At 38.1% G+C, this 71,706-nt stretch overlaps 6 protein-coding genes and 1 pseudogene across 10 annotated transcripts; 2 read left to right on the top strand and 5 right to left on the bottom strand.

Moving 5' to 3' along the window:
- Nucleotides 1–7,892: 7,892 nt before the first annotated feature.
- Nucleotides 7,893–11,788, bottom strand: LOC126795801 (xylulose kinase 2-like; annotated as a pseudogene).
- A 10,349-nt stretch (nt 11,789–22,137) lies between these two features.
- On the top strand, nt 22,138–24,306 carry LOC126796424 (tubulin alpha chain). The gene is made up of 2 exons (XM_050523250.1): nt 22,138–22,916; nt 23,473–24,306. Exons 1-2 carry the CDS (start codon nt 22,218–22,220, stop codon nt 24,127–24,129), a joined length of 1,356 nt encoding a protein of 451 aa, XP_050379207.1. The 5' UTR covers nt 22,138–22,217; the 3' UTR covers nt 24,130–24,306.
- A 2,065-nt stretch (nt 24,307–26,371) lies between these two features.
- Nucleotides 26,372–27,573, bottom strand: LOC126795800 (cyclic phosphodiesterase-like). The gene is made up of 3 exons (XM_050522553.1): nt 27,224–27,573; nt 27,092–27,108; nt 26,372–26,595 (listed from the first exon to the last, which is right to left on the bottom strand). Exons 1-3 carry the CDS (start codon nt 27,571–27,573, stop codon nt 26,372–26,374), a joined length of 591 nt encoding a protein of 196 aa, XP_050378510.1.
- Nucleotides 27,574–27,768: 195 nt separating this feature from the next.
- Nucleotides 27,769–29,085, bottom strand: LOC126795799 (F-box/kelch-repeat protein At3g06240-like). Its single transcript, XM_050522552.1, has one exon. It carries the CDS (start codon nt 29,083–29,085, stop codon nt 27,769–27,771), a length of 1,317 nt encoding a protein of 438 aa, XP_050378509.1.
- A 1,322-nt stretch (nt 29,086–30,407) lies between these two features.
- LOC126795797 (xylulose kinase 2) lies at nt 30,408–34,320 on the bottom strand. The gene is given in 12 exon segments (XM_050522551.1): nt 30,408–30,745; nt 30,962–31,136; nt 31,217–31,314; nt 31,756–31,809; nt 31,893–31,967; nt 32,062–32,182; nt 32,651–32,724; nt 32,899–32,963; nt 33,157–33,301; nt 33,371–33,861; nt 33,863–34,000; nt 34,228–34,320. Coding segments are annotated over 12 exon segments (1,833 nt in total). The 5' UTR covers nt 34,287–34,320.
- Nucleotides 34,321–45,622: 11,302 nt separating this feature from the next.
- On the top strand, nt 45,623–49,353 carry LOC126793998 (cyclin-C1-2-like). 3 transcript variants are annotated; one of them, XM_050520641.1, is made up of 10 exons: nt 45,623–45,832; nt 46,249–46,336; nt 46,427–46,533; nt 46,696–46,735; nt 46,844–46,888; nt 47,589–47,707; nt 47,821–47,935; nt 48,498–48,548; nt 48,785–48,932; nt 49,153–49,353. In XM_050520641.1, the coding sequence occupies exons 2-10, from the start codon at nt 46,305–46,307 to the stop codon at nt 49,255–49,257; spliced, it is 762 nt and encodes a 253-aa protein (XP_050376598.1). In that variant the 5' UTR covers nt 45,623–45,832; nt 46,249–46,304; the 3' UTR covers nt 49,258–49,353. The 3 variants fall into 3 exon arrangements, with proteins under 3 accessions (XP_050376598.1, XP_050376600.1, XP_050376599.1); XM_050520643.1 differs by having other exon boundaries at nt 46,191–46,336; XM_050520642.1 differs by lacking the exon at nt 45,623–45,832 and having other exon boundaries at nt 45,846–46,336.
- A 3,002-nt stretch (nt 49,354–52,355) lies between these two features.
- Nucleotides 52,356–60,290, bottom strand: LOC126794399 (uncharacterized). 3 transcript variants are annotated; one of them, XM_050521108.1, is made up of 15 exons: nt 60,021–60,290; nt 59,872–59,951; nt 58,769–58,923; nt 58,215–58,279; nt 57,931–58,125; nt 57,731–57,782; nt 56,323–56,562; nt 56,072–56,205; nt 55,293–55,482; nt 55,041–55,100; nt 54,682–54,936; nt 53,971–54,229; nt 53,676–53,881; nt 53,224–53,274; nt 52,356–53,011 (listed from the first exon to the last, which is right to left on the bottom strand). In XM_050521108.1, exons 1-15 carry the CDS (start codon nt 60,212–60,214, stop codon nt 52,721–52,723), a joined length of 2,427 nt encoding a protein of 808 aa, XP_050377065.1. In that variant the 5' UTR covers nt 60,215–60,290; the 3' UTR covers nt 52,356–52,720. The 3 variants fall into 3 exon arrangements, with proteins under 3 accessions (XP_050377065.1, XP_050377066.1, XP_050377067.1); XM_050521109.1 differs by having other exon boundaries at nt 57,731–57,773; XM_050521110.1 differs by lacking the exons at nt 58,769–58,923; nt 59,872–59,951; nt 60,021–60,290 and adding an exon at nt 58,504–58,728 and having other exon boundaries at nt 58,215–58,392.
- Between the last annotated feature and the right edge of the window lie 11,416 nt (nt 60,291–71,706).

The raw sequence follows: 71,706 nt of genomic DNA, 5'->3' as shown, positions 1-71,706 counted from the left end.
GATATAATTGAAATATTATAAAAAGTATAAAGATCGATTGAGAAGAAAAAAAATATAACCTATTTACCTTACGGAATGGAATGTCATAAATAACATTTCACTGTTCACATAAGACAAAAAAAAATTGGGGAAATGAATGATACCTTATGATGGGAGGTGGTGATAAGATATATAGATGGTTTTAACTTATGGTGGGAGATGGTCTAAACAAATTTAGCAACGTCTGTTCTATTTAAAGTGCAATATTTTTGGAGATCTTGAAGACTTTCAGATCAAGAAAAAGAAAGAAAGGTGACTCGCAATTTATGATTTTGCTCTATCCCAAAACCCTGGTTCTTGTTTGTTCATGATCTGATTATTGACACAATGATGAAAATTGGAATTCATCTATGTTTTCTTTTTCGTCTGAGAATTACCAAGATTTCATTAAATCATAAAACATAACGTAAATGGGGGATTGAACTATAATTAGAATGACATCAGAAGAGTGTGATGATGAAGAACAGAAAGTTGAGGAAGAACAGTTTGTCCGCCATGCATACTGCTCAAAAGCAATCTGTTCTGATACCACACTTCAATCCAATCATTTTTCTTTTCTAGGTGTTTTTAGTCTGTCCTCAAATTGAAAAGAAAAAAACTTCAACAACATGAATTAATTCTGTTTTCTATGAAACAAACCCAGAGCGATTTTTCTTTATTTGGAAGTATTGAAGTTGGATTTGATGAAAAGAAGGTCGGGAGGAACAAAAAAAAGACGATGAAGGGAAGAAGGAAAGGTGTGGAGAGTGGAGGCTGAGAGTTTTTTTTCTTCTTCTTGTTTTTTTTTTTAATTTATGTTAACTCTGGTTAAGTTATGCTTGAGTGAAATTCCACATGTCATCTTTCTATTGTAGGCATAGGTTTGGCACAAGTGATGTGCTCCCGCTTACTGCACCATCTCTGGTTAATTAGGGGCCGGTTGCATTGATCAGTCTTGCTGGGTTGGTCCTGGAAAGGTATCGACTAATTAAATTATCTTAAATAAAAGTTGCAGAAAATGGAGCGCTGGGGAGCACGAAACCTGTACATGGAGCCATTAAAATGACCACAAATGTTACATTTTTCCAGACACGATCAGAGAAAGAGAGAGGAATTCAAGTTGAGGAGGTTGAATCGATAATAATGCCATAAAGAAAAATGGGAATATTGATAACCAAGTTAAATTCAATTAATAAAACAACTTACCAAATTAGGACGAGTTCTTCTTTAATTTTTCAGATCCAAAATGACATATACTTGTCCAAAAAAAAGAAAGAAAAAAGAATGACATATATGGATTGTTTAAAGTTTAACTGGGTAACAAGGTGTACACCGTAATGAATTGCCATTGAAATGTAATAAATATATGAACAGGTTTGGGTACATAGAACCAAACATTCTACGTCATATATCGGGAAAAAAAAACATTCTACGTCACTGTAATTGTCAGAAGGTCAGGATAGGGACACTGATCCATCATGTCCTAGCCTTAAAAGTCCCATTTGTTTCTGAAACACAATGAAGGAAAAGCGTATGCTGAGGCAAAAGGTTTTATTGTTATGGCAAATATTAGAGTGTATTCATTGTTTTAAAACACCCACCTAACACATAACTCTTCAAAACAACTCTATGTTAGTCTATGTTAGCTTCCGTAAAAAATTTTAAAAATAAAAACAACAATTAAATCTGGAACGAGCTTAAATAATTTCAATTTCAGATCTGGTCTTTAGCCACCACTGCAAGCCACCGGCAATGATTTTTAACAAGTCTTTGCTCATCCGCCATGCCACCGGAGAGCCATCATAGAAACCGCTGAACATATCTAAAATCAGAATAGCTCGTCACTATCATCTCTGCCACCACAACACCTTTCAAACGAACAACCCGTTGAGTACTCCTCCGACCGTCTTTAGACGCCGCTACAGCCAGTGAGGATACGACCCGATCCAAATTGATTCCATGGTCTCACAAAACTTGATGCAACGTTGCCTCATCTTGATAGCAGTTCAACACAGCCATTTCCTATTCTTTCCTCTGAGCCCTCACCAATCTGGCCACACGCTGCAAGCGTCGCACGACCAAAGACCAATATTGTGGAGAAAAGACACATGAGGGTGAAAAACTGGGTTTTAGGTTTTATTAGTCAACAATTTGTTGACTGTTAATTAAGGATATTGATGGCACAAAAAAATCTAATGGCTAAGAATTAATGTTATTTGTCCCCATAAATGAAGGGTTGAGATTACCTTGATATGAGTAAAATATTTGACGGTGGCTGCACACCGTGGTGCATACAATCCGTTTCCATATTAGGTGACATTGAAAGTCTAATTGAAACACTAAAAACTCTTTTTTTGCGGGGAAAAATAGTATGATTTTGAGGGCTCTATTTGCACATCTAAAAAGACTAAGTGTCAATTATTTATTACACCTCCAAAATAGCGAGTGTGTCTCCAATAAATATTAGTATCACATGTGAGTTGAAAAGTTAACCAGAAAAAAAAGAAGATAGAGATACACTTAGCTATTTTCAGATGTGCACATAGAACTCTCATATGATTTTGTCACATCAACTAGTATGAAATACCATACAACAAAAATGAAGGGGCATATTCTATTGATAGTTACCATGTTGTAAAACAAAAATGACAACATACCTGAGTATCACAAATACGCCAAATAGGCAACGCATCCCGTGTCTGACACGGATACAGACACAATACGACAAAATACGGCCGGACACGGCTAAATATTGTGTCCCATTTCAATACGGCTTAGACACTGTGAGTCTTATTTCAATACGGTTTAGACACGACGATCTGCTCCCAAAGCTGCAATTCACATTGTCGACCCCTCTTCATAAATACTCTATCTCAAACCAGTTTTCATTGATTTCAATTGAATGGATTAAGTTGGATTCACTCAAGGTATTCATATGATTTATCATGCAAACCTAGTTTTCAATCCATCAAGGAAGAAGATCAAGATGAATTAACATATGGTTGGGTATGGTAGTGACTAGTGTGTGAATTTGGATGAGGAGTTTTGGATTTCATATGATGATAGATTGATAGAGATTGATAACTTCTGATCGATATACAGACGTTTCTGGGTTCTGGGATAGAGAAGTGGTGGAGGTGGGATTGTGGGAGATCTAAATAAATATGGTCAGAATGAATCATGTGTGTGGATGTATATGTTAATTAGGATGTGTATTAGTTTCTTATTTTAATTTCAATCGTACAAGTTAAAAAAAGGAGATCTAACGGCTCTGCTTCTTTTTCCTCAAATTAGCTAAAGAAAAATATATAAGTATATACAATATATATATTAAAAATAATATTTAGTTAACGTGTTCAAAACGTATCTATGTCCAATAAAAATTCATTTGGCTTGTCCACGTATCGAATCATGTATGTATCCGTGCTTCTTAGCAACGTAATATGGTAAATTTGAAATTCGACGTCATTTATTCCAATGAAGAGAAATAAGATGTCACTTAATCATTAAAGAAATGAACTTACATTGGATCTTACATGCAAGATTTTAAAAACAAAAATATCTATGCAATTATCTTTTTTGCACATTTCTAAGGCATTTATTATTCGATATTTTTGTTAGTCCACAAACTCCGAACGCATGAATAAGTCGAGTTTTGACTTGCGATAGATTATTTTATCGTAAGTGTAGTGTCCAATTCACTTAATTCAAAATAAGGAAAGATATCTCATCATCATTTTTTGAAATGGGGCTTTATCTCATCATCATTTTGCTTTGAAAGGGAATAAAAAGAAGAAAGAGAGACAAAAAGTAAACCAAAGGAACGAAGAGAGAGTGGAAAATGGCAATTCACCGGCCTCCCCAAATCCAAAAAAAAAAAAAGGCAATGCCTGCCGAAACATAAAAACTACCTCCCACTCTCTCTCTCTCTCTCTCTCTCTCTCTCTCTCTCCTCCTAAGGTCCCAACCAATAAAACTTGCCATTATAGACCAACAAGAACCCACCTCTCTCTCTCTCAAAAACCCATAACAGAAACCAACATATAAAACCCAGAGAAAGTTTGAGACTTTGGGAGGCAGAGACTGAGCTTTGGCATTTCGGGCTCTACCCAGTTTTCCTCTTGGTCTGCATATGGAGGTTGAAGATGGGTCCTACTCCTTCACAACTACTCTGTGGAATGACAATGACCCTCCTGGGCTTGAGGTACCTTCTGACCTTGGCTTTGTATTTCCAAGGACATTATTGGGTGTTCAGAGATTGAGGGCAGAGCAATGTAGCTGCTCTTTCACTCTGTAAAAATCCAACCTTTAGTGTTGTGTGGAAGAATGGCAAACAGGATGGAGCCAGGCAATTTACATATTATAGTTTCCCTTTTTTTAATTTTCTCAACAAAAAAAAATTGAAGGAAAAACCAAAAAAGTTGCAGACCCCCTCTTTATCTAATTTTATGGGTTTTTGTTTTTGTTTAATTTTTCTGGGGAGAGGGGTTGTTTGAAATTTTCAAAGGCGGAGGAGGAGCATATGGTTCGTCATTGATCATGGGTATTTGTGAGCAGATGCTGAAATATCAAGAGAGGAAGACAGAGGATGAAGCATTTTGATGACTGTGACTTTCATTCACATGTGTTTGTATCCAGATGTGTTGTTGTTCTTGTTGTGGGCTTAACATAGTTATTGTTGGTCATAATGATGCTCATGATATGATGATGGATGTGTGTATATATCTCCTCCCAAATTTTCCATAACATTTAATTTAATATAAATATAGCGGTATAGTTCTTTTATATGGGATTTTCTCATCTTCCGCACTCCACTAATTTCATCCCATTTTGGGGTCTATTTAATATTTCTCAGTTCTCATGTGAAAAAATTGGAACTATTGAAAATTTATATTACTTGCTGAAGAGAATGTGGGACTTTCAATGATGTCAAAGAGTCGCTTGATAATGAAACGGTTTGATTTGCCTCTTAAAGCTTTATAAGAAATTACTTTATTTTCTTCATGCTCTGAGTAGATTCTCTGTTTATCGATGTCATATTGTGAAGCAGATGGGTGCAAATGGAAAAGTAGAATGATTCGAATCAATGTGTTTGCATAGAAGTTTGTAGGGATTGGGGTCTGAATTCTTTTGTCAGCTGTTAGTCTTCTAATCTAAAGATACTAATTCACTATCTATCATCTTATTAGGCACCTTAAGTAAGAAATCTCAATTAAGCAAGTCCATGATAAATTTGAAAGTTGTGATGTTGATTTGCGTAGACAAATTTCTTTCATATATGTTGAAAAAGCTCATAGTTTAAGTGTCTATTCTCTCATTGATATCGTGAAGACCTGGAATCAGATTTTGTTTCTTAAATAGGTCTGGAATCAGATATGCTGAGGAAAAATGAGTTTTCTATCCACAGTTGTTTCTCACTTTTGCCCTTCTATGTTGGATACTATTGGCCTTTACCAAGGTTCAAGTTATAAGGGGTGAGTATTAATATCTATTTGGGCTTTGAGTTTTACCGGTTGTAATCTGTGATTATAAGGTCACATTTTGTGTTTTAAAGAAAGAACAATCAATCATGGTCAGGATATATTGTAGCTTGTGTTGTTTGCCTTGACAAGTTTCTCTCTTTTAATTTTCATGTTATCAGCAATGTTAGCTATCTTCCTAGGACAACTTGTCTGGTACATAAAAAATTCCAGAAATCACGAGGATAACTGTGTTTGGCCTCAGCAATATCACTGTTCCAATAGTTGACAATTTGTTCAAGTTCAAATAGTTCGTTGAAAGTTCCCTGCTATAGATATAAGTGGTTAAGTATACCATGTAAGCAATCATATTTTGGTTATCCTTGCTGTTATAGTTGCTGTGTATTCTCAGTATTAAATCTTGTTTCGTGAATAGACATTGGGAACGTTGTAGACTGTTTATTTTCGCTTTTGAAGTTAATTGCATACTTCCATGAAAGTTGTCAAACCAATTCTGCTCATTGCGTAACGTAACAGTTACCAGCTTCACATCAACTCTATCCTTCTTTAACCTCTAGCTTGAAAAGGTGATGTATATAGTCAGTTCCATCACATGGAGCTGTTTCTTTCCTATATTGACTTTTACGATGCAGAAACCAGCCATCTTCCATTTCACCAGCTGAAACTCTCTCGTATAATTTAGCACTGCAATTTCAGTTTTATTTGGTTTGATCTACAAATTTTAACTAAGTCCATTTCTTCTAAGCCTAGCGCTCTGAAACATTATTGTTTTTAGGTTTACTAATTATCTGACTTGCTTATGTTTGTGAACTTCATTCTTTTGAGCATAATTATAAACTTCATAAATATCTGTTCGTGCTCTTATATAATCAAATCTAGCATTGCATTTTGTACCAGTCTCAATGGTAGGAAGTAAGAAGTAGCATTATGCAAACAAACGATTTTTCTTTCCTTGTCATTTCAGCATTTCATAGACATTATATGAGATTGTTGTTTTCAAATTTCATACTAGGTATCCATTGTCTCAAGGTTGTGCTTGCCAGATATTCCTGAGCTTAACATTCTGCATTTGTAGAAATCAGCTGGAGAAATCGGCCTACAATTTATTCTGTATGGCCAATATGTTTGTTGGATAGGACACCTTTCATAAATATTTATTTATAATTAATAATTTACTACCTCCTTTCTGGATCATTGTATAACATTTATATACATAGGACATACATGCCCTCTACATAAGGCAGCATCCAAGACAAGATGAGTTGACCTTGGCCTGCTTGTGCCTAATAAGCTAAGATCTATAGGCGTGCTTTCTAGTTCTTCTGTTGTCCTTAACTCTGATCCATTTCTGGGTAAGAAATATATAGAGGCTTTGGTGGATACGGTCTTTCTCAAGTTGATTATTATTTCATAATTTTATAAAATCACTTTTTTGGCATTCTATGGTTCAGGCTTTAGTTTGTGTTTGTTAGCTCTGCTGTGGTCGTTGTTGGTGGTTTCTTCTTGTTAATAAAAGAAAGTGCTCGTGTTTTATTAATCTGAGAAAAGAAATTGCTTGAGAATTAAGATGATGGAAATCTTACTCTTGGGGTCTTGAAGACTTCCTCGCTTGCGGAGGGATACTATTTCCTAGTTCAGGAAATGAGGCTCTGAATTGATCCTTTATTTTTGGAGCTGAATCGTTGGTGTTTGAGGATCTTATTAGCTGTCTGCCAGTATAAACCGCAAACGCTTAATCCTAAGCCAGAAAGATTTAGTCTTAAACCACAAAATATCATTCTGGACATTGCTAAGATCGTCACTACAAATTTTCTTACTCTAAAATGAAAAATATATCGTGCATGCTTGGTGCCTAAAACAACTAGCAATTGTTATGCTGGTATCTTAATACAATTCTCATGGGATTTTCAAAAATGCTGCATTCTGTAGCAGGCAACTAAATCATTATACTGAATACTCTCGTCGTTTGTAATTCCACTGTAGATAGCATCAATCACTCGAGCATAAGGATTTTAAAGGTTTCATTCTTCGGTGGAGTGATTGCTCCGGGCTCCGGCTACGCAAAATCTGGTTTCACTACTTCACCGCAGATATTGATTAAGATTAGGGCTGTAAAAGGTACTTTAACCAAGACTATATTTTGTTCTCAAAACTGATCACCTTGTATAAATGCTTGTCCTCATTTACCAAAAGATGATGTCTTGCCTCAAAGATCTCCTAGTTTATCGTCAAATTTTGGGCACTATGGTGTATCATTAGTTCATTACATTACACATGAGGGTTAACTTTCTCAAACCTTGAAGCGTGCTATGAAAACAGAGCCCTCGATGCATTACACCAAGAATTTGAACTCTGAAAGTGTTACGTTGAATGCACCGCATGCCATCTGATATTTTACATGCGTCCGAATTTTTCTACCAGGATGTTCTCTATTTCAAGTCTCTTCTTCACCATCAATGCATACTTGTCCACCAAGTTTATGTCTGAAATCGCTTCAAGTTTGCACTTGAGAGATGTATTTCCACTCTTCTTGTCATACAAGCGAGAGATGGGCACAAAAGTACCATTTGTGCTGCATAGCCAACCAGGAGCTGCCCTCAATGCAGCTCCAAGAGAAGCTGAATCTGTGTAAAAGGGAAGAAAGAAACAAAACTAGCAAGTTAAAATGATTATCTCCATCAAGAAAGCCTCGACTTCTAAAGCAGGACGCTACACACTAGTATCAAAAAGAGCATCCGTCTGATTCTTTGTTTCGTAAGTCTTCTTCTGGTGTGGTTTGTAGTACTCTTGTATCAAAGGAATCAGCTTTGTTGAGTATTCTAGACTCCAATGTAACTAGAAAGATAAAAATGACACCATAGGATGTACAATGCTTACCGGATCTACGAACTGTGTACACCTCACATCCAAATACGCATGCTGCCATGTAGAGGAAGCAACGATTCACTGATGCACCACCAGTTGCAATTATTCGTTGTGGAGGAGAAGGCATCCCAAACCTTTCTGCATGGCCTCACATTGACATGAAGAGCCTCTACTACTGCCCGAGCCTAAATTCAGTGAACTAGTCTCTCTTAGGAAGAGTTCATGTAGTTTTTATCTACATGTGAACAATTGCTATCTTAAACATCATACCTCATCATAAACTGGGTCAAAATGCTGATCCACTTCGCTTACAGTAACACCCTCCAAAGTGTCACCGGTAAAATTTTCCAGAACGAAGCGATGTTCTCCAACTACAAGCAGGATAAGTTTTTGAGTGTAAAATTGACAAAATAATAACAAAAGAGAATCCCACCTGGAAGTCGGGGAGTAATTTTATGCTCCTTGTAGTAGAAACCCATCTTTCCAGCTGTAGCAGGAAACTTGGACTGTAAAATGGAGAACAAAAAACAATGATCCCAAAAAGAAAGCAGTTCAGAGAAATCACATACTAACCATTTAGGGGCCTGGCATGTTGAAGATAGTGGTCGTATCTCTCCCAAGAACTTTCGCAAAATCGGTCCCAGATATCTGAAATAAAGAGTTTGGACATACTAAATAACAAGTATACACATCTCCATTTCTATTTGTTGGGACACATACCAGCATATAGTACTACCTTCACGAGTTAGAGACCCGTTCTTGTAACACAACATCACCATGTAGCTTTTTGGGGTCAACAGGATTAGGAAAAACATGTCCTTCCAATCTAGGTTGAGGATCATATGTAATACCGAAGAGCTGAGCAACAGCGATAAGACGAGTACAACAGAAGAAATTAGTGAGAAGAAAGACTGGGAAACTTGAACAGTCAATTGTTAGGAAGAAATAATTGAGATTATGGTCACGAGTTCATGCACATATAATCAATTTCAATGGCTGCCATAAATTTGTAGCATTTTCTTTCTCTTTCAGAAAACTCTCATCTCTCTTCCATCACTCATATTTTTCTCTAATCTACCTACGGCAGAAAGAGAAAAGAAAACGAAATAGAAAAAGATATTACCAAGCAGACATAACAATTTATACTTGCAGTATCACTTGTGCCAAGACTCAATCCAAGATCCCCTGGGGTACTTAAGGTCAAGCCTGCATGTCAAAAATTGCACTCTCAGCTATTAAGGATTTAAGAAAAACAAGAAAGACATGGGACAGCCCCCCACCACATGAAAGCATCAAGTCAGCACAAAAAAAACAGCAGAATTTTTTGGGAAGCTAATGAGAATTTACCAGTTCAATGAACTAAATTAGCAACAGAAAGCAGTTCTATAAACGATCCATTTTGAAAATAAGAAAATCAAGCACCTGCTAAGCTGTTAGGATTGTCTCCTGAACACTGAATAACCAAACAATCCTTGTTGAATTTATATTTGTCAACAAAGTTAAAGAGGGGAAACATAAGAGAATATCAGTGGGCTCTTAGGTTATCATTTCAAAGACTGGATGTACTTCTCAATAATGTTTCCAATTAGTCCATTTCCTTTTTGTTTTCTCTTTTCTTAACTAATATAGGGGTTGCTATATTTGCTACTTAGACACACCCGTTAAAACTTCCTCTTGAGAAAAAATACGGCGAAAGACCCAAACAACAGAGATGCTAGCCAGATGAAAGACTCATCACAAGCAGTGGTACATGGAATTTCTCAATTTTTTAAAGCCATCAAAGAATATAACTTTAGTTACTATGGCAGTGTAACTCTTGTTTTATTTTGTGATCCATTGAAGTAGCATACTGTGCACAACACAATTCAATAATTAACAACTTGCACTTGTACCATAAAAATTCATATAAGCTTCAGCTTTCTCACGTAACTTTACGAAATAAAAGGAAAAACAAGTGAAGGTATGAGCTCTAGTTGCCTGGAAAACAAACATGAAGAAAGATTTACCTCTCCACTAAATAGCTAGGGAGCAATGTGACCGGCAACGGCATAAGCAGGAGCTAACTTTCCAAGTTTATCCTCCAGACCAGGGGCAGTGGCCTCCAATGAAAGCAAATCAATAACAATTAATCAACTGGAAAAGGTCTATTGATTATAACACTCTTAGGAAATACTTAAGACAGAACTTAGAATGGATCACAAATGGAGTTAGCAGAAAATTACTGTGATAATAACAGACCTCGAATATTACATTAGACCAGGTCCTTTCTTTTATATCGATCAAGTTGAATTCATCCCTGCATCATCAGTTTCATCAATGCAGGCATATCCCCCAATTAGAAGAGACGCCAAAAAAGAACTAACGAGAAATCCTCTCGGTGTTGTTATAAATTTCTGGTTGTGTCTCATATATCTTCTTGATCAGAGGACCTGTGAATCTTTCATAAGCCCATGAACCTGTAAGTTGGGACGCGGCCCTGGCTATAGGCTCAGAAGGCCTGTACCTAGAGACCTAACAATCACAGGGCTCCCAATCCAGTTACAATGTGCGAGTTTTACGAGCCGAGTATAGTGAGAGAGCTTCCCCTTGTGCATGAATTAGGGTGATTTTCTGTTTGAAACACGATCACACTTTTGTTTTATTTTTTATTTCCTTCACTTTTCTAACCTTTCTTTCTGTTTTCTAACTTTACACTTTCTTTTAATCTTTACACTATTTTTTATCTTTGTTTTCACCATAAACTCACTATCACTTATATATTTGAATTCGATTAATCATTTGAAAAATATGTTGTTTAATATATTATATATGAAACTGAGTGATATATTTTTATGTCACGTAGTAATAATTTTTAAAGAAGAAACAGTTGGGAATGATGACAAGATTGAGGAACTCCCACTCTTCCAATATACACTACCATGTTGCTGCCCACTATCGGAAACAACAATGATCTTCCCAAAATCCAAATTTAATTTCGAAAACTTATCGAGTACAAGATCTAGAGCTTCCACCCACATCAAGGTGGGAGAAACAATTCTACCATCAACCGAGGCATCTTTATAAACTCCATCTTTAGTTTTGTAATAAGGCAAATTAGTGTAAATTGGACAAGCTCTGAGGTAACAAAACTGAGATTGGAATCTAACATAGTTGCCTTCAATGACCTGAAAGTACAAAAAAAAAAACAAATCAATAGCCAAAATCCATGTTTCGATCCAGATCACAGTCAATGGTATCCAAATATGATGACCCACCTAAAAGAATTATCAACATTGTCAATGAGTGATGTGGCATGGGTTCTCTGATATGGTGAGAATGCATCAGACGAAATAAAGATAGCCATAAACTTACTGGTTAGAACTGTCATCTCCAAGGAAATAAGAATCCTGCGGGAAAGAGTAGTGAAGTTTTTCAATAAAGACCATCTTGTTGAATACTAAAGACTTAATTGTTAATTAGACATATTTTTTAATTATATTTTTCATCTCAACTGTTTAGATTTTAGGTCTATATAAGTAGATTACTTGTACAAATTTTTAGTCAATTTGGTAAAGATTAAAGTATCAAAATAAATCAAATTAGTGAACGGATCAAATCACCAAAATTGTCAAACATGAACCGTTCAAGTTCATAATGAATAAATCACATTTATGAATCTCTTAACGATTTTCAATTTGAACAAAATTTTATAAGGATAATTTACTCATATATATCTACAAACTAAATGATCGAGATCTGAATATAAAATAAAAAAAATAGGTGAATCTCTTTGGTCCTCAACTAGTCATCAACAAAATGGTTCTCATTGGAAATGACACCCGAAGAGTAATCTGCCATTGGAGTAAGCACATCGATTTGGCAACTTTAATCTGGTTTTTGCAAACAAAGATTGAAATTGAACATGAGTGGTGGGGTTGTTTGATACTTTGATCTAGTTGCAACTTGCTTAGGTCTGACGAATGAAGCGGACATTTGTTAGCAAAATGGGTCATTGGGATTCCCCATGAGAGTCGGACCATGTCTGGCTTAGGTCAATTTATCGAGTCATAGTACACGATCCATAACTTCGAATGTGTTTGACATGGTTAATTATGGTTCACTTTTTATTTTATTTTGAAATGGGATGTGGCTTGGTTCAAATAAAATGTAGCTGACACCAAATTTGGTCACATGTAAGATTAGTTGAGTTGGTTGCTATTAATAACTTAGGTAACATAAAATGGGTCATTGGGATTCCCCATGAGAGTCGGACCATGTCTGGCTTAGGTCAATTTATCGAGTCATAGTACACGATCCATAACTTCGAATGTGTTTGACATGGTTAATTATGGTTCACTTTTTATTTTATTTTGAAATGGGATGTGGCTTGGTTCAAATAAAATGTAGCTGACACCAAATTTGGTCACATGTAAGATTAGTTGAGTTGGTTGCTATTAATAACTTAGGTAACATGAGTTTTTAAAGTGATAAATTTTAGGGGAATTGCCCACATTGAACAGAAAGCATAAAAAACTAGACCAGTTCAAAATTCAAAATCATGTGCCAAACAATGATTCCCAAGAAAAAGACCAGAGTATCATCTCCATAATTATCTCTTTCTTCTCTAGATCAGGCATATCTGCCTCTCTATTTTCCCGATCTACTCTCTTTTTCTCCCTCTCTCTCATTGTCGCACTCTGTAAAATCTGAACACCACCATCTCCGTCAACCACTGCGAAACTTCTTCAATCGAATACCATCAAGCATCTAGTCTAAGTTCGACGAAGGTCATCCCGACGTTGTTAACGACTCATCGTCGTCCCCTTCACCATCGCGCCGTCGCTTCTGTCCTCCGCAACCCTTTCACCATGGCCTTCTAGATTATCGAGAAACATGTTCTCAGGGATCTTCAGTGCGTCGAATTTGAGCTCCGGTGTCTCTAAAGTAGACATAGCTTTAGTTTTCTCTGGCTCCTTCATCCTTTTTTGATTTGGTCTCGGGCATCGTGGGCGGCGGAGGTGTAGTGGTGGCAAATGTCGATTGGTGGCATCGTGGCGGCGTCATAAATCTTAGTTTAGATAGGTGGAGTTGTATTTCTCTCATGCTCTGCCTACGTACACCTATATATCTCTCCTCAACACCGCCGAGACTAGGTGAAGCATCGACGCCGCACCGCAGCCATCGACGCCGCCGTACAACCTCGAAACCAATGACACCCTACGACGGCTCCAGGAGGCTGTGATGGCTCTAGGAGGCTTTCTGGAGGAAGAGGTTCTGATCTGATTTTCGAAATCCCAGATCTCTAAATTGTTCTTGCTTTTCCATATCAAATCTCACCTCTGACAATCTCTCTCCAAACATTTTTTTACTGAGGGGGTCTCGGTACTAAGGGTGGACAAATTGACCCGAAAACCGAAAAAATCGGACCCGAACCCAAACCGAATCCAAAAAAATCGAAACTCGAATCAAACCGAACCGAAAATAAAAAAAACGAACCGAACCGATTCTATTTGGGTTGGGTTTTGGGTTCAGTCCCTTAGAAACCGAACTGACCCGAACAACCCAAAGTCAATGGTCAACGTTACAAAACGACATCATTTTGTCATATTTATAATTTTATATTATTATTATTTAAAAAAAATAGTGTAGTCAATCTCACAGCCGCACCTAATTTCTAGCCTAATTGACCTAATGTATAAGAGGCGCATTATTTAGCCGTCTTGCTTCCTTCATAATGCGATAGTTTTATTTTAAACTTAATATAAAGGTTATGATACATTAGTTGATACTTAGGAAATCGCCAACTCTAATTCGAAATATGGTCGATCGACACCAGCATATGTGATCGGTATATATATTTAGGGACCCCGTAAAAATTTCGTCCGTTTTGGACATGGTTTGACCGTCCGTACCTACGGTTAACTAAAAAAGATGCGTTTTGACATATTGAAACTCCATTGACCGGGGCTTTGCCAAATAGATTTTTTTAGTGCGACCACGCATGATAGGTAACAAAAATTATGTGATTTCAGATATGCAAACGGCTTTCGGTGTTCGCATATTTGTAATAGGTCCTCCCTTATAGCATAATAGTGGTGTTTTCGATGTACCGAAAATTCCGACGGTCAAATGAGATCCGAATTGGATGAAATTTTTATAGGGTTACTAAATATATATACCGATCACATCGGCTGATGTCGATCGATCCTTATAAGTTTCCTTCATATAGTCGCTTCATAATGCGACAGTTTTATTTTAAACCTAATATAAAGGTTATGATACATTAGTTGACACTTAGGTGATCGTCAACTCTAATTCGAAATATGGTCAATCGACACCAGTAGATGTGATTGGTATATATATTTAGGGACGCCGTAAAAATTTCGTCCATTTTGGACATGGTTTGACCGTTCGTACCTACGGTCAACCAAAAAAGAGACGTTTTCACATAATAAAACCTCATTGACCGGGGCTTTTCCAAATAGATTTCTTCAGTGCGACCGCGCATGATATATAACAAAATTAGGTGACTTCAGATATGAAAACGGTTTTCGGCGTTCGCATCTTTATAATGGATCCTCCCTTAGGACAAATTAGTGGTGTTTTCAGTTTACCGGAAATTCCGACGGTCAAACGAGGTCCGAATTGGATGAAATTTTTACATGGTCACTAAATATATATACCGATGATATCGGATGGTATCGATCGATCCTGAGAAGTTTCCATCATATAGTCGCTTCATAATGCGATAGTTTTATTATAAATCTAATATAAAGGTGTGATACATTAGTGGACACTTTGGCAATCAATAACTTCAGTTTGAAATATGGTCGATCGACACCAGCAGATGTGATCAATATATATATTTTGGGAACCCGTAAAAATTTCGTCCAATTTGGATATTGATTGACCGTCCATACTTATGGTCAACAAAAAAAGACGTTTTGACATATTAAAATCCTCATTGACCGGGGCTTTGCCAAATGAGTTTTTTTTGTGCGACCGCACACAATCGGTGACAAAAATTAGGTGATTTCATATATGCAAATGGCTTTTAGTGTTCGCATTTTGGTAATGGGTCTTCCCTTAGACATATTAGTGTTGTTTTGGGGTCAAAGCCCATCGGGCCTCGACGAGCTTTTCAGATCCACGGGCTAAATGATGAGGCATAAGTCATTTAGGTATGAAATAATCATTAGACTATTAGTTTTTCATCTTTATGTTAAATTTTGTACTTTTAAAATTAATATATAATATTACGTATTTTACATACGGGTAAAACCGAAAAAAACCGAACCGAACCGAATTTAAAATTTGGGTTGGATTATGGGTTTTATCTAAAACCGAACCGGATGGACCTGTGTCCACCCCTACTCGGCACAAGGCACCCATGCTTATTCAAGAACGAAATCTTAGCTTTCTTGAATTATTGAGGGGTAGTAATCATTTTACTCGGTATTAGTAATATGATTACTGAGTGTCAGTAACATAATTACTAGAAGTCAGTAATTTATTTTTGTGGGTTACTAAGGGTTAATAAAATGATTACTAAGAGTCATTAATTTATTATTATGAGTTACTTTGGGTCAGTAATTTATTCCGACGACTGTCGACCAGAATTCGGCGAGGTTTCGGTAAAGTCTCTCTATTCAATAGGTGTGAGAGTAAAATGGTCTTAAAGTGTATATATTTAGTGAAAATATATTGATTTGAGCAAATTATAGGTAACCTTGTGTTGAAATGGACACATTTTAAGATGTGTAATTAAAATGGACAAAAAAAACCAAATTTGTACTAAATGGACATTTGTCCTAAATTTTATTGATATTACATACATAAGTGTCCACCTAATATGTGTCCGTCGGGAAAGTGAGTTCTCAAAATGTAACTAAAAAGAAGGTAAAATTTTAACAAAAGTGCTTCTATTCATAACTCTAAAAACAGTATTTGGACCTCCTCACTTAGTAGACCACATTTTTTCTTTTACAAATACTTAAAATGCTATTAAGGTCTTCATACTTTTCTAAAAATTCTCATATTCAATATATCATTGTTAGATATCAAATAAATCTACATTCCATTAATATCTTTTCAATTATACTTTTATTCAATTATTATAAATAACTCAAAAAATTCTTAATGATTACATAATCAATATTCTCAAATTAATTCTTTTTCACTCCTAAATTCATAATTAATAATATTTTTTTCATTCATTGATTTGAAACTCACTAAATAGTTCAACATGAAAAATTCTAACATCTATTGAACAATTGTTTTCTCTTAGGTCCTAACTGAAGTTTAGCAAAATTTTATGTAACTTTTCAATTGATAATCATATGTTATTTATTGTAGGGGTGGGCACGGGACGGGATGAGACGGGACGGGGCTCATCCCACGTCTCGTCCCACTCTTTTGAATCGGGACGGGATCGGGACGGAACGATGGTTTTTAAGAATGCATCCCACTCGGGATTAATCCCGGTTGGGACGGGACGGGACGGGACGGGACGGGACAAATCCCACCTTCCTATTAAGTTAAATAAAAACCTATATTTTTATTTTTTTCATAACAAAGTAACATTTAATAATGAAATTTTAACAAAAAATGCATATTATGTTCAAAATATTATAATTTACCATTATTATTTAAATTGATATAATTTTAGAGTTATTAAGAACATAAATTAATTTCATTTTGATACAAATATATAAGAATTTTTAAGTTTTTATTAAAGGTGGGACGGGACGGGACGAAACGGGATATAAATTATTCGTCCCACGTCCCGTCCCATTATTATGAAGCGGGACGGGATCGGGTCGGGACGAACATTTTTATACATCCGTCCCGTCCCGTCCCGTCCCGTCCCGTCCCGTCCCGTCCCGTCCCGTCCCATCCCGTCCCGTCCCGTCCCGTCCCGTCCCGTCCCGTCCCGTCCCGTTGAATTTCGGGACGGAATCGGGACGGGATCGGGATTTCCGTTTTTTATGCCCACCCCTAATTTATTGTATTTTTTAATAATAAAAAATAAAAATAATTAAATCATCTACTCAATTTATTATTTCAAATTGAAGATTTCTTAAAATAAATAAATAAATAATGGATTGACGAAAAAAGAAAAAAATATATTTATATTCGATATTTTAAAATAGTCAGGTTGATAATTCTCTTATTTTTTCCTTATTTTTCATTCTTAATGTCTTTTTAGTAATTTCGCATGTATTAAAAAAGTCAAAATGAACCTGAAAAAAGTTTTTTAAGTACTATTTTAGAAAATATGAATAAAAGTTCACATAAATACAAACCCGCTATGAATATCCATTAGTCAATACATCAAGTTACAAAACATAGATTTTAGTACCCTAAATTTACTAATTATTTGATGATGTATAGTTGCTAAGGGTTATATAATTGTCCTCGATCTTTGTTATATTTACTAAGTTTGCCACCAATTTATAAATGGCCGCTCTTTCTTTGCGCTCTCTCCTCGTCTTCGTTTTTCAGTCATTGCCAGTTTCGGGAAATTTAGATCACTGTACAATCATAGGTATCCTTTGGCTTCTACTATTGGAAGATTTCACCGATTTTGGCTCAGCCCCCTAATTTAGTCTTTGTTAAAATTTTCTGGGTGTTTCAAATTTCGTATAAGAGATGGAAATCATCGCAGCTTGCTCTTCTTCGTTTCTAATATTTGCTATCGTTCTCTCTCTCTCTCTCTCTCTCTGATTTATGTCAGAAATCAGGTGGTCTGTTTGTTATGAACTCTGTTAGCTCAGTTGACCATTAAGGTATGAACTCTTTTGATTCTTCTCTTTTTAAGGCTCTCTCGATTTTTTTAGTTGAAATTAGCAACCTGCTATGGTGCTGATTGTTGATGCTGGTTTCTGTTATTTCTATCTAGGTGTGGTTCATCTTCTTTTGGTACTTTTATTGTTCATTCTCTTTTGGTGATTTTGTGGTTTCTGATTGTTTTAATTCGATAGTTCATTGGAGTGGTGAAATTTGATAGTTCATCGTCAATTTGAGGTTGAATTGCGGCGAAGTGCCAGAGAGAGAGAGAGAGGCCGAGCTTAGAGCAGCGAGAGGAGAGAGAGTAGATGGAGGATAAATAGAATGATGCGTGTCGCATAATCCTTTTTCATTGCAAAGCCGCAGCAACGCGTGGCCTTGTCGGATGGTTACAACCTGGACTCGGTACGTGCGTTGTGCATGTGGTTAACTCCAAGGTTGTGCTGGGTACACTGGATATGGGCCTGGTGAGACTTGACTAAGATAGGATTGGATATGTCTACCTCCTTTACCTGTGAGATGTTTGGTGGGCATCGATTTAACATATTGGATATGTAAACCAAGCCAAAAACTGAAATACATAGCTGCAATGACCTGATTTTTCGGGATCGATTTATTTGATTTTGTAGAAATTAATAAACATCGTACTATTAATAAAACGCAATGTTTTTGTCAAATCGAAAACTGAACCGTCGTCGGAAAACTTAATTAGAAAAACGTTATGTTTCCGCGACGCAATAATCGACTTTTACTCCGTCGCTCGTTTGTGAAAACGTCATTCACGAAAGTTGTAGAGCTCGTCGATACGAGTTCATGGAAACGTCACGCGTTCTAATCGGACGTCGTACGTGAAATTTATTAACGACGGAAGTTAGTTTCCGATTTTGAAAGTGGGTATAAAAGGAGAATTTTTGAGATTAGGATTTCCATTTTCGGAAACCCCTCCCTCTTTTCTCTCTCTCTCTCTCTCTCTCTCTCTCTCTCTCTCTATCTCTCTCATAGCACCTCACCGGCAATCTCATCCCATGGGCCGCCGTGGCCCTCACTGCCTCACCCAAAAGCCTCACAAGGTCTTCCGCGACAAATCCCGAGAAGGACATGTCCTCCCTCGCCGCCGTTCGCCACGCCGACGCACCTCCGTTGATCTGCAACTCGACGCCGCCCAGTTTCCACCTCCGCGATGCAAGCACTCGGAGGATAGCTCGCTTCCACCTCTCCTTACCCCCGGAGCCACCTACAACGAGAGTGGAGCTCGATTCGCGGCTCGCCTCTGCTCGATTCGACTCTGTCGGCCTCGCAAGCACCTCCGGTGGTCTTCTCGGCGGTTCTACACCCTCACGAGGTAAGGGTTTTCTTGATTTGTTGGTTGGTGTGTTTTGTTGTTGAATTGGTGGCGATTTGGTGGATGATCGGAGGAGGAGGAGGAGCGGAGAGGAAACCGCCGCCTTAGGCGGCGCGTGAGGTAGCGTGAGAAAGGCAGGGAGGCGGCTTGAGGCCGTAGGAGGAAGAGGAGAAGGAGAGGAGAGGATATGGGTGGCGGTGGGCAAGCCACGCGCGCCGGTTTCAGAGGTGGCGCGTGGGCCCCACGCGCTGGCACGGTGAGCGGCGCGTGAACAGTGATTTCAAACAGTAATTTTGTAGAATTATTTTTGCGTATGGTGAATGTAAAAAGTAATTTACGTACAGTAAATGTGAATTTATTTTATGTACGGTAAATGTAAATGTAAATTACGTACAGTAAATGTAAAGGTAATTTTTGAAGGGTAAAATCGGTAATTAGTATTTACTGAATTAGTATATACGATTGAATAGTACATGGATGTACAAAATACGTAAATACTATGTACTCGTACAGAAATATGTAAATAATATATACTCGTACATGAATACGTAATAAATATGTATTTGTACAGTAATACATGAATAGTAACATACTATTACTGTTTTGGCATTTAAGGTTTTACGTAACGATTCTAAATTCACTTCTTATCTTTTCTAGGTGATCGATACATCAAGTAAAGAATTCACTTTCGGAATCGTGGAAATTACGCTCAGGATTATAAGCTGAGTAAAATCTCACAGTGACAAATCTACCCCTAGCGAAGATTAATAATTACATTTATTTTAAAAGATCGAACTATGATATATATATATATATAATATAGTGGGTTGTGTATGTGTATAAAATGGTAAATATGATACATATATATGAGGTACTATATTATATACTGTTACGTTCTTATTTTCAAATGAATTATATTGTGGCAACTATATTTATTTTATTTGAGCAAGAGTTGCTTGTTGTAGTACAATAACATGAGTGGATTGTTATTATACGTGGTTTTAACATTGAGTTTTGTTAAAACGTTTTTTTGTCTTCGGACGTGTTTTTCTGTCTTCGGATGTGTGTTATGTCTTCGGATGTGTTTTTCTATCTTCGGACCAGTCTTCAGACGTGTTGGCATGTCAGAACCTAGCCTTGGCCGGGCGACAGTTATGATACAGTTAGAGCTCTAGTCTGTCTGCTGGTGTACTGCATGAGAGGTAACAAATGAGTTATCGGCTTATGAGTACCCATATTTTGGATATTGGGTAGCAAGTGGTTGCCCAATATCGGCGGCGTACTAACATGATGGGTAACAAAGGTGTACCAACGCTCATGAGTACCAGTATTATAAATGTATTTGGGGTAAATAGAGGGGTTGCCCGATTTCTCATGAGCACATAGATTTTCATATATTATTGGACAACCAGATGGGCCGTCCAATGACTCATGTGTGCATTATGATTGATGCTTTGTGGATTTTCGTATATATTTTTATGCGAGTTATATTGTTGTTTTACTCATACGAGCTGTAAAGCTTACCGGGTTTGTGTTTACAATCCCGGTGCACCTATTCGATGGTGTATGGGATAATTCCGCAGGTGTGGATTAGCGGAAATCGACGGACAACTCTGAAGACTTGAAGTTGTTTTATTCTATCTTGTGGTGAGGATTTGAGATGATTTTTACATTTCCATTTGATATAATGTTGAATTATAATTTTGGTTTGTAATAATCAATTTGACTGAGTTGTACTATGAACTCAGTAATGATCTTCTGTGACATTAAAATGATTTCGATTTATTGAGATTGTTTTAGAGTTTTTCATGACTTTAATAGCCGTCGTACCCAAACCCAGATCATCGCTCCGATCGAAAACGAATGGCACCCACACAAAGAAGAACCACCTCAAATTTCCGATCATTGAGCTCGGCACAGCAGCACCCAGCAGCTTAATTTTGAACACGAATTACTCCCTTGTCGAGTTGGACTCCAACATCTATAGGTCAAAAAAAAACGTCGGAATCAGAGATTATGGCGGCGGAGGAGGCGCCGAGAGGCTAAGACCCGACGAAGGCAGTTGTATACAAAGATTGTGGTCGCCAGAAAACACGTTCAAGGGAAAAAAGGTTGTTGAAGTTTCATAGAGAAAGAAAGAGAAGCTGTCGAAATGAAGGTGGACTATTTTTAAAAACACATTTTCTAGAGGATTTGAAATCGATATGAGATATGAATTAAATTTTCCGGTTTGTTGTTATCTAGTCTCCAAACATGTGATGGGTCGGAGTGGTATATTTTTATCAAATCCATGTCCTATATCCGGGTAAACAAACACAGCCTAAGTCTCTATTGTAGTTACTGACAAGAAGGTAATATATAGTGATTCATTTCATCTCTCCCTTTCTCCCTTCACATCCTCACACCTCTTCTCTCCAAAACGTTGTCGTTTTTTGGTAGCTGCAAAATATCTAGCTGGGAGACAAACACAGGATTCTTTTCCCTCTAATAATTCCCCCACTGGCAATATTTAAATTTCAAACGGTCAGTCCGTTGGGCCGGCCAGGCTGTGGGTTCATAATTTCCGCTGTCCAACCCTAATATTAACCCCGGTCCCGTTCCACTAACCCTGGTTAACACCACTCCCTTTATAAAACCACACCATCCCCCCTCTTCATTTCTCACCCCAAAACCTAAACGGCGTCTTGGTAAACGCCGCTTCATCTCCACCTTCTTCCTTCGTTTTCAAAACCCTAACCCTAAAAATGAGAGAGTGCATCTCGATCCACATCGGCCAGGCCGGAATCCAAGTCGGCAACGCCTGCTGGGAGCTCTACTGCCTCGAGCATGGGCTCCAGCCAGACGGCCAGATGCCTAGCGACAAGACCGTCGGCCGCGGCGACGACGCCTTCAACACCTTCTTCTCCGAGACCGGCGCCGGCAAGCACGTCCCTCGCGCCATCTTCGTCGACCTCGAGCCCACCGTCATCGACGAGGTCCGCACCGGCACCTACCGCCAGCTCTTCCACCCCGAGCAGCTCATCTCCGGCAAGGAGGACGCCGCCAACAACTTCGCCCGCGGTCACTACACCATCGGCAAAGAGATCGTCGATCTCTGCCTCGACCGGATCCGGAAGCTCGCCGATAACTGCACCGGCCTCCAGGGGTTCCTGGTGTTCAATGCCGTCGGAGGGGGTACCGGGTCGGGTCTCGGGTCGCTTCTGCTCGAGAGGCTCTCGGTGGACTATGGGAAGAAGTCGAAGCTCGGATTCACTGTGTATCCTTCTCCTCAGGTTTCGACGTCGGTGGTGGAGCCTTATAACAGTGTGCTCTCTACTCACTCGCTGCTTGAGCACACCGATGTGTCTGTTTTGCTCGACAATGAGGCTATCTATGACATCTGCCGCAGATCCCTGGACATTGAGCGCCCTACTTACACCAATCTCAATCGCCTAGTCTCTCAGGTATTGAATCGAACACTTGATGTGCATTCTTGATACTGATGCTTTTTGAATCTGATGAATAAATGTAGGATTGATTTGAATATGGTTATCATGCTATGGATTAATTGACTATGTGTTTATAATTGAAACATGTTTAACTAATACTATTGATTAGAATATGCATAATGTATACAAATGTGCTTTAAATCTGCTTATTTATGAGTCTTAGGTTGACATGAACTTCAAGGACGGTGATTTTAACCTATCAAAATAATCTGGTTGTGTTTCGAATTGGATGATCGATTGTAATTAGAGGTTTTGAATCTGATTGGTTGTTAGTTTTTGGGATTTTTTATCAAACACTTTGATAACTAATACTGATGTGTTTTGGATTGGGTGATTGATTATATTAATGTGCTTTGAATTGTGTGACTGATGTTGTGTTTTGAAGCTTATCGGTCGTTGAATTTTTGGAAATTTTTGTTCAAGCGCTTTTAGTTATTGTACCATGTGTTTTTGAAGTGGGTGATTTATTATATTGACGGAGTCTAATTGGTTGTTTTTCTTTGCTTTATAGGTGATTTCATCTTTGACTGCCTCTCTGAGGTTTGATGGTGCTCTGAATGTGGATGTGACTGAATTCCAAACCAATTTGGTGCCATACCCAAGGATCCATTTCATGCTCTCCTCCTACGCTCCTGTGATCTCTGCAGAGAAAGCATACCATGAGCAGCTCTCAGTGGCTGAAATCACCAACAGTGCTTTTGAGCCAGCTTCTATGATGGCCAAGTGTGATCCTCGCCATGGCAAGTACATGGCCTGCTGTTTGATGTACCGAGGAGATGTGGTACCCAAGGATGTGAATGCGGCTGTGGCCACCATCAAGACCAAGCGTACCATTCAGTTTGTGGACTGGTGCCCTACTGGGTTCAAGTGTGGTATCAACTATCAGCCACCCACCGTTGTTCCAGGAGGTGACCTCGCTAAAGTGCAGAGGGCTGTGTGCATGATCTCCAACTCCACCAGTGTGGCTGAGGTGTTCTCCCGCATTGATCACAAGTTTGATCTGATGTACGCCAAGCGTGCTTTTGTGCATTGGTATGTGGGTGAGGGCATGGAGGAAGGAGAGTTCTCTGAGGCACGTGAGGACCTTGCTGCTCTGGAGAAAGATTATGAGGAGGTTGGTGCCGAGTCTGCTGAGGGAGATGATGGCGATGAGGGAGATGAGTACTGATTCTGTTGCTATATGTTGGTGCCTTCAAGTTTCTTTCTATTTTACTGTTATGTTATGTAATGCTTAATGCTGGATAATTGGTGTGGGTTTGTGGTGTATGTGCATCATACCATTGTAGCACAAGCACTTCTATATTTCTAGTATGTTGAACATTTTCTATTGCTTCTGCAATAAATCCATGTCTATCACTATTTTTAAAATATGATTCTTGTTTATTACCGCCATATTAATGATTCATGTTCTTCATAGCACTAAGTCACTAGTGTTGCTGCTTCTGCAATCTATGCTCTGCTAATCTACACTAGTGGCATTTTCAATTATTTAACATCAACACCATCTCTTTACCAATTGTTGTGAGGGCGGTGAAATGAATAATTGCGCTCGATTTCGTCCATTTTGGAGCTCATTTGTCCTATCATTTGTTCATATTCAAGTTCGTCTCTACGAATTCGGGTTTTATAATAACTCTCAATTGGTTTGCTTTTTTTCGTGTTATCTCTTTACCAATTGTTGACGGTGGTGAAATGAATAATCTGCTAAAAATGTCTATATAAAAACTCAAAAGTAGAAGACCACAAAAGACATAACACTTTTAACTAGGGTTGGGACCAGTATGGGACGGTCCTTGATTATGCTCATACAAATACCATACCGATTTTATATATCGGTATCAGTTTGGTACTACCATTTTCAACCTCAATACTGAACTGATACAGTTCGGTACGGTTCGGTATTTGTTTGGTACCAAACTTGTAAATTCCACAAGACCTACATATGCATCATTCATTACACTAACTAGGATCAATTATGAACAAAATTCACATAAAAGATACAAATCACACAATTAACACACTTCACACTTTCACAAAGCTGAAAGATACAAACTGAGTGCAGTTCCTACAGCTGCATATATTTCTGCACTTTACACTATACAAATTCATACTTCTGCATAAAGAAAGTAAACACAAAACTCAGACTCTTTTGATTTGAAACGAACACAAAGTCAAACCATAACCCAAATAAAGTAAAACCCAAAACCCAATCTGCATATATGATTCATACTTTCAGAGTTTCAGTTAAGAATTCAAGATTGAATTAAGGCTTACCTTTAGTTTTCCCATCGAGATTCATAGAGGCTGCAATTGAGACGTGATAATGAGAGTGAAGGGCGAAGTTAGTGATTGAGAGTGAAAGGCGTAGACGCGAAATGAAAGAATGAAGTCGCGAAGTGAATGGAGGCAATGAGTTTTCGATGAAATGGGTTAGGGTATATTGGCTTTTGTGAATCCTAAACCCCCTAAAAAAATATGACCTTTTATAGTTTCGGTACGGTTAGGTATATTCGGTATCAGATCTAATAGAACCGACCCGTACCGATTATATGCTTATGGTATCAGTATCTGTTCGATATCGGAAATTTTTACTGATTCATCCCGTCCCGTCGGGATTCGGTACGGGACGAACGGTTTCGGTACCAACTCCAAGCCCTACTTTTAACATATTTCATTTCAAGAGTTCATAAAGTTCTCATCAAACATGTTCCATGACTACAAAATTAACAACCCAAAGCGGAAATAAATTTATAACCATGATTATTATAAAAGACATTTATTTGTGAGATGGGCGACAAATTTATTTCCATCTACTTTACTTACTGCTTATACACTAAGAGCATTTGTAACAACTTTGACAAAATTTCTCTAAAATGAAAAAAAAAATGTCAAAATCTCCAAAAAAATTATACTCAAACAGTTATGCATTTTGTATATTTCTGCATTTATTACAAGTGAAAAATATATTATATAATCCTATTTTTATAACCATCAATTATTTTATATATTTAATATGCTAGTTTGAGATAAATGATTATAATTTTTTATTATTTTGATTGGTTGTTATAACTCAAGAGTTATTTGATAACATGTAGAACATTAAATGCTTGTTTCTCTAAAATTTTGCAGGTTGTTACAAATTTGAAGGATTTCATGTTCTTTCTCATCCCTTTATATATTTTGGAGAATGTGATAGAAGATTTGTTGGAGTGGAAAAAAAACTTAAAATTTACAAATTTCCTTTTTTTTCTCTAAAATGTATGTTGGAGATGCTCTAACTAACTCATTATATAGTAGTATAAAAATAAGGAGATTTAGATTTACACTTAAAAAGCTAGGCCAATTTTAAATTAAAGCCAAAAAGCTTTGAGGAGAGCACTAAACCACAACCAATTCAAAGCTTTAATGTACTAAATGCAAGTATCCCCCGGCTCAATCAGGAGGGGGAATTCAGCAATTTTTTCCCAAGATTTGAGAGTTTTATCTTTGTAGTCAATTCTGTACAGTGCAAATCGAGTTATAGGAAAACTCATGCTAGTAATGCTATCATCCAGAATATTGATTTTTTCTTCAGCTCTTTTCTTCTCTTCTTCTGACAGATAACCTAAAAACAGGCTCAAATGTGGCCTAACTCCTGCACAAAACAGACGATCGATGGTATTCTATTCAATAATCCATTATTTTTACTAGTAAATAACACAAGATATAACATTTATAGTCCAACACTTCATAAATTATGCTTCAATTTGGCAGACAAAGATCGCTTGCTAGCTAATCTTCACTCCCTATATGCTCATGGCAGCTCAGCCAATTCATATTAAGAATTGGCATCGATCTATGCCATCTTAGTTTACCAAGGAGATCTAAGTGGTTGATTCATATAGTTCATATCACCCATACATAACCGCAATGGACTACATTTAATTTAGGGTATGCAGTATCTTTCATGAAAGAGCATTTAATTTTGATATTGCTTGCACGACAATCATTATTACAACTTTGGCAATTTAAGGAGAAAGAGATCAACTGAAGAAGCATTCTCAACTATGCATGTAATTTCAAATTGCATGACAAAAGTCATGTGAAATGAAACAATTGTGGAAAAAACATCTACAATGAAATGGACTCACGATTGTGGAAACCGAATCTTTCGTTGCAAGTTGAAGCTATTTCTCTCATCTGAGGACAATAAAAAATTGATAAACGCACGTCATTATTATACCAGATGGTAGATAAGACAAAATAAAAGATTGAAATGCTACATATCACCCGAAAACAAAGAAGTGAGAAAATGAAGTACCTCATTAACATCCTCATCCTGGCATGAAAATGATGAATTCATTAGGAGAGAAACACACTGGTAATAAGAATTTCTAAAAACAACTTGAGTAACTGTAGCTTTGTACGCTGAAACTACACGAGACCGCAGACTTGCGAACCTTCTGAGCACATCGTCTTGTCCCTTACGAATAGATCCCACAATCGGAATATGGGGCTCAATCTCCGGACCACCAAAATCATCCCGGAGGCCTTCCATCACCTTCTTGATTCTGATAGACACCTCATCTGGTGGAATTGCCCACACTGAGTATGAGTGAGTCGTCCTTTCCATAATCGAGTGACTTACTGAAGAACAAGTGTAACTGGAGGGAGATATTTCAACCTGCAAAATAGCATGAAGCATCTGTAATTTGCATATATATAGATTAATAAGCATAAATTACTAAGCATAGTACACTAGTTCTCAGAACTGAAGTTAGAATTTCAGCGTCCTTATTGATAGGCATAGATTAGTCATTAGTAAGCATTAAGAGATGAGAAATGGAGTGAGAAAGTTTACGTTGCTAATATCATGTCCACTTCCAATCATATTGCCTCCCAAGACCGGAACTATACTATTCACATAGAGAACAGCTATGTAGTCATCATCTGGGCGTGCATTAATGTGTAAATCAGTCTGAATGGGGAGGTGGTTGAGTTTCTTGGTACTCAAATTATAGGAAATTATATGTCCAATTGTGTCCTCCTCTACATCCGCCAGAAGAATCTGATCGTTATTCAAAAATACTAATGGCTTTTCAGTGAGCTCAAATGCTATATGTTTAGTCCAAGCACCCTTAGGACCTCCAAGTTCATCCATCACCCATATGCCACAGGATAAATGACGAGTATTTTGCAATCCGAAGAGTGAAACGGATTCATTCCACACTAGAAGGCGCATACCATAAAAGAACTCGTTCCGATCATAAAAACAATCCGGTAAAAACATGTCATGAAATACCTCATCTACCAGATCAAAGAATATGATGATATCATGAATGAATTTCTCCTCCGCTGCTTCAAATGCATGCAACTCCTTGTGTTGCTCCTGTCCCGTCCAATAGCACACATTCTTGAAGTAAATCTGGAAAATTTCAGGCCAAAGGATAGTAGTTTGTGTTTCTAAAGAACAAGTCTCGATCTCTCTCCAAGAATCAGAATCAGTACCCAGATGGGTGTATAATATTGCTTTCGGGGGATGATAGATATAATAGTTTTCATCATCCCATCGATCACCATGACACCCAATTTTAACAACTTTGTACCCTTTGGAACAAGGGTCATAGCCAAATGCCACAGCATCATAGTTGAAGCCATAGCCTTGCAGGTATGGCTCGGAAGACAGAGGCTTGGATTCTTGAATCGCTGGATTCCATAAAAGCACCTCATGAGTAGCAGCTAGACATACGATCCCATCACAATGGCCTACAATATGCAACCACCGGGAGCTAGTCTTTGGAAGAAACTTGACGTCCTCCACCCCAGAATAGCTGTTATGCTCATGTGCATGTTTACCACCATTATCATCAATATTGTTGCGAAATTTAACAAATGACAAAACCGTTTCAGGCTCATGATCTTCAGCCTCCTTTGTGTCCTTGCAGACCAAACGCTTCAAAAGGACGCTTGTAGTGAGACTGTTGTGCTTGGAATAGGAGAGGTGCTTAGCTACGAATATGGGGTTGGTGATCAGAGCATACCATCTTTTAGAGACGCACTTGAATCGCATGAGAGATTTGGGAGGTAAGGTTGATAGGATTTGCTCCACGACATCTTCACCAGTATATTTGCAACAGTTTGACATTCCCTCCTCGTTTCTACCTCGATTATTTTACACAAGCAATAAATTTTTGACACCGGCAAAATATCCAATACTAGAATATATAGTACAAGAGCTTTCGCAGTTATATATATACCCGAGTCCTCAGAGAGCAAAGGGACAGAGAGATGGATAGAGCATAGACTAAACAGATATAGGTGCGTTCTGGTTGGGGCTTTCCGGCAAATCTAGGCTTCTCTCCCAGTCTAACAGAAAGTTAGGGTTCCTTTTTCTCCTGGAATTAAGAACTGACAGGCAAAAACTGCGTGTTCTTGTTTCTTTCTTCTCAAACTACAGAAACTATATTAGTTTTAATGAGATTGACACCAGGTAGTAGTCCTCTTTTATATTCCTAATTTTTTGTTGTATTTCATTCGAGTTATAATCTGATTTGTCCTGATTTACACGTCGACCTTAAAATAATGTGTAATTTTGTTGGATAAGGTTTAGTATCCCTCCTACAATTACTAAGCCGATAGAACATAGAAGTACTAAGGTGTAGCTCATTATCAAACGTATATACCAAGTTAAAACAAGAGACCACACCTACCTTGTACCAGAATTTGTACATGCACATAAATATACTGTATGAAGGGAAGTTTGGACCTTTCCAATTTGAAGTCACACAGTCTTAAGCTGCTACAATATCCAATGTTGTGTCACCGTTCGTCAGAATTAAGTTTACTAAACAGATAAACTTGACACTGAGCCTGCAATTAATTTACCTTCCACAAATTTAACGAGAAACAAAGAATGGCATTTAGATAGAAAAATTGGTACACAACCAGAATCATTGAACATCCAAAATATATAAACCTAATCACAAGTACACAACCAGAATCATTGAAACCCGAAATCATATCAAGTGTTAGATATTCAAGCAATGAGATTTGATAGTAACATTTCTACATGAAAATGACCTGACGATCGAGCATGTTTAGCGAGTAGCGACCCAATCCTTCCGTTTGACGAGAGAGCAAGCCGGAGCTCCGGCGTCGTTGGGCGGAGTCGGTATTTTATCGAATACGAAGACTCGGTCTACTGACTACCGTAGAGCTGAGCTTGCCTATGACGAGCCCCACCTGAGTTGCACAGCAGAGAGGAATAAGTAGATGGTGAATTTGAGAATCGGCTGTGTGCCTGTGTGCATGATGATGTGCACCAAAATTGAGTTAATCCATTGAAATTTGGATGACAAACTCCAGCAACCTAATTAAATAGCTTCTCGGCTTCAACAAATACCATCATGTAATTGCAAACACTCAAAACCCGAGACTCTAATGAATTTGGAACTTTATATTTCAAAATTATCCACTAGAATTTATGAAAAGATCAGAAAATATAACTTTTGGTACTTTACACAATGCAATCTGTAGAATCCTATATTCCAGACTGTAACATAATGAACTGTAACACTTAAGGCATCCCAGCTTTTGAAGTAGGAGGTTCTCTATTTCGAGTCTCTTCGTTGCCATCAAAGCATACTTGGGGACCAAATTAGTATCCGGAATCACTGCTAGTCTGGACTTGAGAGATGTCTTCTGAATCTTATCCCCATACACGCAGGAGATGGGCACAAGACTACCCTTTTTGCTGCATAGCCAACCGTGAGCAGCCCTCAATGCAGCTCCCAGGGACGCCGAATCTGTAAAGAAAACCAAAAATATTAAGTGGTGCAAAACAAGGATATAATCAATACATATAAGAACGATCCATTCAATCCATGAGATACAATTTGGTGATAAGTAGTTTTAGTAATCATGTACTGATGTACATATATGAGTATCCTAGACACATAGATATACAGAGATTTGGCACTTCATTGAAATTAGGAAAATATCAGAAGGTGTACAATGCTTACCAGGCCTTTCAACTGTGTAGACCTCACATCCAAAGATATTTGCTGCTACGCCCAGGATGTGGCGATTTACAGACCCACCTCCAGTAGCTATCAATCGTTTCGGAGGGCAAGGCATTCCAAATCTTTCTGCATGACCACGCATTGACAGGAACTGTCCCTCTATTACTGCTCGGCACTGCAAAGAAGTCTTTTTTAGGAAGAGTTATGTAAGATATCATCTACCTATTTGAACCATGACCAATTACAAGTACAAACCTCAGACATACGGGCAAATTCCTGCTGCTCTTCACGTACACTCACACCCTCCAAAGCATCACCCGTGAAATTTTCAAGAACATACCAATGGTAGCCAACTGGAAGCATAAACTGGAGTTATTTCTAATTTCTTGCTTCTTCCTTTTGTGATAATATTTAGAAAATTGAAAGACTGATTATCCATGCAACACATAAAGCTATGACAGACCATCTTTTTCAACAGTGCAGAAAAGAACTACGACATAGGGAAAAAATCATGGAAGCAAAAGTGTAGAGCTAAACTCCCTTATAGATTTGAACATTAGCTTATGTTTCAGCTTATGTAATTCCCAAAGAAATATTAAGAACCAGCAAACTGGTGAAATCAAGTTTTATACAATTGTTATTAGGCTGAAACTGGATAAACAGCAAGTAGTTTTAGAAAAACACCAACACATGAAATACTGCAAACCACAATAATATGCCAAACTATGGAGGGGCATTGGTGACTCAAAACAAAATTATAAGTATGATGGAAAAATTAATTAAAAGAGCTCAACCTGGAAGCGGGGGAAGAATTTCATGCTCTTTGTAGTAGAAACCCATCTTTCCATCTGTAGAAAAAAAAAACAGCATGTGAAATGGAGAATAGATGAAGATAATTCCAGATAGAAAGAACCTCAGATAAGTCATATACCATTAAAGGCTGGTGTATGTGTAAGGTTCGAACTGAATTCCTCCCAATTGCCACGGGCATGGCGGTTGCGAATATCTATAACATAGATTCAGGTCATATAAGGAAGCTACAGGGTATATTGCAAATTGAACCGAGACTCAGAATATGCATGAAAAGATTGAAAGCATACCTTCACGAGTTAGAGACCCATTCTTGTAACACAACATTACCATGCAGCCTTTCGTGTCAACATGATTAGGGAAAACATGTCCTTCCAATCCAGGCTGAGGATCATCAGTGATCCCAAAGACCTGAGCAACAACAATTGGAAAATTACAAACGAACTAACTAAGAATGCAGTGGCATAGAAGCTTGATTAGTGACTTATAAGAGACCACTTGAAATTCTGATCATGACACATGAGATATCATAGTTTTACTGAAATTTTTAGAATACTGTTGCCTCTATGCTCGATAAGATAATGCAATTGGCATGACAGTTGATTCAAAAGATCCCATAGTATAATATTTCCGTATTGCTTTTGTTTGCAATTAAAAGAGAAAGAAGCAAGTATGACTAACAAAAGAGAGGAAGGGGGAAAGCATGAGTAAAATAAGATAAGAAAATGAATGCCGAAAAGCCATAGGAAATTGTTATAATTATTTTTGTTAGTATTTGTTCTCCTTCTCTCAATCATTTCTCAACTCTCTCCTATAGCTTTCCTTATTCTCCAAAAACAGAGACTTTAACGCGTGCAATCAAGCCCTAAGAATTGCTACTTTTACTTACCGTGTCACTTGTGCGGTTGTGCCAAGACTCATTGCAAGATCCCCAGGGGTACTTAGTGTTAAGCCTGCACATCAAAAGTTAGTCCCTTGATAAGTTAAGAACCTAACAAAACATATGAAAGCCCCCTACAAAATGAAGGCATAAACTACATCAGAATGTTAAAACCATTTCACCAGTTCACTAGTAAGGTAAAGAAGTAATTTATTGGATCTGTTTAGGAAATAACAAAAGTGGGCACCTGCAAGGCTGTTAGGGTTGTCTCCTGACCACTGAATAACCAAGCAGTTCTTGTTGAACTTGTATCTGATAAGAGAGAGTAAGCCACTAAGTAGACATGAAATAATCGGTGTCTAAAATCAAGACAATGGCAGAGTACTCATTTCAATTTTAATTTTTAGAGCATCCAAATCCATCATTTTAAGGGAGATTGTAAAAAAATAATAAATGACATCACAAACATCACAACTGCATGGAAATAAATAAAACTGTCACAAACCTCTCTACGAAATAGGGGGCAATGCCACCAGCAACAGCATGTGCAGGGGCCAGTTTCCCAAGTTTTTCCTCCAAACCAGGGGCAGTAGCCTTCAATAAACACACAAGAAAATTGATTAAATTGGAACAGTAAACTTATTACCAGACTCAAGCTCACTGATGAGAAAGGTATTACTGTTAAAGCAACATATCTTTAATACCGTTTCAGACCAGGCCCTTTTTCTTTATATCCATCAAGTTCATCCCTGCACCGTCAGTTTCGTCAATACATGCATAGCCCCCAATTAGAAGAGATGCCATGAAAGAACTAACAAGGGAGATCCTCTCAGTATCGTTATAGGCTTCAGGATGTGTCTTGAATATTTTCTTGATCTGTGGTCCTGTGAACCTTTCGTAAGCCCGTGATCCTGTCAGTTTGGACAACTCCAATGCTCCACCAACAGCATTCTCTAATTCCTTGCACTGTGCTGTGGTGCTGCTGTCCATCCATACCGGCGATTCCTTTACAGAGAAAGCATCATCAAACTGATGTAGCAATGGCTTCGTGGGGTCCAAAGATGATAATATCGAAGAACTCCCATTCTTCCAATAGACACTCCCATGTTGCTGCCCACTACCAGAAACAGCAGCAATCTTCCCAAAATTTAAATTAGATTTCAAAAGTCTATCAAGTACGAGATCTAGAGCTTCAATCCACATCAAGGTGGACAATTCTCCCATTACCCGAGGGGTCACGGTAAACAACTCCATCTTTGGTGTTGTAATGGGGCAATGCAGTGTCAAACTGGATAAGCTCTGAAGTAACAATATTGAGATTGGAGTCTAGCACAGTTGCCTTCAACGACCTTTTGAGTACAAAACAAAACAAAAGTAAAAATCAAGTTCAACCCAATTTACATACATATATCTAATTATTGTGTGTGTGATCATATTAAATACAAAGACATATAAAGAGCAAACAGCATCATCAGTTTGATCGAAACTAATGAGAACCCAGAGACCAAAACTCAAATTGGTGAAGTGGGCATGTCTGATTTCTGATGAAAAGCAGGTAAAAGATTGATGAACTTACTGAGTGGAGCTGTCAAACCCAAGAAAGTAAGAGTCGTCAGGCAACGAGTAATCTGCCATTGTAGCCGAGCTGTGAAACTGAAGGAATTTGGAACACTGTTGATCAGTTGATAGAGTTAAATAGTGGGGATTTTGGATAAGGATGAAATAAAGATTTGGATGAATTTTGGATGGGAAGGATATGATTATGGTTTAATATTGGGAAACTGGGAATCAATTTGACGATATTATATGGAGTTCAAGTTTCGTATTTCACGTATTGACGCTTTTGGATTGAAACAGATCACTGCAACGGCATACCAGCAAAAATAACCATATGTAAAAGATTTTATTTTCTTTTTTGTGCTTTTCCTGGAAAATTACGTCTGTTAGATGAAAATCCAAACTTTCATCTGCAAATTAATTTAGCGCGTTCATAATATTAACAAATTACTCAAAAATATTAAATAATAATTTAATTTATAAAATAACTCACTACTTAATTTGATAGATTAAATAAAGACTAAAATTTATAAATATGGACCAATGATGACAAGTTGTCACATGTCATAAAATATTTTACTTTTTTACTCATCTTTAACTCATAGTGTATGTTGCCATCAATGAATAGGTTATCTTAGGGGTGGGCACGGGACGGGATGGGACGGGACGGAGCTCATTCCACGTCCAATCCCACTCTTTTGAATCGGGACAGGATCGGGACGGGACGCGGGTTTTTAAGAATACATCCCACACGGGATTAATCCCGGTTGGGATCGGAACAGGACGGGCCTAATCCCACCGTCCCATGACTTTAAAATACCTATTTTCTCAATTTTAAGAGACAATTATCATTCAAGATTTCAAGTAATCGACTATAAATTAAGTAATTTAACAACATTGACAAATAGTCCATCATAAACTTAAATAGTCACAAAACAAACATCAAATAAAGTTACAGACTTAAACATTGATTACATTTGCCACCGGTACAAACTTCCCCTTTTCTTTTCCTCTTGGAGTTGGAGGTGGACAATTGTTTTTGCTTGAAGCATTGTCCTCATGATCTGCAAAAATGACAGTCCAAGAGTAAGTCTAAATGTCTAATGCTAAATTGAATTGAAATCGGCCAACAAGTATAAAGTATAAACACTTGTTAAAATGTATACCTAGCTCAAGACCTTCATAAAACTCAAGTGTTTATCATTGTTGGTATATCAGCCTCTACTTCAACCTTTGCAATATCATCACCTAACATCCAATTTTGCATGCAAATCAGCCCCTCTACAGTTTTAGGAGTTAATGAGCTCCTAAAACAGTCAATTACTCTACCCCGAGTATTTACACGGTTACACATCACATCCTTCATAAAAGTATTTCTGGAATAGTAGCTACTAACCTTTTAACATACAATTATCTATTTATAAGTCACTCAGTCAAGCTTTTTAAACACATTGAGTTCTGTATAAAAAATTTCGTGAAAATATGAAATATATGAGATCCAAGTATAACCATTTCATGAAAAACAACATCATAATATGGTTACAGAGTGCAGTGAAAGCTAGGTTACAGATCAAAACAGAGAAAATTACTGCTAATTTAAAATTTAACAGGATTTTGATTTTTTGAGTTTGCAGGAAGATTCCTAGGCAAGCAGAAAAACTTCAAGTCTGACATTTTTCCTTTGCGCTTTTTTCCCCTCATTTCCCCCCTCTCTCTCCCCTCTCTTTCTTAATTTGTCTTGCAGCACAATACAAATTAAAAAGACATTAATTTTGTGGTGGTTTAGGGTTTCAGAGAGCAATAATTAGGAACTGGACCATGGTGCAGGGTGTGGGAGAGGACTAACGTGACTCTGTCAAATCTTTTTGAGTTTTGAGTACAAACCAAATCACCAACCTGTTCCTTGCTTCATTAGATTTTATGGGGCTGGATGGGTGTTAGGAAACAGAACACAGGTTTCTAATCAAAATGAGAGTCAACTTCAACTCAAATCTCACCTAACTAATATGCAAGCCACAACAACATCATTAATATAACGACTGATAAAACACACTCTAAAACAAAAACTCATTGAGGCTTTTGATCATCAAACTCGGTCGGCCATTCCAATCCTCACCCAAAAAAACACTTCCACACAATTAGAAAACCAGAAACAACTAACCTTTTTCCCTCTGTGTGTGCACTTAACAGCCACAAGCTCCCTGGTCTTCTTATCCCTGAAAAAGTGAAAATGTCACACACAAATCTCGATTAAACAACTAAAGCACTACAAATCTCACACACTCACTACCTTGAATCAGAATGAACTGGAAATTCAAAACTGAAATCTCTTGATGATATGATCTTACCCGGATTTGCTCGGACTGAGATTGGCAAGAGAAGGAATGGCTCGGTCGCATGACTGTGAAAGTTGAGAGGGCTTGCAGTGGGCAGTGACAGCGGCCGCCGTGAGAAGACTGAGGTTGGGAGAGACAAAGAGGTGGTTGGAGATCAAAGAGGAGGAGAGGGAGGCCTGCGAGATGGGACTAGGGAGAGAGCCGAGAGACTGAGAGAAGGCTGAGAATAAAGTTCTCTTTGCGGTTTCAGAGTTAAAAGACATAACCCTTAGAATTGAGAATCAACGGTGATAGATGAAATATTTAATGGTCAGGATTAAGAGTTATTAATTGCGGGACGGGACGAAGCGGGACATAAATTATTCGTCCCACGTCCCATCCCACTATAATGAAACGGGACGGGATCGGGACGGGACGAACGTTTTTAGACCTCCATCCCGTCCCGTCCCTATGAATTTCGGAACGGGATCGGGATTTCCGTTTTTTATGCCCGCCCCTAGGTTATCTACTACTGTCGACTATAAAAACTAGCTGTTATTATCGAGTTAAAAGTCAGCTGCTACTGTCGACTTAGAAGACACATGTTACTCTCGACCTTCCAAGTCGACCGGGAAGACATCTACTACTGTCGACTTGGAAGACACATGCTATTGTCGACTTGGAAGGTATCTACTACTGTCAACTATGAATCTAGCTGCTACTGTCGACTAAGAAACTAACTGCTACTGTCGTTTTTGGTGAGCCAAATTCGAAATTTCAAAATTTCTCAAAACATATGCAATATGGTACTTAAATAAAAACTCATGACATAAAGAGCAACTGTATATATTAGTTCACCTCCAAATTGCTAGTGATTTGGCCGAAAAACTTAAATTTGCCGGAAAAACTAAAAAATGAGGAGAGAGAAACTTGTTAGATCTAGTAGTGACATTTGTTAATTTTCACAAAAATATGAGTATTTTTGATAATTTTGCATTAATTAATTAATCAGTTTTGTTCTACTTATTTTTTTTTAGCTTGGGCTTATGTCATAATTTGTATACAAAACATGGAAAGTGTGATTTTAATTAATTCAAATGTGGTCTTGTACAACTAAGTAAGTTTCTAAATAATATATCAATAAGTTAATAAGTTATTAATTTAAAGGAACATCAAGTTCCTTATAATAATAGGTTGCTTTTGTCATTGTAAAATTTGGTCAATTGATGATATGGCTTTTGAGAATTTAGATCAACAATTAGAGGTGAAGATGTTCAAGATTTGGAAAGTCTTATCAAAGGGTTGAACTATCGTAACGGAATGGAAGTTGAATACCTTTTGAACTACCCTAAAGAAAATGGAACAACTTCAGAGATGATGACTGACGAGAAGAAAATTAAGAGCGTCATGAGAAATGACAAAGATGGTGAAGTTGAAGATGATTGTTGTGAGTACAAAATCCAGGGGGTCTTGTTCACGCAGCTTGTATTCAACATCTGGTCCATTTAACCTGCACACAAAACTGGGGTTAAGAGCAAGGGCCAGCGGTGCGCCGGCCTACAACTCTCCAAAGCTTAAGTTAGCTTTTGGGGCGAGACTTAAGTTTGTTGGTTAAGAACTTAGGAATATGTTACCGATTTTTAGGAGGTTTTTGGTTGCTTTTATAGGCGTATTGGGGAAAGTGTTGCTTCTATTTCTCGATGTGGGAGAGTGCTCGTACAATATATTTTTTTTACTAGAGGAGCTATTTTGACAACCTAGGCAGCTGAGACGCCTGAGCTAGAGGTGGTGTGACCTACCCTACTGGCTCAGTGCCTTGCCTTGCTGGGCTAACTCTGGCTAGTCTAGTGGCCAGAATAAGGGAGAATCCTACCTGGAATTACCCCTTCCAGGGGAGTATTAACAAGTCTCCGGTCAAGGAGATTTCTTGGGTGGGGAGTTTAAATTGCCATTACTGGCGAATTCCAGAGTTAGAGCGACCTAGGATCTCAGTGTTAGGCCCGGAGGCTGACTAGCAGTCGGAGCATCCATGGATCCGGCGCAAATTGGCGAGCGACCATGGATCTCAATGCTAGGCCCGGAGGCTGACTGGCAGTCGGAGCATCCATGGATCCGGAGAAAATTGGCGAGCGGCCTAGGATCTCAGTGCTAGGTCCGGAGGCTGATTAGCAGTCGGAGCATCCATGGATCCGGAGCAAATTGACGAGCGACATAGGATCTCAGTGATAGGCACGGAGGCTGACGAGCAGTCGGAGCATCCATGAATTCAGAGCAAATTGGCGAGCGACCTAGGATCTCAGTGCTAGGCCCGGAGGCTGGCTCGCAGTCAGAGCATCCATGGATCCGGAGCAAATTGACGAGCGACCTAGGATCTTAGTGCTTGGCCCGGAGGATGACTCGCAGTCGGAGCATCCATGGATCCGGAACTTGGTGAGTCCCCAAAGTGCTCAGTCAAAAAAGGTCCGGAGCAAAAACATCTGAGGCATGCCGCGACAAGTGGCTAGCTTGTAATGGTTGTCTGGTATTTAATGCAACGACATGGTGGTGGGCCCGGGTGAACTGAGGTGTCAGTGACGTTATCAGTCATAATTACTGTTTGGGGAATCGAGTGGGCGTGGAAATGGTACGATTAATAGGGGTTGTGCGCGCGTTCGGCGCGTGGGTTGTGAAACTGAGAGGTCGTGGGTTAGTAGGGCACGTGTCAATCATCGAGCGGTTTGGGAGTGTTTGAATTCACTACTTGGATCAATATAGTGTCAGTATATATAGAGATAGAGAAGACTGGTGCTCTCACTTTCAATTGTGAAATTTTTTGTCAGAGAGAGAAATACAAAGAAGAAGAAATTCATCAGAGTTGCTACGGAGTTTGAAGATTCTGACGTTTGCAATCGAAAAAATCAACCGGTTTCTCTGATTCCAACTATTTGAGGTATTTTCCATTCTCTGTTCTGGGTTTCTAATTTTTTTTAGCTGGATTTTGGTGGTTCTAGGCTAACTGTGTATATTGGGGGGTGGGGTGTTGTAGCAATGGAAAAGCTGACCGGAGTGTCTAGGAATGGGGAGTCGAGGTTTCTACTTCGATTGCCCCGGGTTCGAGCACGCCGGACCGGGCTGTTACTTTGGGAGGCGGTGTTCCGGGGAGTTTGTCCCTGCTAAATGATGCGGGGTCAACAAATAACCCGTTGGGCTTTTTGGTGCAGGTTATAGAAGATATGGCGGAGGGAAGAGACGCGGAGACCAAGACTAGCAGAGCAGTACTACTTGGGTAACTAAGTGATCGACCCTCCCGGTGCGTGTGCCAACCTGGAGGAGCTAGCGGTGATCCGAACTTTGTTCAAAGCGCCATAGGAGATTATATTACGCCCGTTGGCGGATGGCGAAATGGCATATGACCCGACGCCGGGGTCTTGCTGGGTATCAGTGTTCGCCATGGCTCGCGGATTGACGATCCTGCTCCCTAACTACATGTAATACATGTTGTCTTGCCTGAACGTGGTGTCAGGGCAAGTGACGCAGAACATGTGGAGGCAGCTGCTTGGGACGAGGGTCATTTTTAAGGCGCTGAGGCAACATATGTCGTGGTAGAGAAAGTTCTTTACGTGTTGGATGCTGAAGTACAATAATAAGGCGGGGAGAAGGGGCTGTGTGAAGTTGGTCCTGCGGATGCGGAAACTTTCGCCCCTCATGAATGAGTGTCCCAACTATACACCGAACTAGTGACGAGACTACGTATTTGTCCTGAAGGGGCCGTGGCAAGGGGAAACACCTGCTTTGAAGTCCTCGACAATTTCCAGCCCATTGGTAAGTGTTTTGTCAAGGGAATTTAACTCGGGCCTAAGATATTTTCCGAATTTTATTTTTGTCGTCTTTTTGTTTGACGGAGACATGTTCCCAGTTAATGTCGCTGATGGAGAAGCGGTTGGCGAGTTGCGTCTCGGCGTTTCCCGCTGTTGTGTGGAGTTCATACCGGCTGTGCCAGTTTGTCGTGTATGAACCCTACCGGATGGGGGTGATGCCTGGTAAGTTGTGATTTGTTGGCTTTTATTTGCTATTTCACGGTTGGACTTAGATTAACCGATGATTTCATATGTAGTGGCTCTAGTGGAGGGTGTGATGGCCCGGACGAACAAACCAGAGACGCATGACAACATCTCAGACGAAAAGGTGCTCCGGGTGCTAGAGGCAGAGGTCAGCACAATGCGGAGTGAAGACATTGATCCCGCGACCGAGGAGGGAATTGTGCCGCTGCTGGGAGAGCTAGACGAGGTCAGGTTCTTCCGTATTCTTCTTCCCCGGGAGGAGTATGGCGTACTTCCAGCCGAGATGGCCACTTACTGGGGAGTCACCCCCACCGGGGAGGCACCCCCACCGGGGAGGCACTGGAAGCCCCGGTTGTGGAAAGGGAAGATGAGATGGTGGTGGTGGAGCGAAGGAGGAGGAGAGGTCTTGTTGGAGGACGTGGAGGTGGGGGAAGCAACTCCAAAGTGAGGTCATGAGGTAGTGTATATGGCGGAGGGTGCGGGTGTTCAGGCGGAACAACCGACGCAAACGGCGGACCCCGCGTCCAGTGTGTTGGAGCCGCGCCCGCTGTAGGAGCTGATCGACTTGGAGACTACCTCGGAGGCCTCGGGGTAGGGAGTGGAAAGGGCCCGTGAAGAGATCGCAACCGAGAGGGCTCACAATAGGTCTAAGAGGAGCTCACACTCCACAATTGGGGAGACTCGAGCCGGTATCACAGCGGGGTTGTCCGGAATTGATAAGTTAGAGCCTCGTTTGCTCCGAATGGTGGAGGATATGTGCCACAGGTGCCAAGGTCCGACCCTACGGGACAGTGACAACCCGGTGTAGAACTTCCAAGAGAAGGAGAAAAAGTTACTACGGGTGAGTATTTTTCTACCCGTTCCCTTTGAACACTTATTGTTTGTTTTCTACTTGAAAGTGTGGTGGCAGGCTGTGTCCAGGATGTATGGCGCCTGAGATGATTTACTGGCCCATTATCAGAGAGAAGCGGCCGAGAAGGATAATTTATGCTGTGAAATAGACAATAGTTCTCGTAAACATTTGTGTTTTGTGTGTGCTGGTGGTCCTAGAAGTACGCTATGAGCTGGTGCCAGAGGTCTGGTGTTAACTCGGTTCTAATATAGACCAATCTATCTGGGTGTGCATCTGAGAGGCCGATCCATTCCGTCTCTTCCACCGAAGCTGGGCAAACTCGCGGAGAGTGTTTGTTAAACTTCTTGGCCCCTATTTTGGAACGTTCATCTATTCGGAGATCATCTTGGGATTGTCTATAACATCAACCGGAACCACCGACATTATTTCATGGCGGCCCTGTTCGGCGGTGATGAGATCTAGGTTATTCTGGAGCGTGCCCACTCTGTCCCCGATGATTGACAAGATCCCACCTGGGGTAGGCACTTTCAGTAGGAGCATGTGTACGGCAATAACGCATTAGAGCCCCCACAAAACATCTTGACCCAAGATTATGTTATAGGAGGAAAGGCAGTCGACGATGAGGAACCAGGTGGTGATCGTTGTCTGCTTGGACCTGTGGCTTAGGGTGACTGTCAGGTGATCCGACTCGAGTGGTTGGACATTCTCACTAGAGAAACTGACCAACGGCTCATGGTTGTTGTAGTTAGACCGGTCTCTGTTAAGTTTGTGGTAGTATCAACGAACATGACACTGATGGTTGCCCCGGTATTAACCAGTGCCCTCCGGCACGCAGAATGATCTACCTGCACCATGATCAACAAAGGATCAATATAGGCGGCCCAGATCGCGGTTTCTCGGCTGGAAAACTAGATCGTATCCCAACCAGCAGGGGCAGCCGTGAACCCTTGGCGGAGCTTGATGAGCTCAAAGGTCTACTGGCGTTTTGCCGGTTTATGAGGTGGCGGACGGAGTGCTCCTCCCCTCAATTTCATAATCTCCCCGTATACCTAGATTGCATAGGTGTTAGTCCACGGGGTTCTGTACTACCCCAATCTCTCGGTTTGGACCAATTCCCCGATGGCGCTTTTAAGGGCGTAACACACATCCGTGTCATGTCCTGTGTCGGTGTGGTAGGCACAATATTTCCCAGTGCCGGAGCGAGCCGGCTGCTTGGCATATTTTCGCCTCTAGGGCGGTGGCACGAGATCCTTGTGGCGCTCATATATCTCCGCGTAGAACATTGTGAGATTTGTGGAAACTTCATTTCGAGGCGGGTTCACTGGTCTTTGCCTTAGTGGGGACTTACGGTCCCGAGCCGGGTATGAGTCAGTGTGGCCCCTGTTATGCCGTCAATCCCGTGTTATCATGCCCCCTATTGCGATACATGTCTCCTTCTTGGGAGGCTTGTCGGCGTGATTGCCGGGAGTCATTATGTCATGGGCGAACTATTGCCCATGACCCTAGCCCGAGAGGACCGGATAGTTAACCTGTGAGGAAGACCCCGAGGCATTACGATTTCCATAGGTGTGGTACTCAGCTTGAGCCCACCGGGTGGCCGTTTCCATTAATGCCTTATAGGAGGATAGAGGGTTCTCATTGATCTTTAGGAGAAACATCCCCGGGTGGACAGCTTGACGGAAAGCTACCTCCGCACTAGTGTAATCCAGGTCGTGGCACCGCACCGTGGCGGTCTGCCATCTGGACACAAAATCATGCAGGCTCTCATCCTTTCATTGTTGGATCCTGAACGAGGAGTTAGAGGAATGGTAGATGTCGGTCTGGGAATGAACCGGTTAAAGAACTTCTTCGTGAGCTAATCAAGGCTTTCCACCGAGTTTTGAGGGAGATTCATGAACTAGCTCAAGGCCTCATCCGAGAGAGTCTCTTGAAAGGTTTGGAAAGCCATGGCGTCAGTGTATCAGGTACATGCCAGAGCGGACTGAAAGTTCTCCGGGTGAGTCCACAGGTCCGAGCACCCGTTATACTTGGAGATCTTGAGGGGTTTATCCCCGGCCGACTGGCGTTCAGCTTGCACCTATGGGGTAAAGGATTCCACGCGGACATCATATCCTAGGGATGGATGCTGAGAACAGCGGCTGGGAGACAAATATGGTTGGCCTGGGTGGTCCCAGCCGTAAGGGTGCCCTGAGCATGGCCAGCACGGCCGACACCTGGTGGCTCGGAGTGAGGAATCGTTGGTGGGCAGCTTCCAACGCCGCGTCAATCCCCATGCGATTCTCCAACGCGGTTTGAATGGGATGTTGTTCTTTCTTGAGTTCTGCCATCCGCACCAAAACGTCCCAGGAATTCTGCCATTTCTCATTTCTTCCCGCTCAAAGGCTTTGGATGTCCCGAAGAGCTGCTTCTAGTGCGGAGGCGGGATCAGTGAAAGGGACCCGAGATGGTTCCCCGGTGCCTGTCGTTTGGTTGAATAGGTCACCGGTTTCATCGGTGTTGTCCCGAGGGGACTTGTCGTCCTCATTCTCGTTTATGAGGACCATTGCTGAAACTGGCAGAGTCGTGCTAATGAGGACCCTCATTCTAGTGCCAATTATTGCGAGTACAAAATCCGGGGGTCTTGTTCACTCAACTTGTATTCAACCTCTTGTCTGTTTAACCTGCACACAAAACCAGGGTTAGGGTCAAGGGCCAGCGGTGCGCCGGCCTATGACTCTCTAAAGTTTAAGTTAGATTCTGAGGCGAGACTTAAGTTCGTAGGTTAAGGACTTAGGAATACGTTACCCCTTTTTAGGAGGTTTCTAGTTGCTTTTATAGGCGTATTGGGGGAAGTGTTGCTTCCATTTCTCGATGTGGGAGAGTGCTCGTACAATATGTTTTTTTTACTACTTTGGCGAGCTACTTTGTCATCGGCGGCGGCGCCACCTAAGGTAGAGGTGGCGTGACCTGCCCTACCGACTCAGTGCCTTGCCTTACTGGGCTAACTCCGGTCGGTCTGGTGGCCGAAATAAGAGGGAATCCTGCTGGGAATTACCCCATCTAGGGGAGTTGTTAACAATGATAGTTCTATTATGGAGCCCCTTTCACAAAAAGAAGCTCTCGTGGCAACAAAGACATTGAATAATTTTTTGTTGCACTATGAGAAAACCACACCAAAAGTTCTTACCATGTTAAGAAAAGTGTATGATAAGATTCAAAATGACATTATTTTCAAGAGGAAACAAGCAAGTATTGAGTATTTCTTTATAAAGTCATCATAAATATAAAATTATTTATGTGCAATAAGAAATGATTAATTTATATATTTAATGGGCTTTAAGTGAACTCTCGAATTTTTATTCTATTATAAATTTAATAAAATATTAATTTAATACATTAACCCCGAATCAGGACTGGTAAAAATTATTATTTTAGTGAAGTTGTTAATTAATCAAGTATTTATTTCACGAGGTTTTACTGTACTTAAATAGCAGGATACACTAAGTGCACGTTAGGTTTGCATGACTGCGTTACGTCTTTTTTAAGACTAGTGCGGGAGTAGTGTGGGTTGTCTCACGTTGTCATTGTTCAAGAGTTTCAAAGTACGTATGTTGCTCTTAGAAGAAAATCAAAATTCTAGTACCATCACTTGTCTTGAAAGTTAAAACTATTAATTATGTGATAGTTAAGGATGATATGCGATCAGACTTCTGCAATAGAAGAAAATGTTCAAAAATTTCATTCGAAATAGTTTATTACTAAAATACTCGGCCATGAAACTGAGTGTAGAATCGATAAAACTAAAAAAACGCAACTTTGCTAAAGAAAATAATAAACTTTTCTTTGAATGATAACAGTAACAAGTCATTAATCATGAAAATTAGGCAAACTACATGTGAGTTATGATAAAATTGAAATGTGAGAATTCAACCTAACCAAATTAAGTCCAAACCTTGCGATCGGGAAATCTCAATAGGGAATGCAGGTTCTAGAATGGCAGAATCTAGGAGCAATTCAAGAGTCCGTAGCGTAATTCGCGAATAAACCATTAAAGCTGGTAAGCTATTCGACGAAAGGGTCTCTCACTTTCACTGTTTCACATATTGTGCCACTTTATCTGAAAGAAAATTACTTTTAACTGAGATCACTCCTGTCAATCGAAACAACGAGACAACCCAAAAGGGTTTGGTATCGTTTCAGTTCTACGCGTCTCCGTCTGCGGCTTCTAATCCCCTTCACCTTTTCTCTTTACCCTTCAAACCTTTCAATCCCAAAATCATTGACAACAAAAATCAGGTGAATTTAACAGGTACCCAATTCAATTCAACCATCCCTCTTTCCAAAACCCACTCAAAGTTTTCGTCTTTCCACTCCGATTTGTTTTAGCATCCGAATTCGAGACCTCCTCCGCATCAGATCGATCCTACCACTTAATCTGTAAGTCCTCTAAAACCTTCCACCGAGGTTGTCCTTATCTGGAGTCGCTGGTTGTTCTCCTAATTCCAATCTTTATTGTTGTTTCGGAAAAATGGTGTTGGCTTCTTTGATGGATGCATGTGGTGTTCTTTTAACTTAAAAGCAAAACCCTTAGTTGAAATGATTTCATAAAATTCTACAACAATTGAAAGCCTCCTATTACAAATGCTAAATTTGTTCTTACATGAGTACCTGAATATATGAATGACAATGTTCAACTCGAAAGTTTGCTTGCATCATATTCTTTTGAAGATCATGTGAAGATTTAATCTCTATGTGAAATGTGTTTATTTTTATTTTATCAACAAAAAACTAACAGTTATACAACATCACAACTAACTTGATCAACCAAATTGGCGCGGGCATATACTATCAAGTTCGCAAGTAATTGACAGTTCGGGGGCACATTTGTCAAGTTCCGACAAACCCATCCATGGCTTCCAATTTCTGGACTTCCTCTCACTAGTACGTGCACCCCCCTTCTATTTCTCATGATCATTCTGTCCTTTACAATTTCACTCTCTCTAATTCGATTTTTTTTTGGGGTTTCTGCAGCAAACAGCTCTGGGACCAGGAAGATGTGGATGTTGTGTTCCCACTTGATAAAGAAAAGGGCATCACTCTTGAAGACTTCAAGCTCATCAAGATGCATATGGCCAATTGTATCTTCCTTTTTCTCTCCTCCTACCCATTTGGCTCCCATGCAATTTTCCGTCGTTGCTGAAAATTCATTTGCTTCCTTTTGTGTTTTCTTTGATTCGATTGACAGGAGTGATCTTAGTTTATTAATTTTCTTTGGGCTGTTTTCTTCTTATAATTTTCAGATATATCCAGAGTGGCACAACCTGTGAAAGTGAGACAAAGGTTCGTCAAATAGCTTATCTCCTTTTGTTTTGTCAGGTAAAGCAATATATTTTAACTCACATTCTGCATACTAAGATGATGTTTTTATTTCACTGGTCAATTTTTCAGGGTTGTAGCTACTGCAGTTACATATATGAGGCGTGTGTATACCAGGTATATTAACCAAGTATTTAGTAGTGGGGAAATTTTTTTCAGCCACTTACCAGCTTATGGTTTATTCGCGATTTACATTAATGGTCTTTGGTCTTAGTAGTAGCCATGACTCTTGAGTTTCTCTTGGATTCTGGAACCTGCATTTCCTGTGGAAGTCATATTTTAAGTTTATCACTTTCTTAAGCAAAGTTGCGTTTTTGGCTTTATCGATTCAGTACTCAGTTTCATGTCCGAATATTTAAGTAATAAACTAGGATTGTCCTCAGAGCAATACTCAATCAAGATAACAATTGCGTACTAATTTTTGAAAATTTTCTTTCGCCACTCTTCCTATTAATCACATGTTGCTAAGATGTTTTCTGACCAGTTCTTATTGACTCAATAACTTCTTTTTTCTCCCCAAAATGGTTCAAAGTAACATTTGTATTTGTATACATGTTGATGTTCAATCTAGTATGCTTAAACATTTCCTTATTCTGTTTTTTTTAAGATGTTTATTTTGAGATTTCTAGTCGTCTGTAATATTTCTTCAGCTAAAAAAGTTTTTAAGCATGAACCCTATGATAAATGCACTTGCATACATATGGGCGTGGTTTTATTCCTCTGTCCTTTGGGACTGTGGGTTAGAATCTGTCAGTGCAAGACCTCAAAGTCTAAACTCAATTGTATTGCCAAGCTTAAGTTTTGTTTCTTGTTTCAGAAAAACATTGTCTGAGTATGATCCACGTCTTGTTGCTCCGACATGCTTGTACCTGGCTTCAAAAGCTGAAGAAAGCACAATTCAGGCTAAACTTCTTGTATTTTACATCAGGAAATTATGTAATCACTTGTTACTGAACATAATATATCATTTTTCCATCTTTCTAATCATTTACTTTTTCTCGTTCTATATATGGTGCGAAGCCCTTATAGTCCTCTGGTTTTCTGTACAGATCCTGATGAAAAGTATAGGTATGAGATCAATGATATACTTCAAATGGAGATGAAGATTTTAGAAGCTCTCAACTATTATCTAGTTATATACCATCCTTACCGCTCATTATCTCAGTAAGCATTTTGTCTCACAATTTTATGTGGATGTGGATAGGTTGTAGAGATAATTCCTTCCTGAAAACTCTGATGACAATATTTTTTAAATGCGGGCTGACCAGTGGTCCAAATTGCACTCATGTTTTGACTTCGATAAATATCCATTAGATTAGTCTCTGAATTATGAGATTAAACATTATTGGCAAGAAGTTCTATTACTTCTATCTGTTCAATGGGAAACTTGGAAAAAAAATTTGGCCAGCTGATCCGCCCAATTGTTTTTCATCATCACACCATTGTTTTACATTTGAATCTTCGAATTCAGCAGGTTTTGAGGGTTTGTTTCAAATTCATACACATGACTTCAATTATGTTATAGTTTCTCATATAAAGGTCTAGTTATCTTGGCAATATGTGCATCAAGATAGTAAGTCATGACCTAAAACTGTTAAATCTGATTCTGTCAATGCGAGAAATGCTTCTATGCACGACTATTACTCGAGTTCACACCATTTTAGGTTGATAGGAATCTATTTTTTATCTTCTCTGCATAAAAATGTTGTACTCCGTTTTTCTCCAGGTTGCTTCAGGATGCAGGCCTGAATGAGGTAAACATGACACAATCAACCTGGTAAGGAACCCACATATCGGCTAGTTAATTTCTTAGTTGTATGTATTATGTGCATGAGTCCTGCTACCTATCTGCATGTACATGTGAAAATATTCAATATTTTTTTTAATCTCCCCTGTATAAACTTGACCACAATTCCATTGCTTTTTCTTAAAGATAGAGGTTTTCATTGTAACCATTTTTCATGGTCTCGAAAGACATTAAAAGGAAGACAACTTTAACAAACTGTTACACAGGGGAATTGTGAATGACACGTACAAGATGGACCTTGCACTGGTACATCCTCCACACCTTATTGCTCTAGCTTGCATATACATTGCTAGTGTACTCAAAGACAAAGATACCACTGTGTGGTTTGAGGAGCTCCGTGTGGATATGAATGTGGTGAGTCTTTTAGTTATCAGTAGATGTTTCTTCATCCTTCCATTATGGTTCAAGAGAGTTTTTTTTTTTTTTTCAACTTCAAAGTGGATGTCAGAGAGGCTTCTCAATATAGCAACTTCAAACACAAACCTCGTAGAGGGATTTTGTTATATATAATATTTCCTTTTGATTTCATCTTTCATATGTTAGATTTTTGTTCACATACATCATATTTTTACAGGTGAAAAACATATCAATGGAGATATTAGATTTCTACGAAAACTACAGACCGATCCCAGAAGAGAGATGTATTGCTGCTCTCAACAAGCTACCCTCTAGGGTGTAGATGGCTGTACAGCATTGTGTTGACTACAGTACTACTGTAAAAGCTACCTGCTAAACCACTACTAATCAGTAAATGAGTTAATATTGTTTTTGTGCTTGTACTATGACTATCGGTTTATGTTTCAGTCACCCGTTCAGGAAAGCAATATAAGGAAACATTGCTTATATTATAAGTTGATTACAAAATCACATCTCCACAGTTTAGTTTGTAGATGTATAAGTAGATTATTCAGCCAATTTAAATAAAATTTGGTGAAATTAATTTCTTATAACCTTTTAACGGTTCAGGTCGTTTCAGCCGGTTTAATGTTTTGACATAATCTTAGTCATCCAAGGTCATTATTTTTTTTTTTGGACGTGAATAGTATCTTGACTCAAGAAATCATGCATCCATGGTTACACGTTTCAAGTTTTGAACATTTGATTTTCAGTTTTGGTTTGAATGCAAAAGTCTTTTAGCAGTCATGTCTGCCCTTGTTTTGTTTTTTGTTTGTGGATGAGTGGTACATATGTATGCAAGTGCAATTATCATACGGTTCATGCTTAAACTTCTTTAGCTGAAGAAACATTACAGACAACTAGGAATCTTAAGATAAGTATCTCAAAAAAAAAAACAATATAAGGAAATGTTTAAGCATACTTGATTGAACATCACGTGTGCAAATACAAATGTTACTTCGAACCATTTTGGGCAGAAAAAAAAAATTTCATATATGTATTTATATAAAAAAAATAAAGTAAGATTTAAAAATTAGAAAAAAGTTACTATTTAAAACATTATACAGTGCCCATGAAGTTCGCAAAATTTACACGAATTGCCACTGCCATATTTTTCCCTCTCTTTTAAACCAACCACAGTTCTGAATTACCAAAAAAATAACAAAGTTCTGATTTCGATCCGAGCGGAGGCACAGCCTCAGACCTGCGCCGTCGACGACGAGTATGACGACAACGAAGAAGAACCTTCGACCTCTTCGATTCTCTACTCCTCTCAGATCTGCTGCCATGCATCGAAATATCGCGTAGCTTCAGCACACAACGCCGCCCCGGGGCCCTCTGTCTCCGCCTCCCTCGAAGCCGAGCGGCAAACCGAGCCTCTGCCTCTCGATGAAATCCTCATCACTATGCTCGATCTCGAGATCTGCTTCTCGACTGTGTAATTGGAGTGGATTAAACGGAGCTGTCTGCTTCTCGATTGACAATCACAGAGGTCGGCGCTTGGTGAAGTTGTCGAAGAATTCCGACTTGGAAGAAGTGGCGGTTATGTCCTCAATGAACCCCGCATGCGCGACGACGGCGCGAAAGGTGTGGGAGACGGAAACAAGGAGGTCGACAGCGGCGCTGAGGTGATGACGGCAGCGACGGAACAAGGCAGTAGCCGCGCCGGAAAACACCAAAATCGGAGAAGATGGTCACCAATTAGTCCCCACAACAGCTTTTTAGATGTCCACAACAAATTCTGATTTGAAAATATTGTTGAAGACTTTTCAATCATGAACAACTAAACCAGAGGAAATTGAAAAGAAGGAAATTAACTAAACATGTTCATATTCATTTGATAGGTTAGCCAAGAGGCAGAGAGTACATTATAAAAGAAGGAGATGGTCACAGCCAACTAGTACGACCAAAAGAGTACTACAATCTAGGATACAAAAAATTGCTAAGTCAAAGACAGTGACTACAATTGCAGCAAGGAGAAGGGACTTGTCTATGAATGTCTCAGATTAGGAGGTGAGATGTAGCAGATTAGTAGAAGGGTTAAGAATGGTCCTAACATCCCGACAGCGTACCTCTTGTGTTTCTAATTAGGGGTACCATGTCTCCGATATACCTATCACATTAATCGTCACAATACATGTCACAATACATCACAAAAAAATTAGTGACTGATAGTTTGATAAGTAGTGTGGCTGGTAGTTTACTTGTTACATTACTCATCACACTACATGTCACAAAAAAAATGTTTGTGGATGATTGGTGGTGTTCTGTACGACAACATTAATGTCGATATTTGGATTATATGAGTTGATTTGAGAAGTTCAAGATCACATAACCGTGGACAAAAGTTCGTTATTTCCAGTCATTATTCTTCTTATCACAACAATAATAAAAAAATTTAACAGTTAGTGTGATAAGGGGTGTAACAGGTCGTATAACAAGGGGTGTGACATGTAATGTGACAAGTAGTTTGACGTAAACCATATACTATAAACCCTAAAAAAACGCCAAACATTGTTCTACGCTAGGTAGTGTGATAAATAGTGTGACATGCCAAGAGAAGTGTTTAAATAAATGAAATTATGTTAAAATTCAAAGGATATCGATATGAGTATGCTTACATTCTAACAAGAATTAGGAAACATTGAATTCTGGTTCCGTTAGAATAGCTTGGAGCACCACTCTGGATGGCGACAGTCCCTTGCAAGGGCTTCTGTGCTTTTTACGGTGGTCAGTTTGGGGTGGATATGGTACCAAATGAAAAAAGAGGAAATAGATCTTTCCAACGGTACCAATCATGCTTAAATCTATCACCAAACGGCAAAGTTATTGTCAAAATTAGAAGAAGGAAAATGAAGAAGAAAAAAAGTATAAGGAAAGACAAAATAGTTTTGAAAATATTAAAAAAAGTGACTATTTTTAAATTTTATTTAAACCTTGTTAACTATTTTATAATTTCAATTAAAATAAAATTACATTTTTAATAGAAAAATAAGTGGTGACATTTTTCTAATTTATAATATTTTATTGTACTATTTTCTAATTTGTCAAAAAAAAAATTCTTGAGTCACTAAGAAATGGTCAGAAAACATCTTAGCAACTCTTAAGCGACGGTATAGGAGTTGAGGAGTGCTTACTTTAAGTTTAGTTAGCCAACTACCCACTAGTTGGTGTTTCATCTGGTAATAATTCAAACCAAACACAAATTGTTTGTTTCAGCTCGTATCATTGCAAGAATCTCGTGAATCTCTTCTGGCTCTCATAGTCAGAAGTGAATGTCATTGATTACATCAGTGGAAATTGGTAAACAAAGGCTATCAAATCTAATTACTGCATACTAACACATTCCAACTTCTATCGTCTGCTTAATATCAGAATCTAACTATTCTATACTATAATATAAAGAACAAGAGGAATTACAGCTTTTAGAACATTCACTACACTGGAGCTTGATTTCTCAACCTTGGGATAAGCACAAGCCACACGGCTGGTGACCACTTCTAGGAACTTCACATGCAGCTAAACAATGGTACAATTTCTACCTGCAAAATGAGTTCAGTTCTAAACTGATAATGTACAATGGCAGACGTCTTCAAGCAGCTCATCCTCAATGTGCAAAAGGGCATGGCCGCTACTGACTACCCCACCTCGAAAAACCCTTCTCAATTGGTCCTTGATTTGAAGGAGGAAAAATACCCAACTAAGGGCAGGCTAGAGAAGAAAACATGTTCGATAGCAACTAGTATTTACCGAAATAGGTCTGGGAAAGACCACATAATGAATCTTGCAAAAGTGTCGGATTCCAAAAAGTCAATATGGGCGGCCCTTCCGATGAATGTGTTCAAGTTCTTTCCATATGTGGACGTGTCAAAGTTGATGTCACAGCGCATGAACACTCGATTCTCACATCGAGGAGACTGTATTTGGTCTAAGCAGTCATTCAGCATTTCCAGAAAAACTTTACCCCGTTTCGAATAGTCTAATGAAGCAGCCTGGCACATATCTATTCTGGCAGAATGGTAAGGAACATAACCATCCTGCGAAACACAACCAAGAAGAGGGAAATATTTTAGTTTACTATTTGTCAAGTAACATACTTTCCGTTGTAGTGACATTTGAACAAGATTACTATAATTGGGTTGCCATTCTCATCAAGTACAACCATATAAGATTCCATTAGGTAAGTTGCCATTCTCATCAAGTAATTATTTTCAACAAATGCAAAGGGACACGAAAGAGAGAAAGATACCTGTGGTGATGATAACAGTATTATGTGCTTAAAATTCTCCAGCGTCTTCTTCTGCAAAGAAAAAAAAATACAACCAGTTAGAGATCACCTATTAAAGTCAGTCAAATTAAGTAATCCATTTGTCAGGTTTCTCAGACCCCTGGTTTTTTAGTAAGAAACATGACATTACTAGGTTTATTTGAGCTACCCGATATTTTATTTAGTAAACCTGATTCTCTTCTATTCGAGCTTTCATGCCTCAGTTCACTATATTGTTCCAACATATATGTCCCAAGTAATGCAAACTAAAAGCCCAATTCATATATTTGATTAACATTTCCCAATATCACAAACACTTGTGAAGTCACGAGACAGCCATTCTATGGTTAAGAGCCACAGTATCTTTCAGAGAAGAAAACGATTTTTAGTCCCAAACAAAAAGTATCCATTGAATATTAGATTTCTTTCACTACCTTACAGAGCTGGTAAAAGAACGTATTTTGGAGGTTTGGATCATCAGTGAAAGTAAGTTGATGAATGCACTGAGTGTTCTTGAGCTTCTTCAAAAGCCACAGCCCAGAGTTAAATAAAGAATTTGAACTGTATAGATACCCCAGGTGTGGACCCGATATAGAAACATAAACATGTAGGTATCTAAGGAATGGCTCCATCATAACCTCTGCAAAAAAAAAAAGGGGCGAAACTCACACCAACAGCAAATAAGGCACAACGTGAAATCCAAGAACATGAAATTCAAGATTTCATTACCTGTTAGAGCCGTCCTAATTATGACATTTCCAATAGAATGTCCGACAAAGCTGAGCTTAATATCCACCAAGTTTCCAGATCTTGAAGCTTTATCCATTTTCTTCTTAAGGAAAGTAATAACTTCCTGAGCTAGCCTTTGTCCCATTTCTCTGAAATCACTGGATGTTTTGTCTTCGTTTGCCTCTGACATTAGAAACTCTGCCTTCGGATCTACCAATAGCCATTGATTTCGAATGAGCCGTAAATCCAGATGATGCCCCTGAAGTATGAGAATTTTAATAAGTCCACTTATTCTATATCTTGTACCAAATACAGTACAAAGTACATATCAATAGACTTAAAAAGCTGTTCCATCCCTGAATTGGTAATAAGTTGTACAGTAGCAGCAAGAACATGAATGACCAATAATAAGTACTTAATCCATAGATCAAAAAATTTCACACCCTATAAAAGCAAAAATATGATATAGCTAATAGATGAGCATCATCCATACATAGTTTTCAGCAATTGGAAAAAACATAGTTACTACAAATACTTGGCAAGTTTTTTCCTAGATAGGTATCGTGCCTAATTTAGGTGAACACCATCAAAAAAACAAATTCAGCACAGCAACTGTTTACAGAATAAAATTTATCAAAGGGAGTTGCAAAGGATAACAGAACAAACAGTAAACTTATAAATCCATGGAAGCTGTAAGCAAGGAAAACTAGCCTGAAAGCCATGCACAAAAACAACAATCTTCAAAACACGGGATTTCTTTGAGGAGCTATAGCCAGATTGCTTGTTTACAGATTCTGACCCAGATCCACTTTGCAAGCCCGGAGCACTTAACACATCCAAATGTCTCAAGTAAGAATTTTCACTAGTAGTACGCCTAGGTGCATTCATGACACGCTCCACAATAACAATAGGAATGCTTGATGGATCTCCAAATATATGCAAATCTTGAATTGATCGATTGTTAATCTGCATTTAAGAAAACAAAACTAAGCTCCTAATTTTCAACAATACATTCAAATATAAAAACCATAACATGGAATATAATGTGAAAGCAAACTGCAAAAGCTCACCTTCATTTGTGCAATACTTCGTCTATGAAGCTCAGCACGGGTAGCAGCAATTTGTGCCGGCTGTAGATAACAAAGTCAGGTCCATGAAACATGCATTCATGAAACATGCATTAAAGAATCTATATAAGGTCAGAAGTACTATGCACACTGGCAATAAAGAAGGTGAAGGTTTACCCCCTACAGCCCTAGCTCATCTCATGTTAGACACTTGTCTAGTTTGCCTTTTCAAATTATGTGACACTGAATACTTACATCATCGTTCAGCTTCCACAAAGTTGGAGTTCTTCTATAGCCACCGTTATTAGACGACTCGTCAAACCCACTGTTCAGATAGTGATGAGGCATCTCAACCTTAGAGTAAACCATCCATATTGACCATTCAGCTCTTCTATCTTTAGCCCATGTGTCATGCAAGTATTCCAGTATCTTTGTTTTGTGAAACCTGTAATGAATAAATATCACCATACAAACAAGCGCAGATGTTCCGGAAAATATATCAGACAAATTAAATGTCTTTTCATGTACAGGCAAGACATATAAATAGGAAATGAATCATATCCATACTGAAGGAGGTCTATCTGAAGCAGTTTTTCTTCTATGGAACACAAGACTTCCTAGATATTCACACACCCTATTCCAAGCCCAAAAGACACAAATCTTGTGTTGTCTAAGTTTTCTCACACAGTAACATTTAATACCTTAAGTGCTCATTTATCAGACTAGATCAAGGGCAATCAATAGTCTAACTAGAATCATGATATTCTTAAAGTTGGTTTCGTAACACTATGGCCATCCATGGGTAAAAAAAAAAGTGCATTTATAGTACATATGACCACTTATATGGACAAAGAACAGTGTATTACTGACTAAGATTGCCAAAAGAGCAAATCAAAGAGGTGTTTCTTAGCTTTTCTATGCCACCTGCATCAAGTAACCACAAGGCAACTTTTTCCCTAAAAAGGTAATAATGGTGTGTATTGCAATATATTGAACAGAGAAGATAATTGTATCAGTATCAGACAGAAGCAAACCTGTGGAATTGCAAAAAAGTATTCCATAGATATAAGAGTTGATCTCCCAAGAGATTGAAAGTTTTCATCACACCACCCCTTGATAAAGACTGTGGCAATTCACCAATTCTAGAACCCGATGTGCCATTTGTTTTCTATATAAAAGGAAAAGGACGATGAAGTTTAGCAAGAGAGACAATGTTAAACCATTGAAACTTCATATATATATATACATATGTATGAGCATTCTGCTGTATGAATTAAGCAAGGACCTCAAGACCATTTTGTGGCTTGCCTTGTCCTGAAACACTCTCATCTGCTGCAACCAAATTTCCTTGCAGGAACGAATCATTGATATTATCCATTTCAGATATAAAATCAGTCAAATCAATTTCTTGGTCAACAGCCTTGCTAAGTGTCTGGAGCTCTTCAAGCAGTATGCTACGAGCAGCTAACAGTGACTTAAGAAGCATGATGCCATTTGAGTCTGCAGTAGATAATTGCCCCGCTGCCTAGTCAATCACAAACTATCAACTGTTAGCAAATGATTGAATAGTACATCAAAGAGAGATGGAAAGTGAGCTATAAACCAGAAATTGCTGCCACTAAATCCAAATTAAGTCATCTTGAGGACTAAAGCATTGTGAATAGCAAGCTAATAAGATATTCAAGCATTGGTTAAAGGAATTTAATGCATCCATATTGAAGCATAAGGTACATTCTGTTCTCACTATAGGCATATAAAAATGACAATTTCATCACTAAAGAAGAAGAAATTGCAGAAAGATGGAGAAGAAAGTGCATCAGCACAAGAACAACAACCCAAACGAAGCCTACCCAGACTAAAACAATCAAACCAAACCCAAAAGATCTTAGTTCAAGATAGCAGACAATACAGGTAGATCTCTTTATAAACTCTGGATCCTATAAGGAGTGGTTGTGTGTAATCACCCTTTTATGAAAAATCAGATAGAGTCCTTTGGTCCTATCAAAAAAGATTAAGTACTTTGGTTAGTAGTTCAAGGGTAAAACAGCAGCCAACAATTTTTCTAACATCCAAACAAAGTTTAGTCATGTCCTTCCCATGGAAATATCACTTCTGCAGAAATATAAAAAAATCAAGGAAAAAGAAAAACCATATCCTAGTTTCAAGACAACATGGTAATTTCTAAATCCATGTCATACCTATATATGTTCAGTTTAAGTCAGTGCTCAAGACGATAACTACTATCACACCCCATATGCCATGTCTGTGTGCTCTAGTATTATGAGGTATTGAATTAATGACATCCTGATCTAGCATGATGCAATGCACTCACGGTTCATACCATAAATAATCCTAGGTTATTAAACAAATTCGGAACACTGTCATCTATGTTTGGTTGTACTTTATCGTGCTATGAAGTCCAAATTGTATACAGCCATGTGTATACAATCACACGCACGAACTGTAATTAAAAAAAAAACTTAACATTCCCATATACTGCATAGAAGCCTGATATAATTTTTGTCCGGGTAAAGGCCTGGAAAAGATATATGGAAATAGCTGACATATCGATCAAAACCATATTTTCATCTAAAGATTGAAAGAAAAAATAGAAGAATAGAAAAGATTCTAAAGTAAATATCATAAGATTCAGTGCCAAAGATATGTCTCGTAGAATTCAATGTAAAACATACTTGGTTTGATCCAGAAGTTTCTCCACCAGCACCTTCAGCAATTCTACGCATACTGAAAAGAAAACAAATTACCAAATATATTCAAGAAAATATTTAAGAACCAAAGAATAGTTTCGGCATCTTTGAAAACTATTAACTTCACAGAAAAGAAAAAGAATGTGGAATTCTAAATGACTTGGAGAGATGAATATGTGACAAACCTGGATACCTTTGATGGATGCTTGTAAGAAGGAGCTTTTAGTAGACTGATGTGTATACTAACATCAACAAGCACTGAATGGAACGCGTCAAAATGAACAGGGCAATATGAATGTAAACCCAAAAGAGCTTTGGGAGGAATTCGAAATTCATGGACAGCGGCCGGATTGGCATCCAGAGCTTCCTGCAAGTCAGACCTACAGTTTGTCCAAAGCAAGTAATGACATCACTTACAATTTGTAAATCATAAGCATGCAAGAAAACGATATGAATTTCGTGAACTCACCTATTTCCTGATATAGGGGCATGCATAAGCTCAAACTTCAAGAGAACAGGAGATGAGGATTGACCCTGAAAATTATATACCCTACTACCATCAAAATTTATTAACATTACAACAAATTCCTGGGGGCGGGTGAGAATCATAAAACGAAAATCATTTTTACAATACAGATTTTTATCACCTTTACTGATAATTTTTGTTTCTCTTATTACGAGTTTGGACTAATCATGTTCTACCGGGTGGGTGAGAATCATAAAACGAAAATCATTTTTACAATACAGATTTTTATCACCTTTACTGATAATTTTTGTTTCTCTTATTACGAGTTTGGACTAATCATGTTCTGGTAGACAGTAGTGATGCAAATTCTAGTCAAGGATACTCTATATCATTAAAAACCTAACAAAGGATTTCTACCTATAGATTGACACCTATAACCTATTATAATTCAAAGAAAAGAAAAATCATCTCGAATAAATTCCTTGTAGATGACTCATAACTTGACATGTTATACCTGCGCGCATACATAGAGGCACACAGAGAGGAAGAGAGATAACCTCATATTCAGTAAAAGACAGATTGAAAGATATCATGATTGATAAAAAGACATCCTGTCTTGCATATTTGATACGAAAAGGCCGAGTTGAGAAGCTGTTGTCTGTATCATCAATCCTCCATACTCCATATACATCATCAGAACAAAGATCAGGAGCTGCCAATCAAACCAATTAATTATTTATACGATCTTCCCTCTTAATGATCAAAAACGGATATCACTCGAGTACTGGATAACGTTATTATAGTTAAATCTGACTGAAGTATAACATTTACCCGTCTGATAACAAGAATCAAAAGACCACTTAGTCATGTCCACATAATCAACTGGTCCATCACATGAGTGGCAGTACTAAAAAGCAGCTATATCAACTGAACCATATGCTGAACCATTCTATTCATTTACACATTGTTAGCTATATGATAATTAGATAATAGTTTAGCTTATTAGTTCTGTTATTAGCTGTAATCCTCTATTCCGTGAAGCTACACATGTCAAGCCGATAGTGATCAGCTTATCTCTTTCTCTAGCAAAGTATAGAAGCTCTTCTGGTATATTTCCTTTGTATTGTAATAGAATCATTTATCTTAATACAATACAGTTCTTATTTTTTCTCTCAAGCTCTCTCAAGCTTTCACACATGACACATCTCTTTTTCTCACTAATTATTTGTGCCAAGGTCCGTTTCCAAAACCATAAGGACAAGCTACATTTATCAGTTCGCAGCGATAGCTAAACCCAGTTAAGTCATGTAGTATTTACTTGACACTGTCAATTCACGAAGTTTATGCATTCACAATATGTCTTCTCATAAGGAGATACTTCAGATAAAGCAGACGTCTTTTTGGATTAGAGAAAAAAAAGGCAATAAAATTTCAAGTATTCCATTTCGACTTTTAAACAAAAAAACAACAACCACCAGCATTGCCCCCATTCCCTGACACTCAAAAGCAGCAAAGTCCATACTTTAAACACTGAGAACCTAAATGGGTACTTTACAATTTCATAGCTGACTCATATAGTAACCTAAACACAACAACTTTTGCTGCAACAACAAATGTCATTTCCAGTTGCAAAACAACAAAAACAGACAGGGTGTGGTACCTTCGTATTGAACAACTCTGGCCGGAGTGCCCGTGACCTCACTGTCCTCCCATCTCATGGTGATCTTAAGTTGGTACCATCTGCAAAACTCCGGGATTAAATCAGGAATCCAAATGGAATTGAATTGGGGAGAGAGAGAGAGTACCCACCCTTGTTGGAAAAGATCGAGATTGTGGAAGCGGTGAATGTAAATAGCGATCTCGTGAACAGAGTCGAACATAGCAGCCAGCGGCGGCGGCCTGGGTGGGGAAGCCGGGTTGGCATTTGACAATCGTTTTGATGAGGATGAGGATGAGGAGGATTTATAGGGGAGACCAACCAGCCATCCCAGATGCCGAAACATCCGCTTATTTTACGATCCACAATATCTGCATCACTTCCTCACGCACACCTTTCCTTTTCTCTTTTCTTTTCTTCTTCTTTTTGGAGCGCCTGTGATTTTCCCAATATATTCTCAGTGACTCTCTTCTTGTGCGTATACAGTTGGGTCTTCTTTTGCGTTTTGTTTTTTTTTTTTCCCATTTTTTAAGAAAACATTATTTCGTATTTTCGATCATATTTGTGTTGGTGACTTGGTGTTTTGGGTTTTGTCGGTGTTTGGCGGGAGGGGTGGGTGGTGGCCGGAGTTTTCTCCATTTTGACGGTTTTGTGCCTACTCGGCGGGTTACTTGGTTGCATAAGGCATCTAATATTTGAGTGGTGTATCATCGTATCCTACGTTCATACATTATTTATGCGTTATTTTATTGCGTTTTATAAAATGTTAAGAGACGTTAGTGATTCTTATTTTATTATTAATTTTACTATTATTACTACTACAATAAAGTTTGCATCTTGAAAGGACTTATTCACAAGCTCAGTGTATTGTCCTTCTAGGTCATGAATAATCCAATGTACAAATTAAACGGGTAAGCCAATGCAGGAAAATGGAAACTCAACCAACAGTTTGGTATCCTAATTGAACAAAGACCAGCAATATATGGAATCAAATGAGCCTTTCCAATGAGAACGTTCTAATTAATGATGGATAAGACTCGCTTTTTAATCATATATTTCATCTAAACCATTTAGATTATAAATCTACATAAATATATTATTTGTATAAGCTTTCAGTCAATTCAATGTTCGTGAAGGTAAAAAAAAAATGTTTCGTGAAGGTATGAAATTATATCAAATTAATAGGCAACAATGGGGTTCCAAGATGGTGCAAATTCAGCTTCCGCTAGGAACATTTTTTCTATTTCAAGTAAATATATATAAAACTTTCTATGTTGGGTGAAACCCCATCCTATTTGTGATATCCCTAGCCTAACCATACTAATCCACGTTGAATTATATTTTCCGCTCGACTAACTTTCCAACTCTTGATTTGCTATTAATTGACGAATCAAATATGTCAAGCATGGTCAATATAAGTTCATAATGGGTAAATCATATATTTATAATGTCTTAATGATTTCAATTTAGATAAAAATTTGCATGCTCAGATACGCCTTAAAACTAAACATTTGAGATATAGATATCTCATCTGGGTGAAGCAAAGAAATTGTTTAACTAGTCCTCAAGCTATTGGTCCTCATCATAAATGCTCATAGTGATTTTAGTGATTGCGAGGGTTTGCTTTCCTAATTAAAGACAAGTATTAAAAGTTCATCATCAGGGGAGGGTCTATATATAGTATCTTGATGTTTATGTATCATACCCTTAGTTTACGATTAATTGAACACAGATTATAATTTATAGGTATAAACTTAAAACATGCATGGACAACAAATTTACAATATGCGTTATATATATACAAATAATTAAAATAATTTTTTACATTGACAATCATCTGCTCATGAACTTGTAAGGGATGTTGTATGTGTTAGTTACCCAAACAATAATTATATTTACTACAATCACAGCAAATTTTTGTTGTCTAATTTTTGAATTAGGGTATCATATATACACTGAGCGACATTTGAATATTTCGATTAGCGGAATTCGAAACACCGAGATGTTCTTAATTGTTAATGGTTCCTTTGAGTTTGAGCAAGGCTTTAATTAAACTTAAGTATTTGATTTCCATGCTTTCCTATACATTCTTGTCGTCGTCCAGATTGGCAGATTGCATTCGTTCTGTTCTTCTTATCAAGAGGTCTGCTTGTCCTAGATATGTACAGGTGCCTAGCTACAGCCTGTACTGGCGCATCTTCCTTTCTTATCGAAGTAGTCCATCTTGGATAATTTACATGTACATGTATGTACAGGTGCCTCCCCCTCCATGCATGCATGATCACGCTAGGTGCTTAATTAGTAAAACTGATGTACGATATAAATATATATAAATATATATATATATATACACGGGGATTTTTAAATGAGGATGTCTGTATTTTAGATTAAGGTATGAATTTTCATTTTTTACTAATTTTCCGATCGATTTTTCACATTTCTCCAGTACTTAGGTAATAACGTATGGATTAACTCTGCAAATTTTCAGACAATTTGCGGTGTGCCTTAATCACGCCCCTATCACTAGCCTGTGCCTTCTCTGATATTAGCGACACCTCTCTGCGCTAGCACTAGAACTAGCCTGTGCCTTCTCTGATATTAGCGACACCTCTATGCCCTAGCACTAGTCTATAAAGTAGGGGTGGACAAACTGACCCGAAAACCGAAAAAAACCGGACCCGAACCCAAACCGAATCCGAACAAACCGAAACCCGAATCAAACCGAACCGAAAATAAAAAAACCGAACCGAACCGATTCTATTTGGGTTGGGTTTTGGGTTCAGTCCCTTAGAAACCGAACCGACCCAAACAACCCGAAGTCAATGGTCAACGTTACAAAACGACATCATTTTGTCATATTTATAATTTTACATTATTATTATTTTTTTTAATAAAAAAATAGTGTGGTCGGCCTCACAGCCGCACATAATTTCTAACCTAATTGACCTAATGTATAAGAGGCGCATTATTTAGCCGTCTTGCTTCCTTCATAATGCGATAGTTTTATTTTAAACCTAATATAAATGTTATGATACATTAGTTGACACTTAGGAAATCGCCAACTCTAATTTGAAATATGATCGATCGACACCAGCAGATGTGATTGGTATATATATTTAGGGACCCCGTAAAAATTTCGTCCGTTTTGAACATGGTTTGACCGTTCGTACCTACGGTTAACTAAAAAAGAGGCGTTTTCACATATTGAAACCCTATTGACCGGGGCTTTGCCAAATATATTTCTTTAGTGCGACCATGCATGATAGATAACAAAAATTAGGTGATTTCAGATATGCAAACGGCTTTCGGCATTCGCATATTTGTAATAGGTCCTCCCTTATGGCATAATAGTGGTGTTTTCGATTTACCAAAAATTCTGACGGTTAAATGAGGTCCGAATTGGATGAAATTTTTATAGGGTCACTAAATATATATACCGATTACATCGGCTGGTGTCGATCGATCCCTAGAAGTTTCCTTCATATAGTCGCTTCATAATGCGATAGTTTTATTTTAAACCTAATATAAATGTTATGATACATTAGTTGACACTTAGGAAATCGCTAACTCTAATTCGATATATGATCGATCGACACCAGCAGATGTGATTGGTATATATATTTAGGGACCCCGTAAAAATTTCGTCCGTTTTGGACATGGTTTGACCGTTCGTACCTACGGTTAACTAAAAAAGAGGCGTTTTCACATATTGAAACCCTATTGACCGGGGCTTTCCCAAATATATTTATTTAGTGCGACCGCGCATGATAGATAACAAAAATTAGGTGATTTCAGATATGCAAACGGCTTTCGGCGATCGCATATTTGTAATAGGTCCTCCCTTATGGCATAATAGTGATGTTTTCGATTTACCAAGAATTCCGACGGTTAAATGAGGTCCGAATTGGATGAAATTTTTATAGGGTCACTAAATATATATAACAATCACATCGGCTGGTATTGATCGATCCCTAGAAGTTTTCTTCATATAGTCGCTTCATAATGTGATAGTTTTATTTTAAACCTAATATAAAGGTTATGATACATTAGTTGACACTTAGGTGATCGTCAACTCTAATTCGAAATATGGTCGATCGACACCAGCAGATGTGATTGGTATATATATTTAGGGACCCCGTAAAAATTTCATCCATTTTGGACATGGTTTGACCGTTCGTACCTACGGTCAACCAAAAAAGAGGCGTTTTCACATAATAAAACCTCATTGACCGGGGCTTTGCCAAATAGATTTCTTCAGTGCGACCCCGCATGATAAGTAACAAAAATTAGGTGATTTCAGATATGCAAACGGCTTTCGGCATTCGCATATTTGTAATAGGTCCTCCCTTATGGCATAATAGTGATGTTTTCGATTTACCAAAAATTCCGACGGTTAAATAAGGTCCGAATTGGATGAAATTTTTATAGGGTCACTAAATATATATAACGATCACATCGGCTGGTGTCGATCGATCCCTAGAAGTTTCCTTCATATAGTCGCTTCATAATGCGATAGTTTTATTTTAAACCTAATATAAAGGTTATGATACATTAGTTGACACTTAGGTGATCGTCAACTCTAATTCGAAATATGGTCGATCGACACCAGCAGATGTGATTGGTATATATATTTAGGGACCCCGTAAAAATTTCGTCCATTTTGGACATGGTTTGACCGTTCGTACCTACGGTCAACCAAAAAAGAGGCGTTTTCACATAATAAAACCTCATTGACCGGGGCTTTGCCAAATAGATTTCTTCAGTGCGACCCCGCATGATAAGTAACAAAAATTAGGTGACTTCAGATATGCAAACGGCTTTCGGCGCTCGCATCTTTGTAATAGATTCTCCTTTAGGACAAATTAGTGGTGTTTTCAGTTTACCGGAAATTCTGACGGTCAAACTAGGTCCGAATTGGATGAAATTTTTACATGGTCACTAAATATATATACTGATCACATCGGATGGTGTCGATCGATCCCTAAAAGTTTACTTCATATAGTCGCTTCATAATGCGATAGTTTTATTATAAATCTAATATAAAGGTATGATACATTAGTGGACACTTCAGCAATCGATAACTCCAGTTCGAAATATGGTCAATCGACACCAGCAGATGTGATCAGTATATATATTTAGGGAACCCGTAAAAATTTCGTCCGATTTGGATATTGATTGATCGTCCATACTTATGGTCAAGAAAAAAGGCGTTTTGACATTAAAATCCTCATTGACCGGGGCTTTGCCAAATGGAATTTTTTGGTGCGACCGCACACAATCGGTGACAAAAATTAGGTGATTTCATATATGCAAACGACTTTTAGTGTTCGCATATTGGTAATGGGTCTTCCCTTATGACATAATAGTGTTGTTTTCGGGTAAAAACTCATCGGGCTTGCGGGCCTCGGCGAGCTTTTCAGATCCACGGGCTAAATGATGAGGCATAAGTCAATTAGGTATGAAATAATCATTAGACTATTAGTTTTTCATCTTTATGTTAAATTTTATACTTTTAAAATTAATATATAATATTACGTATTTTACATATGGGTAAAACCGAAAAAAAAACCGAACCGAACCGAACCATACGGGTTGGGTTGGGTTGTGGGTCACAGTCTCTAAAATAGAAAAACCGAACCGAACCGAACCGAATTTAAAATTTGGGTTGGGTTATGGGTTTTGTCCAAAACCGAACCGAATAGACCCGTGTCCACCCCTACTATAAAGAATGTGTGCAAACTGGCGCTCTATATATGCACAAGGGATAGAGGGATTACAAAAAAGAAGAAACGACCAAAAAAAAATTAGATGAGCTGGCAGCACTTTTTCTATTGACAAGACTAGTTATACGTACTAGAACGTAAATGTCACTTTGGGAGAGAATACATACATAAGCAATTTTGGGTTTTAACCCAGATTGGCTTTCCCTTCAGGGTTTCAATCTCTGACACGTAACCCGATTTAAGTGATTGTAATTAGAGGTGGGTATAAAAAACAGAAATTTCGATCTCGTTCTGATCTCGTCCCGAAATTCATAGGGACGGGACGGGATGAGACGTGGGATGAATAATTTATATCCCGCTTCGTCCCGTCCCGTCTCACCTTTAATGAAAACTTAAAAATTCTTATATTTTTGTATCAAAATGAAACTAATTTATGTTCTTATTAACTATAAAATTATATCAAGTCAATAATAAGGGTAAATTATAATATTTTGAACATAAAATGTATTTTTTTGTTAAAATTTCATTATTAAATATTACTTTGTTAATGAAAAAGTAAAAATATAGGTTTTTATTTAACTTCATAGGAAGGTGGGATTTGTTTCGTCCCGTCCCGATCTCGTCACGTCACAACCGGGATTAATCTCGAGTGGGATGCAATCTTAAAAACCCTCGTCCCGTTCCGATTCAAAAGAGTGGGACGGGACGTCGGATGAGCCCCGTCCTGTCTCATCCCGCCCCGTGCCCACCCCTAATTATAATTGTGTTCCAGATCCACCCATGCACGTTTGATCACGGGCCATGATTGTACGTGAACACAGATCTGTGCCCAAGCAATCTACCACTTTTAGAATTATCACAGTGAGGTGTCTGTTCCATCTTAATCAAACATTCAATCTGGTCTAAGTGCGGAGGTCTGTATCTTAGCTTAAGGTACGGATTTTCATTTTTTACCAACTTTCTGATCGATTTTTCACATCTCAACCGTCCAGACCTTAAGTAATAACGTATAGATCACCTGTGCAAATTTTCAGTCAATTTGGTAATCGTTAAAACACTCAAAACTGCGTTTTTTTACCAAATTAGCTGAAAATTTGCAGAGGTGATCTATACATTATTACCTAAGGATTGGACGGTGGAGATATGAAAATTCGATCGAAAAGTTGATACAAAATGAAAATCCGTACTTTAGCTTAAGGTACGGACCTCCGCACCTGAAAACCTATGTGTGTGTGTGTGTGTATATATATATATAGTGTTTCTTGGCTGCGGACATTTACACCAATGATATTGGTGCGGATTTTTATTTTTGTATTATTTTTCGGTCGAATTTTCCCCTCTTCATCGTCTAGTATCTAGATAATATTGTGTATATCATATCTGCAAAATTGCATCCAATTTAGCAATCGTTAAGGCTTTCAAAATTTCGTTTTTATGTTATAAATATAAATGGTTCGAGTTAACATAATTCAATTCGTCCATTTATTTTTGAGTTTGAGGGCCTTAGCGATTATCAAATCGGTTAAAATTTTACAGAGATGATCTACATAATAGTATATGTAGATACTATACGGAGAAGATGCAAAAATTGGATTGAAATGTAGTGCCAAAATAGAAATCTTCACCAAGACCATTGGTGCAAACGTCCTTACCTGAGAAATATCTTATATATATATATATATATATTCCCCTTTCAAATGAGAGATCAATTTTGGGGTATTTCAAATGAATAGCTTATTAACCAACTTTTCGAATAAATTTTTACATCTTCACCATTCAACTTTTAGGGTTTAATGTATAAATCACTTATGTAAAATTTCAGCCAAAATAGTAATCGTTAAGGTATCAAACTTTGTGAAAGCAATAGATATTAAACTTTGTGAAAGCAATGGATGCACAAAATCTGTCAAACTTGAACCGTTCATGTTTATAAGTTTAAATCTCACTTTTGAATGCCTTAAGCACCTCCATTTTGGCTGAAATTTTACAGAGGTGATCTACACATTAGACTATAAATGTTGAACAGTTGAGATGTTGAAATGTGATCGAAAAGTTGGTCAAGTAACATATCCCTTTAAAAGACCCAAAAAAAATAAATCTATCAGTAGAAGGACCATATATCTCGTATTTTTTTTTGTCTACATGTATATTGTTAGTTTGAATGCCTTAAGCACCTCCATTTTGGCTGAAATTTTACAGAGGTGATCTACACATTAGACTATAAATGTTAAACAGTTGAGATGTTGAAATGTGATTGAAAAGTTGGTCAAATAACATATCCCTTTAAAAGACCCAAAAAAAAATCTATCAGTAGAAGGACCATATATCTCGTATTTTTTTGTCTACATGTATATTGTTAGTTTGAATGCCTTAAGCACCTCCATTTTGGCTGAAATTTTACAGAGGTGATCTACACATTAGACTATAAATGTTGAACAGTTGAGATGTTGAAATGTGATCGAAAAGTTGGTCAAGTAACATATCCCTTTAAAAGACCCAAAAAAAATCTATCAGTAGAAGGACCATATATCTCGTATTTTTTTGTCTACATGTATATTGTTAGTTTGTTACATGTGACATGTATATATAGCATGCACTTGCATGTATGATCGTATTGAAGCTTTGAAACCTTAACTGAAGGTCCTAGAGGGGGTGAATAGGATAATTGTGAGGGAAGTTTATGGTGGTGTTTTGGTAGAGTTTTGGCTCTTGAATGCTAATGAGAAGTGATGATATTTGAGAGGTGAAGTCATGTATATATAGAGAGGAAAGATGGAGGGTTTGAAATTGCTTCTTTCTTCCTATAATAATGCCATGTTTTAATCCCTTAAATCATGGAAAGTTTTATTCCCTAAAACATGCCATGCTTTAATCCCTAAAACATGCCTTGTTTTATGCCTTTAATGATCATCTTCTATTTAATTGTTGTATGACTTGGCTCCATCTTTTTTTCTTTAATTATCTCTTCAATCCAATCTGAAAATAAGAAAATAAAATCATAAGTAAGAGATAATTAGTTTCAAAACCTAACAAGGATTCCTAGTCAAACTAGGACTCTAAACCAATTATGCGTTTTAACTCATGTAAGCACAAAAATGCATCCAATACCGCTCACGACTCTTACTACGACTAAATGACTTAATAGTACAACAATAAGGGCTAAGCAAAGTACAAATTGAGGTAAAAATATGTTAAGAACGTCGCACAAAATGCTCCTATCAACTACCCCACACTTGGCATTTGCTAGTCCCTTAGCAAAACAAAACTAAATGAGACACTATTTCCCCTAAATGATTGTCTTAGAATCTCAAAACACATAGTTTTCAAGTTTAAGCATTTGAATGTAAGCACATAAATTCCAAGTTTCATAAACATGCTTCATAGTATGAATTAGTCAGATACGAAACAATAAGCATTTAACATGTTTAGTCAATCTAATTCTCCTCACAAGGCATACTCTTTTTTTTTCACTCAGATTCATGGTTATCATTCACACATAAGTATATGCAAGAGAAAGGATATTAAGGCATCAAATAACTTGCATATTTCAACAAATGAAAGCACTTTGTGAATAACATAGGAAAACCTCATTTAACAACTAAGTGCACAAATGGACCAAAACCATATGCTCAACTCTTGTGATCATCTCCACAAACCAAAATTTGCTCATTTTAAGAATCATTAGGATCATTAGATAAGGTAAATGTTTAGGCGTAGCTAAAGGCATGGAATATCAAGAAATCACAAAGGTAATCCTATAGACTTAGCAGAGTAAACATCATCCTTATGACACCACACACCATCAGGGGCCGAATATAACAAGTTGGGCACAATCATCATTCTAACCACAAAGTGAACATGGACAAAGGTCAAGTAAAAATTTTTAGACCTTCAATTACAACTCAACTCCAAATCACAAATGGAAGACAACATAACTGTTTTTCTTTTCTTGCCGAGTTCATCATTCATTTTTTTTCTTTTTCTTGTTTTTTTTCGGTAATGCTTGCTTAAAATCTTGTTGATTTTTTTTTCAAATGTCTTCCACCCCACACTTATTTCATGCATCATCACAACATCATCTCAATAAGAATTCTGCTAAGGTAGATGTAACTATACTAGGCATGGAGATAAAATAGGTGATGAAGAAAAGGCTCAATGTAGGCTCAAATGTGGTTCAACTAAGGGGTCACAAACATGGCACATATAGGGATACATGATTGTTTGGCTAAAGTGATGGTATTCCTAGAAATGATCCATAAATCATTTTCAAAATCAGAGCATTTTATGACTTAAAAGTTTCAACAATCACAGAAGTGAGTTCTAGTAAATTCTAGAGTCCATTAAAAGCTATGACACATAGTTATTGAATATGCAAAGAATAGTGAAGTTTATGAACAACCACGAAATTTCAAATTACATCTCATGAAGAAAGTAAATATAGGATCAAAAACTCACAGGTTGTTATGGACTTTAAACTGACCAAAACATGTATGTCATAATCAATCAATCTAAATCTCCACATTATCGATGAAACTTACAATTCAATTCGTATGAAATGCAAAACCATCATCTATGCATTTAGAGACATAATCATCCTAGACTTTAGGGGCATCCTAAGACTCGATAAAGCAATAAATTTTTTTTAATTCTCTTTTTTTTTGGATTTTTTTTATATCATGACACAAACAATCAATGAATTTTCAACCATACACCACACTTAGAAAATTACATTGTCCTCAATGTAAGCTCAATAGTAAGAATGTAATTCACAAGCATAGAATAAAATCACATATCAACACATATACAAGTCAACCATAAGAGTGAAGGGATTAGAAAATTCAAACTCCCGTAGACGACTCCTCCACAGATACGGTTGAAATGGGTTGCCTCCCATGCAGCGCTTGAGTTTTATAGTCTCTCAGCCTAGATTTTCTCATGTTCATTCTCCGTTAGGCGCATCTCTCACAGTTGTCTCCTCATACGTGTGCTCCTCAAATGGCTCATAGTAGGGCTTAAGTCTATCCCCATTCACCTTGAATGACTCTCCTGTTGTATCACTTTTAATCTCAACTGCACCATGAGCAAATACGTTAGTAACAACAAATGGGCCAACCCAACGCGAACGAAGTTTCCCTGGAAACAACATAAGCCTCGAATGGAATAACAGAACTTTCTGGCCCACTTGGAACTTCTTTCCTCTAATCATTTTTTCTTTTATTCTTCATTATTTTTTTCTTTTTCTTTTTATTTTTTTTAAATTTTTTAATATATTTTTTATGTTACGAAATCTACAAGCGTAAAGTATTACTAAGTCTAATTGATTTTATTCACACACAATCCTAATATTTAAGGTACGTGGAGCAGAGAAGTTAACTGTGCAATAGACTGAAACAGCCCCAAGTAAGGGTCTTGCTTTATCTGATATACCTCAAAATGATACAATATCATTTTCTTTTGAAACTATATACATCTATTTATACAAAGTTATTTTCTAAGTTATAAAGTGAGGTGGACGTGCGGCCTAAGTACGTCGTCTAGACACAAACTCATTCATTTGTTTCAGAAGGCTGGATAGCTAGAATCAGAGATAGTCACAAGGCAGGACTCATTTGTTGGACACCACGGGGGCCACATTCTCGAAAGGATGCTTTCCCAATCGACTCCATCACCGAGATGTATGTCAGTCTATGGGCCTCTGAGATCCAATTTTGTAAACCTTGAACCACGGTAATGAAAATAGCATGCCCCTTACTAAGCTCGGAATAACTTTGTGTGTTAGATTAACCCCAAAGTGTTAATAAAAGCCGCCCTCAACCCCAAGTGACCTTAGCAAGGTACAAATGGAGGGTTAAGACTAATATTAACAAAATGGACTTTACCTATTCCGTTCACTTTATAACTTACAATAAAGTAAGTATAAATAAACATTTAGTTTCCTTAAAAATTATCTAAGTGTAACAAGTATCCTATATGCATACTACAACAAAATTAAAACATTTATCACAAAAACTATATTTAAAAAAAAATTAATTAATTTTTTTACTGTACGTTTTTTACTGTTACCCATTATTGTTCACATACATTTTTTTAATTTTTTTTTCGATTTTACTATTTA

Source organism: Argentina anserina, chromosome 5 (assembly GCF_933775445.1).
Source record: "Argentina anserina chromosome 5, drPotAnse1.1, whole genome shotgun sequence".
NCBI lineage: Eukaryota > Viridiplantae > Streptophyta > Magnoliopsida > Rosales > Rosaceae > Argentina > Argentina anserina.
The sequence above is the reverse complement of the archived record's forward strand: the minus strand, read 5'-3'. Positions and strand labels throughout refer to the sequence as shown.

Bases quoted from the DNA above. Each gene is read 5' to 3' on its own strand.
- LOC126796424 (XM_050523250.1), top strand. From the start codon at position 22,218: ATGAGAGAGTGCATCTCGATCCACATCGGCCAGGCCGGAATCCAAGTC. The intron at 22,917-23,472 runs GTATTGAATCGA...TTTGCTTTATAG, and splicing joins TCAATCGCCTAGTCTCTCAG to GTGATTTCATCTTTGACTGC.
- LOC126793998 (XM_050520641.1), top strand. From the start codon at position 46,305: ATGGCTTCCAATTTCTGGACTTCCTCTCACTA. The intron at 47,708-47,820 runs GTAATCACTTGT...TTTTCTGTACAG, and splicing joins ATTTTACATCAGGAAATTAT to ATCCTGATGAAAAGTATAGG. The intron at 48,933-49,152 runs GTGAGTCTTTTA...ATATTTTTACAG, and splicing joins TCCGTGTGGATATGAATGTG to GTGAAAAACATATCAATGGA.
- LOC126795799 (XM_050522552.1), bottom strand. From the start codon at position 29,085: ATGTCAAACTGTTGCAAATATACTGGTGAAGATGTCGTGGAGCAAATC.
- LOC126795800 (XM_050522553.1), bottom strand. From the start codon at position 27,573: ATGGAAAGGACGACTCACTCATACTCAGTGTGGGCAATTCCACCAGAT.
- LOC126794399 (XM_050521108.1), bottom strand. From the start codon at position 60,214: ATGTTTCGGCATCTGGGATGGCTGGTTGGTCTCCCCTATAAATCCTCC. The intron at 55,483-56,071 runs GTTTGCTTCTGT...TATTCATTACAG, and splicing joins ACTTTTTTGCAATTCCACAG to GTTTCACAAAACAAAGATAC. The intron at 53,882-53,970 runs GTAATGAAATCT...TTTTTTTTGCAG, and splicing joins AATTAGGACGGCTCTAACAG to AGGTTATGATGGAGCCATTC.